The following is a 72,089-nucleotide window of genomic DNA, read 5'->3' as shown; positions in this document are numbered from 1 at the left end:
ATTATTCTTTTGATTTCTGCTGTGTCCGTTGTGATTTCTCCTCTTTCATTGATGATCCTGTTTATTTGTGCTTTCTCCCTTTTTTCCTTTGTGAGCCTGGCTAGGGGTTTGTCTATTTTATTGATTTTTTCAAAGAACCAGCTCTTGGTTTCATTGATCTTTTGGATTGTTTTTTTAGTTTCAATTTCATTTATTTCTGCTTTGGTTTTTATTATTTCTTTTCTTCTACTGGTTTTGGGGTTTTCTTTTTGTTCTTTTTCTAGATCTTTGAGCTTCGAGATTAGGTTGTTTCTTTGCGTTCTTTCTTGTTTCTTGATGTGAGCTTCTATTGCTATATATTTTCCTCTTATTACTGCTTTTGCTGCATCCCATACATTTAGGATATTGGTGTCCTCCTTGTCGTTCAATTCAAAAAATTTTTTAATTTCTTCTTTGATCTCCTCATTAGTCCAATGGTCTTCCAGTAGTGTGGTTTTTAATCTCCATGAGGTAGGAAAGTTCCTTGCCTTCTTTTTATGGTTTATTTCTAGTTTGATGCCTTCATGGTCAGAAAAGATGGTTGATATGATTTCAATCTTGGTGTATCTGTTGATGTTTGTCTTGTGCCCCAGTATGTGATCGATCCTGGAGAATGATCCGTGTGCGCTTGAGAAAAATGTGTACTCCGTTTTTTTGGGGTTTAGTGTTCTATAGATGTCTGTTAAGCCCAATTGCTCTAGGTCTTTATTTAGAGCTTTGGTTTCTTTACTTATTTTTTGTCTTGTTGATCTATCCATTGTTGATAGTGGTGTGTTGAAGTCTCCCACTACGTATGTGTTTTCTCTGATGTCTGTTTTCAGAGAGGACAACAGTTGTCTGATATATTTTGGTGCTCCTTCGTTTGGTGAGTATATGTTAATGAGTGTTATTTCTTCTTGAAGTATTGTCCCCTTGATCACAATGTAGTGACCATTGGGGTCTCTTTTTATCTTTTTGAGTTTGAAATCTGTTTTATCTGATATAAGTATAGCTGTTCCTGCTTTCTTTTTTGGCCCATTTGCTTGTAGGATTGTTTTCCATCCTTTGACTTTGAGCCTGTTTTTATCTTTTGTAGCTAAATGTGTTTCCTGGAGACAGCAAAAGGTTGGGTTTTGTTTCTTAATCCAGGCTGCAACTCTGTGTCTTTTTATTGAAGAGTTTAGTCCATTTACATTTAGAGTTAATATTGATATGTTAACATCTGTATTTGCCATTGTGTTTGTCTTTCCTTTGATTTTATTTATTTATTCTTTTAATAACTTTTATTTTTTGGCCTTCTTTCATTGTTATTCGTCGCTCTGAGGTTCTGGCTTTAGGACTCCTTGTAGTATTTTTTGGAGTGGGGGTTTAGTTGCAATGAAATTCCGGAGTTTCTGTTTGTCTGGGAAGGTCCATATTCTTTCTTCAAAGAGGAAGGAGAGCTTTGCGGGATAGAGTATTCTTGGTTGGCATCTGTTTTCTTGGAGTCTGTTGACTATGTCCCTCCACTCTCTCCTTGCCCGTAGTGTTTCTTCGGAGAAGTCTGATGTCAGCCTGATTGGTTTTCCTTTGAATGTTATCTGTTTCTTCCCTCTTGCCAGCTTCATTATTTTTTCCTTGTCCTGGATTCTTGGGAGCTTTACTATTATGTGTCTTGCTGTATTTTTCCTTTCGTCGTGGAAGTTTGGTGTTCTTCTTGCTTCTTGTATATCAATTTTCAGCTCCTTCTTCACATTTGGGAAGTTCTCTTCAATTATCTCTTTGAATATTTTCTCTGTTCCTACATCTCTCTCCTCTCCTTCTGGTATTCCTATAACTCTTATATTTCCTTTCCTCATGGAGTCAGATAGTTCCCGAAGTCTTTCTTCGTTCTTTATCCTTCGTACTTCTCTTTCCTTTTCTGTTTTGGTTCTTTTTATTTCTGTGTCTTCAAGATTACTTATTCGTTCTTCCATTTCATCTATTCTGCTTTCATTGCTTTTCCCAGAATTCTTTAGTTCTTCCATTAATTCTTTGATCTCCTGCATTTCTTTTACTTCCCTCTTTAGGGACTCAAGTTCTTTCTTCTGACCATTGTTTTCCCTCTCTAGGGACTCAATTGCATTCTTCTGATCGTTGATTATTTTTCCCTTATCATTGTTTTCCTTTATGACTTCTGTCAGTTTTTTAATCACGGCAATTTTAAATTCTCTTTCTGGAAGGCTCAGAAATTCTTCCAAGTTATTGTCGTTGCAATCTGGGGGCTGGCTTTCTTTTTGTGGTGTGCTTTTTCTCTGGAGAGTTGCTAGGTTGCGTGTGGTTCTTCTCCTCCCTACTGTCTGTTTTCTAATTTGCCGTATGCGTTGGGACACTGTGTTGTTGGGACTTGCCGGCATCTTGGGTGGGCTTCTCTGTTCCCCTCTGGTTCTTCCAGGAGTCATCTGTCAGTTTCAAGCAGCCTTTACTGGAGAAAGGTCCCTGTTCTAAAATGCCGATGTGGGGACACACTCCCCTGTGCGCCTGGTCTGCCCCGGCGGTGGGTTCCTGCTCCCCTCTGGGCTTGGACTGCAGGCCAGAGGGGGTCTGGCGTGGGCGAACTTCCCCCGCTCACCTCTGGCTCCTGGGGAAGCCTTCTGCAGGTAGTCTTTACTGAAGGAATGTCCCTGTTTTAAAATGGTGATGTGGGACACACTCCCTGCGCTTCTGGTCTCAGGCACACTATTCTGCGCGCCTGGTCTGCCCCGGCTGTGGGTGCTCGCTCTCCCTGTGGGCTCAGACTACTTGTTCAGAAGGGGCCTGGTGTGGGCTAACTCCCCAGCTGGCCACTAGCTCCTTCAGTAGCCTGTGCTGGGGTCAAGTCGCTAGGTGGCACCAGAGATCTCTCCTAGAGCCCTTGGGGAGCTGATTTTCCACCCCGTGGGACAGGGAGCAGAGCGGGGATGGTAGGGTACACCTCAACGGCTTTGGGGTGCTGTGTCTGCCTTGTGCCCCACCGTCGTGGGGAACCCACGCCCCTAATTTCGTGCCCCGGGTCTCAGTTCCAAAGCCCTCAGTTCCAGGACGCGGGCTGTAGCCCAGATCAGTGGCGCGGGAATGGCGCCTTTTGAATCCCGCTCCCCTGCCTGGGCGCCTTGTTCCTGCTCACTCAGGGAGGGCCTCCGCCCGGGTCTCAGTTCCAAAGCCCTCAGTTCCAGGACGCGGGCTGTAGCCCAGATCAGTGGCGCGGGAATGGCGCCTTTTGAATCCCGCTCCCCTGCCTGGGCACCTTGTTCCTGCTCACTCAAGGAGGGCCTCCGCCGTCTCCCCGCAAGCCTAGGTCGCAGGCGCAGGGCCCTGGGCAGCTGCAATCTGAGCGCCGCTTTCGCGCAAGCTTACCGGGCGGCCGGGGCTGTGTGCTGGTGCTGGTCTCCTCCTGGGGGGCGGGGCTCTCTTTAATGGCGCCTGGAGCTCACCTCCGCGGTGGATCCTGCAGGGTTCGCCTCAGCTCCCGTTCACGGGGTGTGGTGGCTGAAATAGTTCCTTTCCACTCACAGTCCCGCTTGCTGCGTCCGTTTTTCTTGTTGGGCGTTTTGGTTTGTTGTTTCCCTTGTCTCTGCCGGTCGGAGAGTGCCGCCTCTGTGGGCGGGGGAGGGGAGCAGGGTTCTGCGCTTCCCTCCCTTCTCGTCCTCTTTTATGGCAACTTTCTTCTTCGGGCAGTTTGCTGGAGTCCTCCGTTTATCTTCCGTGTCCCAGTTCTCACTGGGACCTGCCGCTTTTCCTCCCTATTAACTTTTTTTAATGGGAGATCTTACTCGCAGCGTCTCCTCCTGTACTACAGATTTTAAGGCCTTAGAAAGACTCTAAAAATTCTATGCAGATACAGGTGAGATAGAGATAAAAATTAAGTTCTAATTTCCAAATGACTTGAAAGCACACATTATTTTTAATTTATATACACAAACATATTCTTGTTTTTAATTATTTTTTATTTACTAAAATACTTGCTTTAAGAAAGATAGGTTGGTGCCTCCCTAGTAGCCAAGGGATTAAGTCTCAGTGCTATCACCTCTACATCAGTCAATCCCCGGCCAGGGAAATGACCCACATATGGTGCAGCAGACCTCTCCTGTCTCACCTGCTGTTCCCCTTAGCAGTGTATTTCAGTAAATCCACCTATTTTTTTTATTTATTTTTTCATAGAACTTAGGTGTAGGCCAGAGTTATGGGGGTTGAGAGGATTCACCAGAGACAGAGTGGGGAGCAGAACAGGCAGGTCTGCTGAAATACACTGCTGAGGGGAACATGGGTGAGACAAGAGAGGTCTGCTGCGCCGTGTGGGTTAGATCCCTGGTGCTGAGACTTCACTCCTAGGCCACCATGGAGGCCCCCTTATAAATTACTCTTAATGGAGAAAAAAGCTGTGTTATTTGCTCACACAAACATCAACTGTCAATGAAGATAGTGTAACAATTATACAAAGTAGTAATGGCAGGAAGAAGAGAGGAGGAGTAAGTTCATTGCCTGGGACAATATGTAACATTGGATTCTAGATACCTTTCTTAGTACATTAGAGATGTCAACTCATTTGTTTTTCTAAAACACTGCACTACTATTTTATCCCTCATTTACCTATAAAGAAGCAGCTATTTTATCCCTTATTTACCTACAAGGAAGCTGAACCATAGAAAGATTAATCAATTTACCCAAGCTCCTTCAGCTAGTAGCCAGCATTCAACCACAGAGCCCCAGCTCTTCACACCATCAAACACCCAGTCTACAGCAGGGTGCTAATGACCCGAGCTCAGCACAAGATGCATTTTTGCAGATGTTTTGTTCCCATGTCTCAAATTACCAGTAAATTTTCTCTCCCAAAATATATCTCCCATGCCAGAAATTCTTTCATTAATAAAACTTGACAGACATGTGTGTGATTCCTCTTCTTCCCCACCTTTGCCGAGCATGGTCTGGGAGCAGGATTTTGTCTCACTCTGTATCTCCCTGAAGGTATTATAGCATACCACCATGCATGCAGTTAAGAACAAAAGCCATTTTCTATGCTCAAGCAGTCTAAATTATTTTTGAGAATTCAAGGAAAATTATTTTCAAACATCTTAGAGAAGAAAAGGGATGACAACTTAAAAGCAGCATCAGCCAGGACCAGGGCAGGGATGGGTCCAACAGCAGGGGTGCAGGACACACAGACCGAGTCTGCTGAATATAGGGTCAAGGGGAAGAGGGGGTTCAGTGAGAAGTTTCACAGCCTCTGCCTTCCCTAGGGCTGACCCTGGGAACAAAAAGTGGCCTCTCCCACACCCACTCATAATGCTGCTCCACCCTTTAATCCAAAGAAGCAATTTACTTGAAAATGAGAGCACTTTTACCTGACACTGTCAGTTCCGTGGACATTGGACCTGATGCCTTGTGCTGTACCAGGAAATCACTAGGGCCCCTTGGAATCTCTGGCTTGCAGTTGTCCTACTCTTCCTCCCCACCTCACCCGATCCCAGTGCACTCAACTCCAGCAAATGGCCCCCTCCATCCCTTGAGAACTCCTGCCTTAGTCCTTTTTGCCTTTATTGTCACCTCTGCTGGGCTGGCTCCCTTGTCACCTCCTCTGTGAGGTGCCCCTAAGCAGACTATTTGAAATGACAGACACCCACCACTTGTGCTGCATATGCCCCTCACTTGCTTATTTTCCTCCATCCTACTTACCTCCATCTACACACTACATGCTTTATTATTTTATTTTATTGTCTACCTTTCTGTACTAGAATGTAAATTCCATGGGGCCATGAATTTTGCTGTTTACTCACAGCTGAAACTTCTGTGCCTGTAAAATGTCAGGAAATGGTAGGCATATCATGATTATTTTTTGACTGAATGAAGTTTCCTCACCTTTATTAATAATCCATCACCAACAAAGATACTTAAGCAACTAGTAAGCACATATGTATAGTTCTAGATATAGAACTATAGATAGACAAGATATAGAGACATAGTATAGATAAAAATGTATAAATGTGCATACATGTACATGTACATGTATACACACACACACACCTGGACAGTATATTACATATAATAGGAACATGATTAGTATTAAGCACTGAGTGTTCTTGGAATAAAGATGTCATATCCTGGGAAATATCGTAATTCACCCTCTAGCCCATCAGTTTATTTCCTTAGATATTTACTCTGGGGTGCACACATCCTGAATATTATCACTTCTTATTCCAAGGATAAATACTTAAAAGCAGGAAACAGGGACCTTTTGCGTCTCTAGCGAGAATTAGGTGGTGGTGGTGTTCTACCCACCCTGAATCTGGCCTCTCTCTGGGATCCCATCTGCTGCCAGTACATTTGCAATCACCACCTGACTGGTCCCAGGCTCACTGCCAGCTCCCCGCCTCAGCTACAGCCCTTCCTTTGTCTCCCCCTCACCAATCAATACGAGTAAATTCAGTGCTGGCTCCACCAGGACTTTAAACAAAGTCACTCCTGCATTACCTTGGTAATAATCTCCTTAGATGGCACCCTTTATGCTGTCCCACAGGATCCTCTTTTCCAGGGAGCAAATACTGAGCAAAAAGCTATCATGAGAGCATGCAAATCAATCCAGACCTTGAGTTTAGAGGAGGCTGGGTTGCTGTTACACTCATTTACTACTAATGATCCCAGAGAACTTTCAGAAGTACCAAATAAGTTCAGGAAAACATGAGAACTAAAACTGAGAACTCTGCTAAATTAGGGCTCTGGGAAAAAGATGCTGGAACATTCTACCCTGTTATCAAGAAATGCAGGAGAGCAGCTTGCCTTTTGCAGAGACTTGGTAAAGAAAATCAAGATAAAATACAGCATGACCTTGTGAAAAAGCAAAACTCTATGCCTATCCTATGTGTGGGTGTGAAAATGAAGCGGAAACTATCCTCATTGTGCTGGAATTTTCTAGAGGAGATAATATAAAAATGGCCCTGGACCAGAAAATCACTCAGACACCTGTTAGATACAAACGCAGTACAATGGACTCCTACAGAAAAATAATCCCAATGGAAGATGAGTTCACAAATGAAAAGTATAGATCTTTGCATTAAAATGTCCTCTCAAGGGAGAAACAACAAGCAAAACAAACAGATTTGTTTAGCACAGCCAATTCAAATAAGTATATTTTAAATAATTAAAGAAGCATTTGAAAAGGAGGAATAAAGATAGAATATTATAACAATAAACAGATGAGTTGAGAAAAAAACTAATGTAACTTATAGAAATAAAAATAAAACCATTAAAAAATGATCAGGGTTTACATCATCCTGGTGCTTTCTGGGAGAATTTGGAAGTGATTCCACTTGCATTCAATAAAAGGAAATTTTCCCAGGATGTCCAAGGACAACACCCTGCCACAATTCTAGCAATGGGAAGACAACGATAATTCTCTTAAAAGCCTGGTGGCACTAAACAAAAGAAGAACCACATAGAAGCATGCTGCCCCACTTCTGGCTTATACAACTTTGTGTCATAACAGAGCCCTCTGCCTGGTGAATACACAGGAACCCTTGGAAAAGACACTTAGAGTAGAAAGTGTAGCTGCTGGGGCAGATGCTGAGGTCATAAACAGGTCACAGGGTTTTCTGGGTCAGGTTGTTGGGAGCAGGAAGCACTCTCATATCTCCTTGGCATTAAGCACTGTGAACAGGTTTGAAAATGGAACAACTTCTTTCTTGGATTTTACATGACAAGACAGATTAAACAATGCATTTTTGTGGACATATCTTTCACACTGACCTATGCTTGGAAATAAAATACAAAACTCTTTGTTCTTTTCCAACACCCCAGCATTCTGGCAATTAGCTAGCATAAACTGGCCCCCTGGGTACCACATTTTTGCAGTGGTAACTTCCTTCTTCTGAACTTAATAAATCTTTGTTGTATTATTATTGCCTAACCTGAAATGTTCCTTCAGAGTGCCTGGCAAAGAGAAAACAGCCATGAAGCCAGGACTTCAGAATGGTGTGCATAACTCTCTTCTGAAAGCTGTCCCTTTTAAAAATGGTACATTAGTTCTATTTTTAGTTCCACTGAAAACTATAGTGTTTCCCAGTGACAACACATCAAAAGAAATACTAATATTTCTGGTATGATATGCTTTGGGATTCATTTTTTTCAGGTTAATCTTTCTTGATCACATATGCCAGAATAAATAATATATTATTTTGTACATGGTCTCTGGTTTACTTTAGCTCAGAACATGTAGTTAGTCAACAAATGGAGGCAGTTTTGCCAAAATTCAGTAGCATAAACTGTTCAAATGTTTACAAAAGTAACAACCCTAGCCACTAGAAATAAGAATTTTTTAATTACTTATAAGAGTAATTTTGTAGAAAAAAATTCTTCATTAAAATTATTGTATTAGGCATGACAGACCTCTCCTGCTGCACCTGCAGCTCCCCTCAGCAGTGTGTTTTGTCAGTCTGCCTGTTCTGTTCCCTGCTCTGGTTCTGGTGAATTCTCTCACCCTCCCGCGCTTCTGACCGTACTCAGTGCTTGTATAAATAAATAAATAAATCTTTTTTAAAAAAATTATTGTATTAGTTTAATCCCAAAGCAATCATTTTAGGTCTTTTCATCCACATTTCTTTTTTTAAGATGCATTTATTTATGCATACAAGAACTGGGGTATAGGCCAGAAGTGCAGGGGTGAGAGGACTCACCAGAGACAGAGTGGGGAGCAGAACAGGCAGGTTGACTGAAATACACTGCTGAGGGGAGCAGCAGGTGAGACAGGAGAGGTCTGCTGTGCTATGTGGGTCACTTCCCTGGTTGGGGATCGAAGTAATGGCTGCAGATAGCCTCATTGTCTGAGACACATCCCTTTGCACTACCAGGGAGTCCCCTCATCCACATTTCATAGTCTAGTGGTATGAAATTATCTAAATGAATCTAATTTGCAAAAGCATACAGTTAAAGTTGGTAAAGTCGACAAATGGCGCTACAAGGAAAGTGCTTTAACTGTGGCAATCAATTCACTACAAGGAATAGAAAGAATATAGAACATAAGATGAGAGCTCAACTGTACTTTGTGACTATCATCCTTAATAAATGAACACCATCATAAAACTGCAGAAACCATAGGTACGATTCTTCATAACAATTTAAGACATACACTAAATGTCTGACTTTAGAAATTTTACTAATATATATACAGAAGGGTTTTTTTTTGTTTTTTTTTTTGCTTCATTTCCTTTCCCCATCTTCAGGAAGTCTTTGTTTCCAGTTTACTAATCTAATCTGAGCTGTAAATGATACCCATTTTAGACATATCACATAAAACTCAGTGAAAGCACTATAAGGACATGAAAATTATCATTCAAGAGCAGAATGAAGTGAGTCTGAGTAGAGCTAAGGAAGTAAAGCAGATAGGACAAATCTTTAAGTCATAAATATGATATCCCTGTTTTTATCCATTGTTTTATGCTTAAAAAGTTAAAATCGGGCCTCCCCGGTGGCACAGAGGTTGAGCGCTGGGCTGCGAAGCTGTGCGCGGCCTCTGCAGTGCCGGTTCGATCCCCGGCTGCCCCCCGGCCACAGGAGGAGGGTCCCACATGGCGCGCAGACCTCTCCTGCTGCCCGCTGCTCCCCTCAGCAGTGTACTTCGGTCCTTCTGCCTGCTCTGCTTCCAGCTCTGGCTCTGGTGAATTCTCTCACCCTCCAGCGTTTCTGACTGTACCCAATGCTTGTATAAATAAATAAATAAATCTTTAAAAAAAAAAAAAAGTTAAAATCACCAGAGAGCTAACTTTAGTTTTTTAAACAAAATAATCTGAATGATTCCATGTGGAAACCCCCAAATAAAATAGCTGTGTTTTTTGCCCTGGATACGTTGAAATATTCCTTAAATCATGTTTATAGCCTCAGATAATTCAGCAAATTAATCAAATGGTTTAATATTTATAGTAATTAGTGGTAGAATTTTTCTTATGTTAAGAGTCTTATTTGGCAACCCAACAAAAAAAGAAAACTGGTTTTACTGTAATTAAAATACACTTCTAAAATTACAGCCTAAATATTCTCTGAATCACAACTCATTTTCCCCCATTGTGTAGAGTCTAAAAAGGCTATACAGAATGAACCACTGTGATCTCTTCCTATTAGAAAAATGCAATGTGCAGAACACAGCAATGCTTAGTTTTGAAATGATGACGAGGTCTTAAAGAAATCAGGAAGAAGGTAAATGTGGCAAGTTTCTTCTGTTTACTTTCAGGGCTGACTTATTGCTGAGGACTCTGAGAATACAGTTATTACAGTGAGTCATATGGCCAACTGAGGCGAACAGAAAAACTCGGAGAACATAAGTACGTGTTACTCTTTCATTGGTACTTAGCTTTGAGGACAAAAACTTTCAAATTGGGTAGTGCAAAATGTGCCAAAAGAGCAATTTGTGAATGCAATGAGTGATTCTATTTCTTTAAACAATTACAGAAATTTTTATGAAAAACCCAAATTTACCAAATTCTGATTTTTAAAATTTATTTATGCATATAAGAGGTGGGGTATAGGTCAGAGGTGTGGGGTGGGTGAGAGGATTCACCAGAGACAGAGTGGAGAGCAGAACAAGTAGAGCTACTGAAATACACTGCTGAGGGGAGCAGAGGGCAAGAGAGGAGAGGTCTGCTGTGCCATGTGGGTTAGCTCCCTGGCCAGGGATCAAACTCATGCTGCAGTGGCTGCCAGTAGTGTGATAGTGCTGAGACTTAACCTCTTGTGCCACCAGGGAGACCCCCCAAATTCTGAATTTTTAAACCAATTATTTCATTTGGAGAGACAATGTAACAGAGTAATTTAGTTTAAAATACACACACACATAGGCAAATCTGGAATCACAGGTCACAGAAAGATTATCTTCTATGCAACATAGTCAATCATATGGACACAAAAAAAATTGAGGTATTAGAAAGTTATGATTTAACAAATGAGAAAATTATAAATTTAAGAGTACTTTCCTTTTGAGTCCATTTATTGCTCAGAAGTATTGTTTTCTGCTACAGATTCAAGTTATTAAAATTATGGTTTGTTGCTTTTTAAAGAAAACATCAAAAACCTGAAGCAAAACATTACCTTAGATAATATACCATGGGTTTCTATTTTCCCATATAATATTAATATATGATGTTTTGTTACTTTCATATTATGTGTGTATTCATTTACCACTGTCCCTTACAAAACACTTGCTATTTCAGTGTACTGAACTAGAGAATGAGACACTCTAGATGTGACAAGATAATCTGGTTACACTGGAGAGGGAAATAATGATAAAATGGTTTTTAAAGGAATAGAGGTTTTAAAAATATCAGAAGAAATTTCATAGAAATTAAGTCAAAGTTATCTCAGAAGGTAGTATTTGGCTTTCTAAAATGTTGGCTGCATGCTGAGGAAGGAATGACAACTTGAGACAACATCTCTGCTTGTTCAGGCCTCCACCCTAAGGAGTTTATTTGTCATATAACAATATTGACTCTAGGGTCAGAATCCAACTGCTAAGGACACGTATCCTTAATGTATATGAATCTCTTCTTTCATATGTGGCTAAACTAGTTCCTAGATCCCAATTTACCTTTTTTTTAAAAAAAAAAAAAAAAAAAGAACAAAAACAAAAAAAGGCCCCGGTTTCCAACCATTCAAACTCATTAGCAGCATTTGACTTCAATGGGAAGTTCTAAATATTTAGATTATTCACATCAAATTCGAAAGAATGATATTACTGTTACCTTTAGATACACTCTCCATCAAAAAGATCACAGTTTATAAAGAAATTGCTTAATTGCTGGATGTTCACGCATTTTAAATTACTTTTCATTCCTCCTTCCTTGTAAGTCCCACCTCCACAAGAATCTAAAAGAATTTCAAAATATGGGCCTTTAGTCTAGATTCAAATGACTCTGATGCTAGGATTCCTTCTAGCTTAGTATAGGGTATATTTAAAATTTCTGACAGCCAGGAATAATAAATTGTGTTATAAAACAAATGCAAAGAGCTAAACATCAAATTTTAAAGCTTTGGGCTTCTTCAGAATGGAGAAGCATAGAGATTTGAACACTTGAACAAGAGCTTTTAACCTGTTGTCTATAATCCTGCAAAGGGCTCCTATTATCTGAAATAATTGTAAATTTGTGAGTGCACATGTGTGTGCAAGTGCATTTTTTCCTTCAGAGGATTTGATTATTTGGCTAATCTCATTACTTTTAAGAGTGAAAGGGGATATTCTTAGTTATTATGCTCAATAAAATACTTATATTGACACTTTTTCAGAAAAATTGGGAAGTACTCACTTTATTCATCACCAAAATAGCTGATTACACTACTACACCAGGGAATTTGCCTTTTAATTACTTCAACCCAAGTACCACTCATGAGTATTGATTTAAGGCAATTGATTTTTATATAATCAGATGTATTCTCCAAGTGTCTGGCGATAAATCAGACAGTTTTGAAAATCATTCAAATACTTTTAAGCCTATGGGTAGGAAGACCCTAGTCCTAACTCTCTCACTTGCATCTAACACTGGACATGGCCTTACAGTTTGCAGTTCCCACTAAACTTGGATCCAAAGGAAAGTCTTGGCACTCTTCTTCATGTCCTCATACTTTCCTGATTGTTTCTGTGCTTTAAGAGCACCTCACCTTCCTAAATGAGCATTATCAGGGTTTGTTGCTGAGACTTCTGCTCTACACTTTCCCACAAGAAACACATCTAATTGTAGAACTTTGAATAAAAAATATCATTGGTTGAATCATAGCCTCTGATCCATGTCACAATCTGAAATTTTAGGACCAGGAGACTTCGTCCAACTGAGACATAAATCTGCTCCCTCTTCACTAACTTGGAGAAGCAATATAACCAAAAATAAAGTTGATGAAATCATTCAAGTTTATAGTATTAAGACATTTATGTGAAATTAAAGAACAGTTTGAAACTATTGGCATACATACTTTATGTGCTTGTTACTTAAGTATTTACAAGCTATAAGAGAAGCTAACATTTTTAAAAATCTGAATATTTGTGATTGATTTAAAAAAATTAGAACTATTTTAATTTGAAAAATATATTTGACTACTTGTAATATTTAAATGAACAACAACTCAAATTACCATTCAGTAATTTTATTTATGATAGTTACAAGAATTGCTAAAGTTCTCAGATCTGTTTTGCTAGTTGCCCTATTAGGCATTTTATTTATTTTTATTTTTTTTAATTTTTGTTTATTTTTATACAAGAGCTAGGGTATAGGCCAGAGGTGCGGAAGGGTGAGAGGATTCACCAGAGACAGAGTGGGGAACAAAACAGGCAGACTGACCAAAATACACTGCTGAGGGGAGCAGCCGGCGCAACAGGAGAGGTCTACCACAACGTGGGAATCTCCCTGACCAGCCGGGAATCGAACCGGCGCTGCAAAGGCTGCAGACAGCTTCACAGCACTGCGCTCAACCAGCTGCGCCACCGGGGAGGCCCTATTAGGCATTTTAAACATTAAAGAGAATTATATATACCGGTATTAAATTTGTAAACATAGTTAAAAATACTTAAAGAAAATTCATTAACTGAGTTTGTAAAGAGGCTATTTAATCTATTTGAATATTATCTATTTAATTTAGGTGAATTTAATTTGTTGAAATTTATTTTAATTAAACATCAAGAAACAACTAAAGCTCTGTAGTACAACATAGTGCTTACAGCTAACAATACTTTATTGAATACTTAAAAAAGTGCTCATGTTAGCTGTTCTGCACAATAATAAAAAAATAAGTTAGATTTTCATTTTTATACCAATTGACTATATTCAAAAATATTCAAAATATTTTCTATATTTTGCATAAATATACAAAATTATCTATTTTTTAACTTGTAGACTTAGGAAGAACTAGGTTTTAAAGTTTGAAGTTCCCCAAGAAGCACATAACAATAATTTTAGTACCCAAAACCCCATCAGATATTAAGATAAACTCAATTTGTAATCATTCTTCCTATATGCCAAAATACTAATGCTATGTGTCTATTTCTCTAATATAGAATTTGGGAAGAGTGTATTCATTCAGCAACTTGGTCTACATTAGGTAATTTTTTGAAAAAGCTCCTTTATTATTTTTTTTAATTTATGGAAGGAATTTATTCATGGTATAAATACATTTGCAAAGCCTATAAGGACCACCACTATCACCATGTAATTTTTTTTTTTTTTTTTTTTTTTGGTGGGACCCTTGCCGGCGGCGGGGGAACAAACTGGCGCTGTAGAGGCTGCAGGCAGCCTCGCAGCACAGCGCTCAACGCTGCACCACCTGGGGAGGCCCTATCATCATGTAATTTATCTGAAAAAACTCCTTTAGAAGCAAAGTTCTTGGGTACATGAAATGAAGCTGTTCTCAGTTTCCTCTATATAAGGCTCATCACTACTTAGCTTTGTGAAGTTGACATTTGTTTCCAGCGTTCTTTCTTCACTTCCTCACATCAGCAGGCAAGCAGCTTTGTAGACTGAAAGGACTATTAGGTTAACTATCAGCAATCACAGGGTGGGTTTAGGTCTTCTCTCTACTCTATCAATTTTGTGTCTTTCGCCCAATCATGTCCAGCCATCTGAGCATATTTCCTTATTTTTAAAAGAAAATAATGAGTACAAAATGGTGATTACCAGAGGAAAAGTGAAAGGGGTTGTGTAAATCAGGTAAAGGAGGTCATTTGATGGTGGGAGATGGAAACTTGACTTTTGATGGTAATCATACTGCAATTTGTACAGATGTCAAAATATGTTGTATACCTGAAACCTATATAATGTTATAACTCAATGTAATGTCAATGAAATTTAAAGACAAAGAATTATCTTCAAAAATAAGAAAATAATGATATCTGATGAGGTTCTTATGATGGCCAATCAATTTTTCCAATAGTATATGCTGGAAGTTTAAGCCTTATATAGGCTATAATCAACAAATCAAAGAGTCTTTGATGGGGTTAATATACTTAATATTAGTTAATAGAATTAATAGACTGAGACCTGAGTGATCATAATATAGAGAATAAGTTAAACAGTTGGTAATAATATTTTTGAGTGTTTATTATATGCTATGTACCATTCTAAGCACTTTATATCTATTTAATCTTATATAATCTTCCACAGATCCTATAAGCAGTCCTTATAATCCTCAGTTTACAAGTAAGTAAACATGGAGAGGGTGAGTAATTTGCAGGCATTGGTAGAGGAAGAATTTTAAAACTAGATTTAAATTTAAACCAATCTGGGACCTCCCTGGTGGTGCAAGGGGTTAAGACTCAAGCTATGAAGCTGTCTGCAGCCTCTGCAGCATAAATTGGATCTCCTGGCCTGCCAGAGAAGTACCCACATGGTGCAGCAGACCTCTCCCGACCTGCCCGCTGCTCCCCTCAGCAGTGTATTTCAATCAGTCTGCCTGTTCTGCCCCCCACTCTGTCTCGGGTGAATCCTCTCACCCCCAAACCTCTGGCCTGTACCCCAGCTCTTGTATGCATAAATAAATCTTGAAAAAAATAAATTTAAACCAATCTGAATCTACAACTTGCCCTCGTGACCACTACTATTCAATACTTCCTCTTGAGGATGAGAAAGTACTAAATAATACTTCCCTAATTAGGACCCAAAATCCTAATAAACTTCAAATGGCATTCAAGTTCACAAAGATATAGCCCTCAAATCCCTTCCCAGCCCTATTGTCTACTAGTTTCAGATGGAACTCACTCTAGTTAGGCCAGTCCAATTAAATATTCAATAAACCCATATTGCAAATCCTGTCTCACTGTCTCCATCTGATAATTTTCTACTATTAATTTGCATACATTAGTAGATTGTAATCTCTACTTTCTCTGAAAAGCATCAGCTGATGTCTATATCACTCATCTAGTATTTATTGTATGCTATTCCAGTGTAGATTATTCTTTTTTAGCATAATTCTATCTTCAGTTCAGTGGTTCTCTAGATTGTAAGTAACCTTCAGGTAGGAACAGTGACTTCAAATTATTTGTGTTTTCCCCATGATATGGTTTATCATCCTAAATTGAAATTATATAATGTATATGCCTGGCTCTCTCAATAACTGACCCTATCTTTTTCATCCTCATCTCTCTAATGCCCAGCATCAGACTTGCAACATAATAAGTTCAATGGATAGTTGGTGAAGGGGTGCATGAATGAGCAAAAAAATTAAATATGCAGCACATACTGGGTACTCAATAATTGCTAGTTAATATTACTGTAAGTCTCTAAATTTTACCTCCCAAATAGGAAATTGTCTATTATAGAATCTGATTGAGTAAAAGTTTCTAAAATTATGATGACACACATGAATAGCCTCTATGTAATTGGGCCTGTTGTTAGGGTCAATGGTACCAAGCTTGATGTGACTTACCAAACATGATTTTAATAAAACATATTATAAAATCTTACTCAAGAAAAAAGTAAATCAAAAATGTCTATCTAGTAAAAGCATATTTCTACAGCAGCAGGCAGATCCCTGCTAATGAAACTAATCACATGACATACTGTTAAAGTAATGCAGTTTAATAACATACAAGAAAACCCCCATACCCACCTGTGTCAAAGCATACTTGTTCTATCTATATGCAAAGTCCAAGACAGACATGCCAGAGGGGCTATACCACTAATGTGTGTAGGCTATATTCTCATAATTACTTCCTCTCTGCCATACCTTACCCACTGTGACAAATACTGTGTTTTTACTGACACTAAATTAGACATAGGAGTACAGTAGCATAATTATAGTGTTATTACAATTAATTATAACAAACTAGAAATCTTCTTAAGTATTATCACTTTAAGGGATGAATTGTAACCCCCCAAAATTCACATGTTAAAATCCTAATTCCCAGTACCACAGATCATGACTGTATTAGAGATAAGGTCTTTAAAGTGACTATTGTGTTAGAATAATTCATTGGGATGAACCCTAATTCAAGATGAGTGTCCTTCTAGGAAATGGACATGAGGACACAGAACACAAATGGATATGGAGGAGTTAGTAGTGTATGTAAATTTTATGAAGCCATAAGAAACAGCCCAAAAGAGGTCTCAAAAGAAATCAAACTTGTAGATACCTTGATCTCAGACTCCCAGCCTCCAGACTGTGAGAAAATCAGTTGCTGTTGCATAAGTGACCCAGTCTGTGGTACGTTGTTACATCTGACTTAGCAAAGTGATCTAAAGCACCGAGTACTTTCTCATCTCTTAGTTCATTAAAGTCTCACTTAATACCCCAAACAGTCAGTATGGTAATCATATCCCCACTTTACAATTAGGGAAACCAAAGTTTCAGACATCTTAAATGATATCTCAGACTTCTACCAGCCATCCAGCAGCAGCGTGAGGGACTCAGACTGGAATCTTATCACCCTCAATGCCGCCCAATAGGTGACGGACTCAAGGGTACCCAGACTGTGGTACCAACATTACCCTAAACTAGTTGTGGGGCCTTAAGAAAATTATTTTTTTAACATATTTTTATTATCTGTACCATAAGGGAACTGAACTGAATATTCTAAAAGCTGAATAGACTAAGCATCTATATAAAAACTCTTTCCAGTTTTAAAAGCTTAGTTCAAATCACTGTTTTTAGTCAGACTCCCAGCTGAATTATCTCTATACACTCATTTAGAATTAAGAAAATTCAATATTTGAGAATCCTTTCATATTCTGCTCACGGAAATAAAACTTTATTTTATCTTAAAAATATGAGAGAATATGGGCCTCCCTGGCGGCACAAGGGCTTAAGACGCAGCCTATGAAGCTATCCGCAGTCTCTATGGCACTAGTTCTATCCCTGGCCAGGGAGCTACACACATGGTGCAGCAGACCTCTCCTGACTTGCCCGCTGCTCCCCTCAGCAGCGTACTTCAGTCAATCTGCCTGTTCTGTTCCCCACTCTGTCTCTGGTGAATCCTCTCACCCCCTACACCTCTGGCCTGTACCCCAGTTCTTGTACACATAAATAAATCTTAAAAAAAAAACTGCCCATTAAAAGAAAAAATGAGAAAATATAAATATGACTATATCTTCAAAGTTATTTTATCAAAAATATACAAACTTGAGAAACTTAAAGTATCATTTCAAAAATGTGTTTTTATAAAGCTTGCATCCCATTAGTTTGTATTCTGTTAGATTTCTTCTATTGTGAATTTTTAAGGATTACATCCTGATTCAGGAGCAAAATTTAAGATTAAAATTTTGATATAGAAACTATGAGATCAGTCTTAAAATCTTTAGTGAATTATTGATTAATCTTGAGTGAAAAGGGGTGGTTGCAAACTTTAGTTTCTAAGATTTGAAAAATGAAATAAATTGCTTCCTGCTTGCCTAGCAAGAAAGTTTACTATGAAATGAGAGAATATCTGTGAAACACCTTTGAACTCTTTGGAGGGAAATTGCTGCCTATATTCAACTCCAAGGTAATTAATAAAACTTCCTAGAGTCAGGATATCTATTTTCAACAACTTCCTCAGTTTTGAAATATCATGTGAGTTCTTGATTTATATTTTGTCATACCCATAATTACATTTCGTTTAACAGGAATAGGGAAGTATATCATGGAAAATAATTTGTCTCACAATGGAGGATCGCTGCTTATACGACTCTTGAGTTTAAAATTGTGAATCATCTCCTGTGTATTTTCAGATTGCCTACAGGGGAAAAAAAAAAAAACATCTACAAACCACAAACTCCATCCAATCACCTACAGACAAATCAGCCTTCGGGCAAATCAAATGTCTTCATCTAAAGCTTACCTGGATTTGGCACTGTGCCAATCTTCTCCAAATCTCCTAATAATGTATTTTTATCAGTAAGATATAAATTGTTAAAATATGCAAACTTAAAGTTATACCTTTTCACATTGTTCTTATGAACCGGTATCCCTGTAGCTCAGAAAAAGCTTGGGAAAAGGAAAGTTCCTTCCGAGTTAACAACATGTGAATACAGGATTAGTGGGTGGGATTGGAGTGTTATCTGGTGCATAAATAGAGGCTGGAGCTCAGCTAGCACACTCAGAAGCTTGGACTGCATCGAGGCTGCCTGGCTCGCCCGATAGGTGGGTGGGGAAATCCAGGTAAGCTCCTAACAATAGCACTGGAATAGTTCACTTGTTAGAGTGAGATTTGCCTCTGATTACTGTGTCAAGTTACAGGCAATCAATAGACAGAGAAGTACAAGGTAATTCCAGGGGCAAAGAGTGAGACTTGGAGAGAGAATAATGGAATTTCCCCCCAGAACTTACAGGGACCTGTCTTTGGCCAGAGCAAGCAGAGTTCTGCGTTCCCGAATTGGTATAGGTAATGCATTTTGGAAAGAAGAGGATTAAGAGTTAAGGATATGGAGTTCTCAAGGTTTGGACAGGTCCAGTGTCTTCTATCTCAGTCACTGCACCTTGGTTACCATCTAAGCCTCTGCTTCTCTCCCCCTGGCTGAAGTCAAGGCCCATAGGACTGTGAAACCTTGATTCAGATTGCCTGCTTAGAATTGCAATTCAGAAAATTATAGCAAAAATTGTTTTCTTTCTCTGTAACGATATCTGTGTTGCTTCTTCAGCCTTATAAATTCATGAGATAGGTTGTAAAAGGAGAAATATGACTGCTTTCATGAAACATTTACAAACAAAGAGCTGGAATTTTCTGCAAGTTCATTCCTTGGTTGTGATAACAGAAAGAGAAAGTGCAGGGGAGAGAAAGAGAGAATCACCAAATTATCAACATTTTCCATGGTTAGGATTCTTATTTGTGTGTGGTTTATACAGGAAGTTTGCAGAACAGTCTATTCATATTATGAAAACTCAATATATTGAATCTCAGAAGTCAGCCCAGAGTAGGATGTTTGCCCAACAGGAGTTAACTTATGTTTCCTTGAGACATCCTGCCATAAAACATGTGTAATATATATACTTATCAATAGCTCCAACCTTTAAGCCATGAAGCAATTGTGATAGCCACTTGCACAATAAGAATTGTCTATGAGCTAAATATATAAATGAAATGCATTATAATCAGTGTACTATTATTTTGCTAACATGCATAGATGCTGCTACCATAAATAATATACGAAAATCCAATGTTTGTTGATAAATTCCAAGTAGCTATTTGGCAAGAGGATGTTTATGAATCAACTGATATTTCAAAAGTATAATTATTCTCACAAAAAATGTTCGAGACATTTTTATATTTAAAAAGCTGTCATTGTACTAAGAAGGTTGGTGATTGTTGACCTGATGTAGCATTCGAGTTGTTTCTGCAGAATGCTTGAATATTGTTACTGCTACTGGCATTTCTGTATCTTTTCATGAATACAGAAAAATAAAAGTGTATCAGGTGCTTTTGGCTTATATCCTTTTTGAGTGAGGAATTTTGTGGCTACTTATTATGATTTGGATAATAGTGTAATACAGTTATCATCTGAATTGGAATATTAGTAATGCTTTTTTAAAATCAGCTAACCTACAGCAAAACTTCGCACCAAACTATCAGAACATGAGAAACTTTCCCCCTTAAAAACACTAAATATTGACGGTCTACCCTGTTTCCTTTGCCCAGTTTGATTTAATTTAAAACTTACAATATTAGTTAGATGTGTCATTTTAAGCAATTTCAGTCTTTGTCTTTACAAATCCCAAGTCACCAGAGCTTTGTATTTTGTGGTTCCTGGATAACCATGATTTGCTAGAGCAACTCACTTTGCTAGTAAGTTTACTCTCTTGCTGTCTCTACATCTTATCTAGCCGTTCACTTCCCTGTTTCTAGGCATGTCCTTCACACTAGTATGACTTTTCCGAAAAATTAACTCAGTAATATTGGAAAGGAAAAATGCTTTTAACAAAAAGACTCAGACAGAGTTGTTTACTCTGTGTTATGAGTCCCATAGAATATTTCTGGGCACTGAGAACATGCCTACAACTACCGACCTCTAAAAGATCCACATAAAATCAAAGAGTTGTTTGAAAGGAACTTGCATTTGACGTATTTTAGCCAATTCAGAGAGAATATGTAGAGATTGAGTAGACGTTACACTAGGGAGAAAGCTGAGTGAGTACAATTCCTCAGTTAAGTGAAAAGTTGGCAGGTCTATATGAACTAAGAAATCTTTTCACTCAGATTCTTCAATGGCAGTGCCATCATTTTGACAAAAGTTTAAAGGTTTCAGGATGGGAAGATGGGAGTCAGAATTGCAAAATGGCAAGAGCTAAAATAAAAACCTTGATTCGGTACCCATCTCATAAATCTTCATCTCTCAGATTCTTCCTCAATAATGTGAGGCTTGGGGGGTGGAAGTTGGGAAAAGAGGAGGTCTCCCCTAATGTGACTTCCAGTACAAAAAATTTTTGAATATAAAATTTAAATGTAGGTTTTCTTAGCTGTCAGAGTGTATATTTCTGTCTACTTGTTTTCTTAAAATATATATCTATATTTCAATATTGTAGATTTCTATGGAGACCTAAATTAGTGTATTTATTTCTATATGGTTCTATATATAGCACTAAATCAATATTCATAATATGTATTCTTAGGAAAATTCTATGTAAGGTAATATTTACTCTAATCATGTATTCAGTATCAACTAAGTCTCAATTCCTTTTGTGTGCCTCAGTTGTGATACAATCTAAAGTCTGCTAATTCCCTCATTTTATGTATCTTCATTTTGCTTGTTTTCCATATCAGATTTGCCATGGAGAAGATTTCAGTGTCAACATTCTTGCTTCTTGTGGCCCTCTCCTACACTCTGGCTAAGGATGCCACAGTCAAACCAGGAGCTAAAAAGGACTCAAAGGACTCTCGCCCTAAACTGCCCCAGACCCTCTCTAGAGGTAGGAGTTGGCCTTAGTTTCCAACACTACTTAATCGGGAAACCGAACATGTTTTTGTATGTGTTCCTTCTGGATTTATCAGCTTATAATTATTTCTACTTCCTCCATAGTAAAGAGTATATATCTATCTTAGTCTATACCATTACTTTTCAACAGACGAGTCTAAAATTCCATTGTTTTAAATATACTATTCATTTTGTTCTAGGTTGGGGGGATCAACTCATCTGGACTCAGACATATGAAGAAGCTTTATACAAATCCAAGACAAGGTAAAACTGCCTTATACAGGATCTCTCAAAGCTCTCAAGAGCACCATCTAGTGTTAATTAACTATACATAAAATCCTACTGATTAAAAATCATCCAATTTCTCTTTATCTCTTAAAGCAACAAACCCTTGATGATTATTCATCACTTGGATGAATGCCCACACAGTCAAGGTAACTTGTTCTAAATATAATGTCCTTTATAGGTTTTTAGCTTTAGTCCACAGTCCAAATCACTCATCTTTATATTTTTAGCTTTGAGCACAATTGAGTAAGAGTATTTTACGTAGTAAAAATACTTTAAAGCAGCTTCAAATATTTCTATATTTTGCGTTAATTATTGGTACATATTTTGAAGACATGCTCTAGAATTCATCCTTGACTTCTTGCTTTCTCTTATGTCCTACATCCAATACATTAGCAAATGCCACTGTCTTTCACTTCAAAATACACCCTAAAACCAGTATCAGTATTAGTTTCATGGTCCTGCAACTGTACAGTCACACAGCGCTTAGTGCTTTGAAGGTCCCCAGGCTTGATTTAACACTCTGCTGCTAGTGTATTAAAATTCTTAATAATTTTTGAACAAAGGACTCCGTATTTTTACTTTCTTCTGGGCTCCATATATTATGGAGGTTCTGTTCATATCCAGTAATTTCCTATTGACTCTTTGCTACTGCCAGTCCAAACCAAGATCACATCTTATCTAGACTACTGCAACACCCACCTGCCTCATCATCCTATAGTCAGTTCCCCAAATAGAAGCCAAAATGACACTGTTAAATATAAACCAGATCCTATCACTAAGGTTCTCAAATGACTTCTCAACACAGATAAAACTAAATCCAAATCCTGACCAAGGTCTGAAAGACTGAATATAATCTGGTCTCTGACTCTTTGCACTCTTCCCACTCTCCCTGTGTTTACTCTCTACACCATTTAGCTTGCCTTTGTGCTTTTCCTCAAACATCTGAGCTCAATACTTCTTCAGTGTTATGCCTTTTACAGTCCCCTCTGTTTAGAATGACTCACCCCCAAAATCTTAGAATGGATTACTCACATTAACATCACCTTTCCAGAGAGGTCTATTCTAATCAACCCACAGCTCTTAAGCTGCTTCTCTTGCTTTATTTTTCTTCAAAGTACTTATCGCTATCTATATTAGGCATTTGTTTACTTATTTATGGTCTATCTCCTAAACAAGCATATAAGTTCTATGAAGAAAGCATGTTACTTTTTTCCCATTAATTTATCCACAGTGTACAAGACAGTGCATACATAGTAGTACCCACTCAATAAATGACTGGAAAAACAAATGGTTGAATGAATGAATGAATGAGTGAGTGAATTATGAGAAGCAAAGGTAGTCAGTTACCTATTTACTTCACTAATCATCTGCTAAATTGGAAAAGCAAAATATTGTATTAAAAATAAAATTCAACTTAAAATGTAGCAGAGAGCAATGGTTTTAACTGGTAATGAGATGGAAGCTTAATGATTTTTCTTTGCATTGTAGCTTTAAAGAAAGTGTTTGCTGAAAACAAAGAAATCCAGAAATTGGCAGATCAGTTTGTTCTCCTCAATCTAGTTGTAAGTTTACTTTTCACTATCACTAACATTTCTCTTTAGATCATTATTTGAAATTGAATATTCATTTTTCCCATAAATATTAGTCATACTGCATGAACTACATCTGTCCCCACTACTTCATTTCAGAGATTGGAGATAACAGAGATATTACATTTTATTTTATTAATAATCTATCTTGCATATCTTTTAATTTATTTAGTAATTTATAATGGTTGATTACCTGAAACAGACTCTCATCTGCTTAGATTTTTGTCTATTGCTGTAATCATTAGGTTTGTGTATTTTGCAAATTACTTTCTGCTCCTATAGTTCCAGATGCTGCACACCCATTCTTAATCCTTGCTCCGCTCTACCTAGAAAAGACAACATTGTGGCTGTCCAGATCTAATCATGCAACTTGTGCTTTAGCTTCATAAATCCCCACCTATGTCACCATTTCCACCACTTTCTGTTCAATGTACGCGCATGCGTGCGCGCTCTCTCTCTCTCTCAAGTATACACACAGTTCTTCCTCATTTCCCTTCCATGGACTCTTCCGTCCCCTACTCTCTCTTTTTTTTTTTTTTTTTTAGATTTATTTATTTATTTATACAAGCACTGGGTACAGTCAGCAGCGGGGAAGGGTAAAAGAACTCACCAGAGCCAGAGCATGGAACAGAGCAGGCAGAATGACGAAGTACACTGCTGAGGGGCAGGGGGCGGCTCTGTGTGCCATGTGGAGGAGAGGTCTGTGTGCCATGTGGGACCCTCGCCCTGTGGCCAGGAACCGAACTGGTGCTGCAGAGGCTGTGGGCAGCCTCGCAGCCCAGCGCTCAACCACTGGGCCACCAGGGGAGGCCCCTCTTCTCTTAATGTTAGTGTTTTGGTGACTCTATACTTGACGTGATCCTCTTTTTACATTTTATTTTCTCCATGGACAACTTCGTCTACACTGCCTTTCATCAACACCTACACACTGGTGATTCCCACATCTTACCCAAACACAACTTCCAACTTTTGTATACAATAGAGTTCTAGATATCCCATAATTAGCTTAAACTCAGTATATTTAACATGAATTAATCATTTTGGCCCAGGCTTTTCAAATTCTCTTCTTTCTGTTTCATCAAAAGTATTCTTTGATATTGGAATCTCCTACTCACCTTTAACAGTGAAGAAGTCCTATAGTTCTAACTTCTAAATATTCTTGCTATTATTTCCCTATAAACTGAGAACCACCTATTATAGTGCACAAATTTTTCATTTTACCTACTTTACCACACTATTGCTAAATGACTTCATGCTTACTAGACTTACCTAACCCCATATGACCATAATGGTAACTCAAAGACCACAATGGGATCATGGTTCCTCTTTTAACATGCTCCACTGACTTTTCTCTGTGCACAAATACAACACCATTGTATGCTCAGCAAGGACACTCATGCCCAGCCCCAAAGCAGCTCAAGCATCTTCTATCTCCACTGCCCCACACATCCCCTATATTTCAGTCTGCCCCAAGCACTGGGTTATATGTTACATTCTTTGTACAGCCTAGAGCCATCTTCTTGTCCATGTAACTCATCCCTATGCATTCTTTTAAGATTCCCCCCTTACTTCAGAAAGTGCTAGAACACCCACTGGATCCTCAATACTCACTTTCCTGCCAATAGACTGTGAATTCATTAAAGATAAGTGCTTTGAGTAGCTAAATTAAGAAAAATATAAATTAAAAAATTGGATAAATGTATGTTCAAGAAAATCTTGTCTATTTCTGGACTCCAGCAAAAATGAATTCTGCTTTTTTCATTAATCTATTTCTCCCTACCTCATCCAAGATTTTTTTCCCAAACACTTTAAATCCTCCCATAGTTTCTCTTATTGAACACATTTGTTTATCACATATTCAGTTTTATACTTCATGTGTTCAAACATATTCTGTTCTATCTTATTATTTCATGCTCATCTGCATTATAAGGTTGTTGAAGAGTCGTGCCATACCACATCTTAATGTGTCTAGCCCAGGAATGGACACAGTTTTTTATTAATAAGTTTGAAAATAACTGAAGTATAAACAAACTAAAACTGCTTTTTCTTTTTTAAAAAAAATCTTAGTATGAAACAACTGACAAACACCTTTCTCCTGATGGCCAGTATGTCCCAAGGATTATGTTTATTGGTAAGTAAAAGTGACAGGGAGATGAAGCAGACCCTAAACATCACACAAGGGCCACCCCATCTCTTCCTCTTTCCACCACCCCACCCTCATAGGCCATTCCACGAAGGCCAGTGTCACTTTAAAGCTCTAGCAAGAGGTATAGCATTACTTTAAATTCCACAACATATTTTCATTAGAAAATGTGAGTTTTTATTTCATCCCCTGCCACACATACCTTTGCAGAGAAAATAGTCTATCAGCTACTGAAATGCAGTGTGGGCGCAGTCATGCCACCCGCGGTCACTTCACAGCACGTGGGGCATCTTAGCCCTCGTTCCATATCCTCCACCTAGGAACGAACTGGGAGGCATCCTGCTCTTCCAGCTCAAAGCTTCTCCGTGCCGGCTGCATATTTCAACCACCTGGAAGATTTTGTAAATGAAGCTGCCCCCATCATGGCTCAAAACAATGAAATCAGAAACTCTGGGTGTGTCTGTATTTTTGCAAAGCTTCCCAGGTGGTTCCAGTAGGCAGCCAGGGCCGGTCAGTGAAGAAAAGGCTGTTCTTATGTTAATTTATTACAAAGGAGAGACCTCGTGTTTGCATCCTGTGCACAGACCCTGTTTTTGCCTTGCTCTTAAGCCTTTGTTGAAGAAATGTGTGTCTGCTTCTTGTAATTTATGTTCCTTGGTCCTAATCCAACGTTCTCAAATGACAGATTATCCGCTCAAGTATCACTGTCAGGCTCTGCACACTTGCAGATGGTTCTCACAGAAGCTTTATTAGTTTTCAGGACATGTACCTAAGGCTCCTTCAATCAGCCCTCTCAAGGCAAGGATTTAAACATCTGTGTATCTTTGCATACACCTTACATTTAAAAAGGTGGATAGGCCTTACCATTCTCCCCGCCCCCATATCTCAGCAATTGATACATCAAATTAAATATAAAACATGAAAAAATGGATTTAAACCAAGGAATATACATATACATAAGGGATGACTCCTTAATTTCTAAAATGTAAACATCTATTTCTAAAATGCAGCTGGTTAACAATAAAATAATAGTGGAGGGGGCTACACTAATGCTCACAGACCCATTGCTGTTTGGAATGCTTGTGTTTTCTCATTCATTTTTAAACATCTCTGATTTTAAAAAACTGGCATTGGATGTCAGGTTCTAATTATCTAGGAAACACCTTTCAGCAATATCAAAAATGTTTCAAAAGTTTTAAGATAATTCTTAAGTAGCGATGGCCAATGTTCTCACCAAAAAACAAAAACACAAGAAAAAAAATACCAACAATATATTTTATCCCATTTTCAGGTTGCTATACAAGGACAGCAAGGTTCATAACCTTGTCAAATAGCACGTGCAGGTGCTGATGCTATAGCTCCCCTTGGGTACCGACAGCAAGGACAGGTTGCAAAGTGGATGTAGAGAATAGAACTTGGTCTAGTGGGCCACACGCTTAGTTCCGTCCATAGGATGTGGATAAATATATAGACTTTGTCAGGTAAGAGAGAGGTTACTTGGAAACTTAGTGCTCCATTGTCTTTTGCCTTGTAGACCCATCCCTAACAGTTAGAGCCGACATCACTGGAAGATACTCAAATCGTCTTTATGCTTATGAACCTTCAGATGCAGCTCTATGTAAGTGTTACCTCCTTTGTACATCTCTATTGCTATCCTGCTGGAAGTAAAAGCTACCTGGTGAGGAGAAAGCTCTGCTCAGGGACAGAGAACCCTTTTGATCCTAACTATACTCCTGTCTGCAAGCAAATCACTTTAACTTTAAGACTGATTTAAAAAATCTCAAGTGAAGATGACTTATTTAGATTAGGTATCTTTTCTCCTTGGGGTGTCTATGACATAGTACCTATCTGCTTTTCAGGTATTTTTCCTTAGGCACACTAACTTACAACTCCTACCACAGAATTGGGTGCAATAGTAATTATATGACTGCAGTAACAGTAGTAATCATGCTCTGTTAAATATTTCTTTTCGAAAGAACAAAAGTGAAATGACATAGCCCAGCTTGTTGAAATTGAATTCAAGTTCAATTTTAAAGATCAGCAGGAAAGATAGTTCCAACTAGTTGCCAAGATACTCAGTTCCCCTGGGGGTGTGAGAAAATGGAAAAAAAAAGTTAGAGATTCAAGGCAGGTGAAACACCTCAATAGGAAACTATACTTAGTGTGACATCTAATTAGTCCTTCTGGGAAGAAAACTGGGTTTTGACCTAAGAACCCATTTTGCCCTTCTATGCACTGCCTACAACTATTTTCCCAATGTGTTAGCCATTAGCCACATGCAGTTTTTTTTATATTGACTTGAAATTATAATTTAAAATCCATTCCTACAAAGACACTAACCACATTTCAAGTAGTCTATGCAAAGGCACTGATTATTTCTCATCATCATAGAAATTTTTACTGGACAGCATTGACCAACAACATTATGTTGGGAAAGATTTTCCTGGTCCATTAGCAAGCTTCCAGTGGGTGCTGAGAAGACAAGAAGGAGCACATTCCAAAAACTGATCATTCTTGAGATAATACTATATATCTTAATAAGAGTTTGGACTCCAAAGGGAAGTGTCCTGTACAAGTAATATCTATCTTGTAGAAAGGGCATTTAATAAATATTGGAAGAGAACTTGTGAAGCCATTGTAGATCATTTTAGAAAAATTTTTTATAAGATTATCAAGTTCTCACCCTATGATAAAATAGCACCCCTTTAAACAATGAATAAAGTACCTGAGTTTGGGGGAGTTACTGTATCTATTAATTCCTGGTGACATCTTTACATTCTTTCCCCCTTTAGTGCTGGAAAACATGAAGAAAGCTCTCAAGTTTCTGAAGACTGAATTGTAGAGAAAAAACAGTATCTGCAAACTCTTCCCTCTGTTAGTCCTTGACATATGGAAGCAGAGATTTTAGAAGATTTTGGATCATGTGGAAGCACTGGTGGACATACAGAATAGATTATGGTCTAATGTTACAACGGCTACTTTTTTTTAAAAAAAAAAAATTGGTTCCAAGTATGAAAACAATATTATATACTACCATAATGAGCCATGATTTTTAAAAAAAAATAAATCCTTTTGGCGGTGTTCAGGCTGTTAATTTTCCAATTTGGTCTTTCACAGAAATGCTATTTGGTTCACTTACCAAATAAGCCTTTGGATGCACACAATATTCATAAAGTTGGGGCAAGACAAAGCTACTTCAAGCAATAAGACCAAAAACAAAGTTTATATCTCACTTCACCATAATGTCTCACTGGGAGACTAAAAGTAGACATGAACTTAATTTAAAAAAGTATCATGCATATCCGAGTATGCTTTAGTGTGAAAGAATATACACAAAGGCATCCTGAGAAAATCAGGCACCTACTTCAAAGCAACTCCTCCCCATCCTGGCCAGAAACATCTATGCAGGCACTTTAATTCCATAATTTAGTTTTAGCTAGATTTTCCCCAAGTAAACGCTCTCAGAGAAAAGAGCTCTGGCTGGTAGCTTTCCTCTTCAGAAGACTAATTTAGTGAAAAGGTCATTCAAAAAACATCTGTATCCCCCCCAAGCCCCTAAAGAAATCCTAGAAATTGATTTTAAAAGATTTATCTCTCATCATACAAGAGTTGGAATATCTGACCTGTAATAAATTCAGTTAAACTGGGTCCCATCTTCTTCACCAAACTGTAACTGGTTGGAAGAGCAAAGGGCTTTATTATGCCAATGGCATATAAGTCAGAGATCACTACATGTCTTTGGAAATGTTGAGAAAGGGTATGGATTCAGACAGTAGTTCTTTATTCTTCAAGTCTTTATTCTGACAGAACTATATGTTAATTTCTTCACTACATAATTAACCTCACACTCCTTGTTATATGAAATTCCTTTACTACCCATCTCCCTGAGTAGTCTAGTGCAATGCTGTGAATATTGATTGCCTGTCTTGATTAAAGTTTGAGAGGGGGGAGATAGATTGTTTACTGAATAGACCCTTTGGAATTATTAACCTTTCCAGGAGATAATCTATTTTAAATACTTTTCTCTCAGTACTGTCAAGTAGCTATGTACGAGTAGGTTCTGAGCATATATTGTTGACTTAATGATATGCAAATTCTCAGTAAAAACAGCACTTGAGGGTATGTGCTTCTCATAAGTAGGTACCCTACATGTGGTTAAAAGGGTAAAATAGTGCGTTTAGAAAGCTCTCTGAGGGATAATGGGAGGAGAAAAAAGTTTTCACTTGTATAAACAAACACACTGATGACAACTTCTAAGCTATTCAAGTTTTCTCTATAGTAAAGCAAAATATTGATTTTTAAATTGTGCTGATGTGAAATAAGGTTAAGTCCTTAAAATTTATTAAATGACAAAATGCTATTTTGACAATATATAATTTAAAAAATACATAAATCTCTAGGAAGTCAAATGTCATGGTGGCAAGAAGAATGTGTTAGAAATAGAGCAACACTCATAAAAAACATTGACTTTGATCCAATCTCTTCTACTTCTGAGAATATGTCCTTCGGAAATCATTCAAGAGAAAGAGTTCTGTGAAGATGCCAATAGCAACATTATTTTAACAAAGCTATAAATGAAAATTGGCAACCACCAAATACAATGTTTTATTGATACAAAGTGCCCTATGTTGCCATCTATAAAAGTAATAAAAGTTATGGAGAAATAGAAATAGAAAGGAATATAGAAAATAACTTAAGAATTGTAACTAGAGAAACTATGTACATACACAGGTTAGAAATAGAAGTAAAAATACAAACCTGAAAACTTACTTTACACTCTTGGAAATATCAGCAATGCCTTTTATTTTTTAAAGATTTATGCATGCAAGAACTGGGGTACAGGCCAGAGGTCTGGGGGTTGAGAGGATTCACCAGAGACAGAGTGGGGAACAGAACAGGCAAACTGACTGAAATACACTGCAGAGGAGAGCAGTGGGCAAGTCAGAAGAGGTCTGCTGCGCCATGTGGGTAGCTCCCTGGCTGGGGATCGAACTCATGCTGCAGTGGCTGCGGACAGCTTCATAGGCTGTGTCTCAACCCCTTGCATCACCAGGGAGACCTCTCAGCAATGCCTATTTTTTTTAAGAAACCCCGTTAATATAATCACATTATCTTTCATTCGTGTTTAAAGAAATTTAAATGAAAGCACATTTTTACTTTCTCTGACGACAGAGAGTGATATAGTAAAAACTAGAGAGTATTATTTCCAAGGGCTGAATTAAATAGGTTGGTAATTTGATAGAAATGTAAACTATTGCAGTCACTATGAGAAACAATGACTGTTCCTCAAAAAACTAAACACAGAACTACTCTCTGACTCAATATGCCAGTTCTGCATGTGTGCCCAAAATACCCGATAGCCAGAAAAAGATATTTAAACACTCAAATTCATAACAGAACTACTGACAATATCCAGGAGGCAGAAGCAACCCAAACATCTATTGAGAGACGAATGGATAAACAAAATGTGGCAGATACATACAATGAAATATTATTCAACTTGAAAAAGGAAGGAAATTCTGACACATATGACAACATGGAAGAACAACGAAGACATGATGTTAAGTGAAATAAACCAGTTATAAGAGACAGACAGTGTATGATTCCATTTATACAAAGTGCTTAGGCCAGACACATCACAGAAAAGTAGAACGGTGGGTGCCAGAAGTTGAATGGAGGTGGGGATGGGGATATATCATTTAACAGGAATGGAGTTCCAGTTTGGTAAGATGAAAAACTTCTAGAAATGGTGCATGCAATGGTGGTTAATGATTGTGCAACAATGTGAATGTACTGAATCCACTGAATTATACATTTAGAAATGGTTAAAATGATAAACTTTTTACCATGTATATTTTAACACAATTTAAAAAAAAATGTGTTTAACCATTTTTATCTGAGGTCCCACAAAACAGGGAGACAAGAGAGGAATTAACTTTAAAAAATCGTGGTAACATAAATCATTTGTAAAGTAACTGACACGGATTATGAACATGCCTCTCAAACCATTTTTACCTGTTTTAGAATTGCAGCTTTCCTCAATGATCATCTATGGCTGTCTGTTTCAGTTGTTTTTCATTCAGTAATCCTAAGTAGCTACTGAGGTTCTTATCTTTAGCAATCACTGGTAAAAACAGAACAATCTCCAAGGCAAGAACTAGATTTTCTTCAGGGCCTCACCAAGAAGGCTGACTTCAAAGTCCAAGTAGTCAACCTGATCTAAAAGACCACTTGTCAAGCTGTGACCTGACCAACCTGTGAAAAGCAAGATGATGCAGTCAGCAAACAAGGTTTTATCCTTCAAGTGATTCTATGGCTCCTCTCACAAATATTTTAACTTACAGGCAACGCCCTCCAGCCCTCATTTGAAACTGAATTCCAAAAGCTGGTTTTCTGAGGAAAGTAAATGAGAAAGGGCCTGGTACATAGTAGGAGTGTCTAGTTTTTGCCATTTCTCAAAACCAGGAGGTATTTTTTTTTTTTAAAGATTTATTTATTTATTTATACAAGCACTGGGTACAGTCAGAAGCATGGGAGAGTGAGAGAATTCACTAGAGCCAGAGCTGGGAGCAGAACAGGCAGACAGACTGACAAAGTACACTGCAGGGTGGAGCACCAGGCACGGCAGGAGAGGTCTGTACCATGTGGGACCCTAACTGGCCACCAGCAGGATTGAACCAGCGCTGCAGAGGCTGCGGGTAGCTTCACAGCCCAGTGCTCAACCGCTGTGCCACCAGGGAGGCCCACCAGGAGGTATTTCAAAGCCTTTTATTACCTTGCTGTGATCTGACATTCAAGAAAAATTTTAATATGGAAAGCTAGATTTTCTTTTCTCTCCCTCTCCCTTTCCCTCTGGTGGGGTGAAGGGCATTGCTGGTTGTTAAAAGATAGGCTTCCCCAAGCCTTCCTAAGCTGTGTCATTTGGCACATTGATTATTTCAAGCTTAGCTCAACGGAAACCCTGCAGGCTCACAGAAATTTTCACCACTCACTTAACAGGATGAAATTTGGACATTTAACCCAGAACTGGGGGTATTATCAGAAATAACCCCTCTATTAGATAAATGACAAGGCAAATATCTAATTACAAGTCATGTGCCCTTCATCATGTGAGTTCTCCTCTTGACTTAAAGTTCTAGGCCTGTCACACATTTTGTTTTTCACTCGGGATATATACTGTCATTTTGTCCCACTAGTTTTAAAATTCACATCCATGTGGATTCTCCATGTGTAATTAATTTTTTTCTTTCCTGCTACTAACCTCTCTGATATTAATCTGATTGCTTGACCAGCCTTAGAACATTCCAGAGAGGTGGCGGGAAATTCCTTTCCAGCCCTACAATGTTCCCCTAAGAATACTCAGAAGACATTCACCAACGATGTATACTGTACTTCATCTAGAATAGAGAGCCTGATGTAAATAGTTACCACTATGCCAAACACACTAAGTACAGAACAACTCGATACAATTCCCTCACTTTATCCAGAGCCCTGAAAAGTTAAGTCCTGAACTTTATTATCACTTCTTTTTTTTTAAATATTTTTTGAAGATTTATTTTATTTATACAAGAGGTGGGGCACAGGCAAGAGTCGCGGGAGGATGAGAGGATTCATCAGAGATGGAGCTGGGCGCAGAACAGGCAGACAGATCGAAAGCACTGCTGAGGGGAGCAGCGGGCAAGACAGGAGAGGTCTGCCTCGCCATGTGGGATTCTCCCTGGCAGGCCGGGATCGAACCCGCACTATCGAGGCTGCGGACAGCTCCACAGCACTGCGCTCAACCCGCTATGCCACGGGGGAGGCCCTATTATCACTTCTAATAAGACCATTAGGATGCAAATTATCATATTTGTACAGCCACGATGCTTGAAAGTGTTTTTATCCTATGAAATACCCTCGAAAAAAAAGGGATTTTTTTCCTACCTGCTAAAAAGTTAAATAGTTTCATATATTTACTCAGAGCATTTTCAAAAGAATGAATAAACTTAAGCAGAGCTAACCAAATATTTGGAAAAATCGTAAGAGGATTTTGGCTTAAGGAAACTAAGAACTAAAAGCGACACTTCTGGTTTCTTTTCTCTCTCTGAAAGGTTCCATTCAGCAGCATGGTACTTAAGATGAATATGTACAACTGGTTTTCATACCAAACTCATTCCTGCTTAGATAACAGAGGATCTGAGTTGAATTCATGCTAAGTGAGCTCAGATTCTAGAAATAATAATTACCAGTTTTTCCTTTGTTCTAGCATTATAGTCTCTAAAATTTTACTTTGAACATCAAAGGCGACTAGGTAAATATTCTAAGAAACATTCCTTCAAATGGAATGTGTACACATGGAGTAAAAGAAATGTTTTAAAAGTAGCACAGTTTTTTTTTTTTAAAAATGCTAAATTTAGAAGGCAAAAGTTCTAGGGTACAAGTTTGTTTTACAGCCACTTGTTGTAACTTGAGGACCCTGATCTGAAACTAATCCTCCTCTGAGCCCATGTGTTTGTGGCAGCATTTTTGTGCAGCCAGGCAGTGGCCCTTCCTGTAATCCTGGGGTCAGTCTGAATTCTGCAGGCTCGTCATTCGGGATTCCGGGCAGACTATTCAGAGGCCTTTTCAGTGGGCACTATAATACACTGCATAATGTATCTCTGCACCCAGACAAAGCAAAGATCACAGGATACCTCCTAAAAGAGACTGGAAAATCTAGCACCTTCAGGTCTTTGTGAGAACAGAAAGCCCAGAGTAGCTGATCAGGTATGCCCTTGGTGTTTGAAAATGTATTATTTCTTGAGTGACTTGTCAGTTACTACCTGCTCCTATAACCCTACAGTTTGGTAGCCTTGAAGATTCATATTTTCCCTGATTTCTAACTGGTCTGACACAAACAAGGCTGATTAGTGCACAAACCCATGTTATGAGTTGATTCTCTCTGGAATAGTCTTTGTCACATAAAAAACATTGTATCAAGGGGGGGAAAATACTCTATTAGGAGATTCCAGAACCTCATGCAAAATTCAAAATATAACAAAGCAAATAACAAATCAAAAAAAATCCTAAAGGAAGACTGAGTTTAGCAATGCTTGAACATGTCACTAACAATCTCAGCTTAGGGTCCAAGTGGGAACGTTACAGTTGCCCAGAGCTCAATGTGAGATTGAAGGTGTAGGAAATGTCCCCCTATACCTTTGGGTTCTTCTCATGATGAACAAGCAATCAAATCAGCATCAGATTATCAGGAGAAAAGAAAATTAATTTATGTATATGGAGAATCTACATGAACGGAAACGCTAACATAAATCGAGCAAAAAGAGGGTATTTATCTGGGCCTCCCCAGGGGCACAGGGGTTAAAGTCAGTGCTATCATGCTATTGGCAGCCACTTCAGCATAAGTTCGATCCCTGGCCAGGGAGTTAACCCACATGGTGCAACAGACCTCTCCTGTTTGGCCTGTTGTTCCCCTCAGCAGTTTATTCCAATAAATCTGCCTGTTACGCTCCCTACTCTGTCTCTGGTGAATCCTCTTACCCCTCATACTTCTGGCCTACACCCCAGTTCCTGTATGTATAAATAAAAACAATTTTTTTTTTTTTTTAAAAAAAGAGGGTATTTATCCTGGCCTGAAGGCTGGGGTAGAGGCCTGAGTTTCAAAGAGAGGAGGGAGGTCCATGTGATGACAGGACCACTTGCTCTGCCATATAAATAGGCTCTACAATAGTAAAGTTATTTCTGTAGATAAGTTGAGTAATGTTAGCAATTTTCATTCTTTCTGGTAGTTAATGGAGCAGCAAAAGTTTTCCCAAACCTACAGAACCTTGACTAAACTCAGCCCAAAATAATCCTTATGCCAAAGTGACACATCTTGGAAAGATCTCAAGAGGCCCAGCCTTCAGTATACATGCTAATACACTTCAGTATTTTTCTCTTGTTAATCCTATTTTTATTACAGGTGATTTCAATTAATAACTCAGAAAAGCAGAGGGAAAACATTACTATTTTTTCTTCCCCTACATCATCATGGGAATGCTGTTATGGGAATTCAGTATTCCAGCCAGGCTTCCAGTCATGGAAGGAATATATTCATAAAATGCTCAAATTTTTTTTTTTTTTTATAGAGGCATGTTTTTTTTATTTATTTATTTGTTTGTTTGTTTTGTTTATACATGCACTGGGTACAGTCAGAAGTGCGGGAGGGTGAGAGAATTCACCAGAGCCAAGGCAGGGAGCAGAGCAGGCAGAAGGACCGAAGTACACTGCTGAGGGGAGCAGCGGGCGGCAGGAGAGGTCTGCACGCCATGTGGGACCCTCCTCCGGTGGCCGGGGAGCAGCCGGGGATCGAACCAGTGCCGCAGAGGCCGCGGGCAGCTTCGCAACCCAGCGCTCAACCGCTGCGCCACCGGGGAGGCCCCAAAATGCTCAAATTTTATAGACCAACCATTCACCAATCTTTCTTAGTTAAAGTCCACCAGACAATTACCAATAAAATGCAATATACCATATAAAATGCAAGACAAGAAATCAGTAATTTTTAGTAATTGAAAAGAATGAGTGACTTCACTTTTATAAACTTTTCTCACCATGAGGAATAAACACTGAAACATTTTAAGAAAGGATTTTGGATAACTACCAATAGATATCAGTGGTAGAAGTTCATTTCCAGGACTTGATTTTACAAGGAAATAGCACTACCTCGCTTTGAGTCAACTAATGAGTATCTAAGGCAAAAAGAATTTCATTTCACTTATTTTATCAATTTTTCAATTACTTTCTTTAATTCAAACAATAATACACAAACAAATGTCCCATTCTTTAATTTTTGAACATAATATACAGAGCCACAATACTATTTCAATTTCAAACTATGGGAAATCATGTCCAAATATGCTTGGATTTGACAAGTTGATATCACAATACTCAGAAATATCATGAAAAAGGCATTTAACAATTTGTAAGATAATCAAATATTTTTGCTACGTGGGCCAATGCATTAATAGTAGCTTGTTTAAAAATGCAGTCTTTTGGACTTCAAATTACTATAAAAGAATAACAAGATATAGAGATATACTTTCTGAATTTGTCAAATTCATTCCATTTTGAAAGCTGAAGGCAAATGGTATACACCATCTCACCTTTGCACTTACCTGTAAAAGTCAAAAACTGAAGCCACACTTTCATGACAGAGCTACTTCTAGAATACATTAATATAACTGTAATCATAAAAGACTACTATAACTAAATTATCACTTTTATAGTAACAATTTTCACCACAATACATCTTTCCTATAAAGATAAAAAAAATGGGAATCTGTATTTCCCTTACTGAACTTAACATAATAGAATCTCATATTTTCTGGCTTTAACAAACTTCAGCTTTTTTTTTCCAGTAGGAACTATCTACACAGCAGAATGCTACAATTAATTATTCCAGTGAGATGTAATTTAGATTCACAATATGATCAACACAAGAGTGCAATACAAAGTTTTTCTGCAGATAAAAACGCTAAGAAAGGCCACAGTGGACAGTGCCAGACACTGTGAATACAGTAGATTACAGGTACCACTGAGGTTAGAGGAGACCACAATTTTCAAATTTGTTTCAGCAATGGAAAAAGAAAAACAATTAGAGAAACATAAGAGTAAAAATATATACTTCCACAGTCAGTAAAGTAATTTTTCAGATACTGTTTTCTTAAACAGACAAATTAGCTTAACTTAAAGTCAGAGAAAGTGAACAAGATGAGAATATGAAAGATATTCCTTGTTTCCTCATCAAAGGAATGCACTAGGATTAGCGCGAGGATCTTTCTGGTTCCTGTATCGGTAGGTCAGCCAAACACCCAGGATCTGGAATAGGAAAGAGAGAAAAGAGAAAGTTAACAGCTCTGTATATTCAGTTTATCAATAAAACAACTCAGAAGCCTTGAAAGTGCTCTGTATTGTTTATTCAAAGAGGAAGAGATTGCTTTTTCTTTTTAAAGGTAGTAAAGTAACCCAAATGAGAGACCCTAAGAAAAATTAACATGAACACTGAGGTAGACTAAAGAATGGCCCTCCAATGATGTTCACATCATAACCCTGAAGACCTGCAAATACGTCACCTTTTTTTTTTTTTAAGATTTATTTATTTATTTATACAAGCACTGGGTACAGTCAGAAGCATGGGAGGGTGAGAGAATTCACCAGAGCCAGAGAGCAGGGAACAGAATAGGCAGACCAATGAAATACACTGCTGAGGGGAGGAGCGGGCGAGACAGGAGAGGTCTGTAGCACCATGTGGGACCCTTGCCAGTGGTCAGGGATGGAACCGGCGCTGAAGAGGCTGCAGGCAGCTTCACAGCCCAGCGCTCAACCGCTGTGCCACCAGGGGAGGCCCTATGTCACTTTTCATGGTAACAGATTTTGCAGATGTGAGTGAACTGAAGATCTTCATATAGGGAGATTATCTGGATAGACCCCATGATGTATTCACAAGAGTTCTTGTAAGAGAAAGGGCAAAGCCATATATATATATATATATATATATATATAGAGAGAGAGAGAGAGAGAGAGAGAGAGACAGAGACAGAGAGAGAGAGAGAGAGAAAGCAATGTGATAACAGCAGCAGTGAGAAGCAGAGTCAAGATGATGCTGCAATGGGCCGCCCTGGTCTCAGCACTACCACAGCAATGGCCTAAGTTCAATCCCCAGCCAGCAGAGGAGCAGCAGACCTCTCCTGTCTCACTTGCTGCTCCCCTCAGCAGTGTATTTCAGTCAGTCTGCCTGTTCTGTTCCCCGCTCTGTCACTGGTGAATCCTCTCACCCCCCCACACCTCTAGCCTACACCCCAGTTCTTCTATGCAAAAATAAATAAAATAAAAATCTTACAATAAAGGAATAATTCTTTAAAACAAAAAGATGCTGCAGCACTGACTTGGAAGATGGAGGAAGAGGTCGCAAGTCGGCAGTCAGGCTACCTGCAGAAGCTAAGAAAGGCAATGGAAAGACTTTCCCCTATAATGTCCAAAAAGTACTTCCATTTTAAGCTTCTGATCTCCTGAAGTACAATACAGTAAATGTGTGTTGCTTTAATCTATTACATCTGTGGTTATGTATCAGAGTATCAGTAGGAAACCAACACAAACACAGAATATCAAATAGTTAAAATATCTAATATTTGGAAAATTCAGAAACAAATGGTTCAGCAAAAACTAAGCAGTAACAAATACCCTATGATAACTATTTTCCAACACAGATCATAAAAAATATAATTCCTACCTTGCAGGAGGGCGGGGGAGCAGCATAAATTTAGAAAAGTAATAGGTTGTTATTGTGCCATTTCCCACACCAGGATCACTAAAGAGTTAACCAATGTAATTTATTTTTTTTAATTCAGAAATATGTGCATTCTGTTTCTGCTACTTCAAAGTAGTATTTTTTAATGATCAAAAATTCATAGAATGCAAAGGATACAACTTTTAATGGAACACAATGAATTTCAAATCTTCAAGTCAATCTAAATTTTATTTATCTTCATAACTACTCATTAGTTCCTTAAATTATTTCTAGAAAAGTGTGTTATGTTCCAAATTTTTTTCTATTGAACACAATGATCCCCGAGTTCTATAAAATTCATGACTAGCAATGTTTATAGCTACATGCAAGGGATGATGGAACAATGGTTTGTGCACTGAATCAAGGAACATTAAGTCTAATTTAAGGAAGTGGCAAAACTGGTGTTATGATGGGGAGAAAAAGAAACTTACTTAATAAGCACACGCAAAGTACTCTATGACAGTCACCACTCCATACAACACAAATTCATGCATTCCTCCCAACAACTCTGCAAGTGATATACTACCACTATCCTCATTTTACCAGTGAGAGAATGAGACACAGAGAGGTTAAATAACTAATAATCACACAAGTCATGTGTAGACCAGAGTTCAAACCTGGAGACCATGCTCTTAATCATAGATTTGGCTTTACATGACAATCTGATGTGTTACTGGCCATTCTCAGACTAAAGTTTCCCTGCCATTTAAACTACTCTGATTGTTAATATACTGAAATACTTAAACACTTGTCAAAAGGTTATTTCTCTGCCAGCCTCCAACCTGCCCAAAACATCATTTTCCTGACCTTCCCTTGGAGGCTGTGGCACCAGCTTTTAGGTTAGAATTTTTGAGATGGCTAAATATTTTGATTTTCATTCCTGCATATATATGCCAGTTGTGTAAATTACAGTCCTTAGATAAAACAAAGCAACTAGCTAAATTAAATACTCATAATCTGGAACCATGTTTTACCAAAATTTAACTTCCCCAATTCATCTGTAAGTGACAAAATGGGAAAATCTCTTCTTTTGCTCCATTGCTGAATCACTATCTTCTCCTTACTCTGAGGGAGAGCTTGAAAGATAGCCATGCCCAAAATATAAAAAAGGCAAGTCAGATAATAATTGTGTTTTAAGCTTTCCATGCTGTTCATGATTTAAAGATGTTCAAAGGTACCTTTAAGCAGACCTAATCAGGAATTTGCTGATTCTACTACATACATCCATTATACAGTGGTCACCCAAGTATAGTTCCTAACATAGAAATGTGTATGTAGATGTGATAATTTGAAGTTTATTTTCAGGTATTATAAATAGTTCAAATCTTTCCATTTCATCTATGATAGGAAAACATCTTTTCAAATGCACCCCCTCAAATTCCAAGCTTCTATGAAAAAATTTCATGGAAATTTTCTTAAATGAGAGCTTACTACACTACAAAAACTTACTGACCAGAAAATACTAGGTTACGTAAAATGTCCACTGGTTTTCAACAGGAAATGATACATAAAATACAGAGAATTCAAATAAAAGACATAGAAATCTAAGACTTACAAGCTTACATTTTTAATGAATTGATATTTTAAAAATTAGCAGGGCAGGGGTGAATGGACAGATCACAGAATATTTTTAGGGCAGTGAAAATATTCTGTGTGATACTATCATGATGAACACATGTTACTATTTATTTGCCCAAATCCACAGAATATACAACACCAAGAGTGAACACTAATGCACACTATGGACTTTGGGATATTATGATGTGTCAACATGTGTTCATTATCAGTAACAAATATATCACTGCTGAGTAATGATGATAATACCAGGGAAGGCTAGGTGTTTGTGACGGCAAGAAAAATACAGGAAATCGGGCCTCCCCGGTGGCACAGCGGTTGAGCACTGGGTTGTGAAGCTGCCCGCGGCCTCTGTAGCACCGTTTCAATCCCCGGCTGCTCCCCGGCCACCAGAGGAGGGTCCCACATGGCGCGCAGACCTCTCCTGCAGCCCGCTGCTCCCCTTAGCAGTGTACTTCGGTCCTTCTGCCTGCTCTGCTCCCCGCTCTGGCTCTGGTGAATTCTCTCACCCTCCCGCGCTTCTGACTGTACCCAGTGCTTGTATAAACAAAACAAACAAACAAATAAAAAATAAATAAATAAATAAAACATGCCTCTATAAAAAATTAAAAAAAAAGAAAAATACAGGAAATCGCCATACTTTTCAGTGTTGCTGTGAACCTAAAACAGTTTTCTAAAAAAGTCTCTTTTTTAAAAAGAACTTAAAACTTTAAAAAAGGCAAAACTAAAGGCAGTACTATCTGATGAGAAGAAAATGGAACAGCTCAAAAGAACTAAATTCTCAAAATAAACTCCAGATATAAAAAGAAACCATTTGTCAAAATGTTGATAACTCTTGAGTCTAGCTAACAGGGTATATATAGAGATTGCTCATTCCAGTTTTGCTCCAGATAGATTTTTAACTTTTCATAACAACAAAAAAAAATCATGTTTTAAAAAGAAAGGATGCACAGAAATATTTTCAAACTGTATGTGAATATTTTTGAATCAAAGTCACAACCAACACACAAGGGCGCTCTTTCATGAGAAAAATGAAGTGAAAAACGCACAAAGTAGGATAGAGTGTCAGGAGAAACTTTAAAAACTGAACACTGCGTCTTCCTGGTAGCACAAGGGGTTAAGTCACAGCACTATGAAGCTATCCTCAGCCACTGCAGCACTCAAGAGATCCATCCCTGGTTGGCCAGGGAGCAAACCAACATGGTGCGGCAGACATCTCCTGTCTCGCCTGCTGCTCCCCTCAGCAGTGTATTTCAATCTGCCTGTTCTGCTTCCTGCTGTCTCTGGTGAATCCTCTCACCCACCCCCCTCAAAACCTCTGGCCTATACCCCAGCTCTTGTATGCATAAATAAATAAATCTTTAAAAAAATTAAAAAATAAAAATAAAGATAAGGACACAGAAGCACAGAAAGGTTAAGTAACCTGCCCAAGTTCACACAGTTGATAAGCAGTAAACATAGGCTTTAAACCAGACAGTACATTTCTTGACTATTTGCTGTATTTCCTAATTTAACCAGTTATTATTGAAGAAAACAGTTGGTCCAAAACTTTGCTGTTATAAATAATAAACATTCTTGGGCCTCCCTGGTGGCCACAAGGGGTTAAGATGCAGCCTATGAAGCTATCCACAGCCACTGCAACATGAGTTCAGTCCCTGGCCAGGGAGCTACCCACATGGTTCAGCAGACCTCTCCTGACTTGCCCACTGCTCCCCTCAGCAGTATATTTCAGTCAGTCTGCCTGTTCTGCTCCCTGCTTTGTCTCTGGTGAATCCTCTCACCCCCCAGAACTCTGGCCTATACCCCAGGTCTTGCATGGATAAATAAATAAATCTAAAAATAAATAAATAAATAAAAATAACATTCTTGTGTGTCCATTTTACATAGTTATATTACCTACAAAAAAATAAAGTACTGTAGTGGAACTTATGAGTTAGAGAAAAAAAATTAATTTTGATACATACTGCCAACTTAGATGCATCAAAAAAAGTCCACAATTATTGAGAATTTTAATAGACAATGAGGAAGGGCTCAGCATCCCTCAAAAATTATCAGATATGTACATGGTTTTGCTTACAGATACATGCATTATAAGCAAATGCTTTAATTAATAATAAATATACTAATATAGTATAAAATATATAGATAATAAATTAAAAATTATAGTTATATATGTGAGGCCAGGAACAAAGGGGCTTAGGTGATAGTATTACAAGGCAATTTTTCAAAGTATACCTTTATATATATGCATGAGTGTGAATTAGACATTAGCATATAAATATAAAGCCATGTATATATCCTATCTATTCCAAATTTAACTTTAAAGTTATGATTTATCATACAACTCTAGAAATACTAGAGACCCAAGAATAACCCAGTAAACTCTCTTCTTTTTATTTGTTCACTGAACTCTGCATAATAGATTAGCAAGCATCTCACCCTCTATATAGTTAATGCTAAATCTATTAGGCTTTCTGTTTCCAAACCAGGGCTTTTCCTATAGGAATACCAGATCCCAATGAAAATAGCCAGCAATATATTCCAAAAGTTAAATGTCATACTATGATAAAATGCCTTACCCTCTTGGCACATACAACAAGAATCCCAGGCTTCCTTGGTGGAAGAGGGGTTAAGTCTCAGCATTATCAAGCTACTGACAGTCAATGAGGCATGAGTTCGACTCCCAACCAGGGAGCTAACCCACATGGTGCCCACTGCTCCCCTCAGCAGTGTACATCAGTAGATCTGCCTGTCGTGCTCCCTACTCTGTCTAGGGAATCTTCTCCCCATGCCCCGCACCTCTGACCTGCACCGCAGTTCTTTAAAAAAAAAGAATCCCTATGACAAAGGAGAAAATGCATTGATTGAGCTTTGTGCACATACCTCTGTAAAACTGAAGAAGAGGCCAATGCCACCAACAAATCTCAAAACCTCTCCAGCATATCTTCCTATTATCGGAGCACATGGTGAGCACGGGTGGCTGCTTTTAACACAACTCTGCATCAATTGAAAAAAAAGAACTTTAATTTCAAAATACATTTATAAAGAACAGATAAAAACCAGGTTCACATAAAAATGACTGTCTGGGAGTTTTTTATATAACTGCAGGGCATTGGTCATTTATCAGTGTCCAAAATTCTAAGATGGTTCCCAACATTCCTATCCCCAGGGCATAGTTAGGAAACAAAGTAGCCTCAAGAAGCTGAGAGTCAACCAGCAAAAAACAGTTCTTTAGGAGTCAAATTCTGCCAACAACCATTGTTGTTAGTAGAGGTTTCCAAGACTCAAATGAGACTGCAGTCCCAGCCAACAAACTTATATCATCCCATGGGATTTGAGCAGAGGGCCCAGCTAAGCCATAACAAGACTCCCGACTTACAGAAACTGAGATAATAAATGCGTGTTGTTTTAAATCATTGAATTTATGACAATGTTACATAGTAATGGAAAATTAACACAGACCCTTATGAAGAAATCACCTCACAATAAACCTCATGGAGGGGCCTCCCTGGTGGCGCAGGAGGTTGAGCGCTGCACTGTGAGGCTGTCCGCAGCCTCTGCAGCGTGGGTTCGATCCCGGCTGGCCAGCGAGAATCCCACATGGCGAAGCAGACCTCTCCTGTCTCACCCGCTGCTGCCCTCAGCAGTGTATTTCATCGGTCTGCCTGTTCTGTTCCCAGCTCTGTCTCTGGTGAATCCTCTCACCCTCCCACACATCTGGCCTGTACCCTGGTTCTTATATAAAAATAAATAAATCTTTAAAAAAAAAAAAAAAAAAAAACCTCATGGAGGAGACATCCAGTTTAGGGCTCAGAGAGATGGTAATAGGAGTTTCTCCAAAATATGAACATAAGTGAACCTCCTAGGACAACTTCCTGACTCCATCCTTATTTAGGGTCAAGCTGGAACGTGGAGGTCAGTGGTCTAGCCTGGACAGGAGGATGACTCCAGTCATTAGCTCGGCTCCCAAACAGAAAGGGCACCAACTTGTGGTGGGGAAGAAGGGAGAGAAAAAAGAAAAGATCTATGTCCTTCACCTTGGAAACGGTTTAGGGGTTAAGAAGCCAAATTTAGTAGAGACACTTCTCCTACTGCCCTGATACATTTCAAAGCCAAGATATTTACATTCTCTGAATCTCTAAGACTGATCTACTACTATTTTTCTTTCACAACTTGTATTAGAAGGAACTGAATGGAAAGAACTAAGGGCAAAAAAACAACAGCATTTGTGTATCAGTGTCCAGAAATATCAGTACTATCAGGTATAAATATTTGAGATCAGGCAGATGATATAATAATGTACATAAAATATGTGTTATATGTAAAACACTTAAAAATACAGTTCAGTATGAGAACGTTGCTATCTTCCATGTCATCCATTATTCATCTATATGCCATACATCTTCAAATAAAATTTTATACTTTGTACTTACAGCTGGACAGGTGTCATTTGTGTTAACACTTCGAAACCCGCAGCAATTTAAGTTTCTCTGAATGTCATCTCGAGCACTTGCTGTATTGTTCCAACCAACTTCCAGAAGCTGACCCTAGAAAATGCATTTAATGTATACATTAAAATGTGTTATAACTGCGTAAAATATATAAAGAGCCTACAACTTTCAGTATTGGTGTATTCCATAACTCCATTTAAACTTTTCAATGGCTTATACCTTAATCTGCAGCAAAATTTGAGGCACTATTTCTATCCTAAAAATGAAAAGTCTTAATTTTACATGCAATTTAAAAGAATCACTTGGTTCAAAGGCATATTTCTCACAATGTAATAAGACAAATGTTCCACTGTCCCAAAACAGAGACCCATATTCCTCTACAAACCAGAACCTGAAAACAATAATTGCTAGACTGGGACTACAAGTAATATGAAGCAAATGTTTCACTGCATGATGGTGGGGAAAGACTGGGTAGTCATCCTTTACTGGCAGTGCATTTTTACCCAATGAGGGCAAAATCCTATATAAAGGATATAAAAAAGGGCAACAACCGATGGTCTTTTAAGGTTCCAATAGGCAACATAATGCAGTCAGGAGCAAAAGATTTTAGCTATATAGAATGAAATGGCATTCTGAGCAAGAAGAAATTATTTCATATTGCAATGATTTGTTCCCCTTTACTCCCACACATACTTTGAGTATTATAAAATAGAAAAAAATTCTCTGCTTACCTGTTGCTCCTCGTTCAGGGCTAAACAAGCACAAGATACAGAAAACTGAACAAGAAACACAAGTAGGAGAATGATCATGTACTGAGAATTAAAGTTAAGGATATATCTAAATGCTCTTAAAATAACATGAAACTGAGATACTGACAACTTTAGAATATACTAGAAGAAATTCATCCAGCATATAGAACAAATAATACTTAAAGAAAATCTCAAAAGTATACACACAATTATTTCGATAATACACTGCAATTATAAGTTCATATGAAAAAATACGAGAATGACAATTATTTAACTATTTTGTGAAATTTAGAATAAAATACACACACACACACACACACACAACAAGGAACTAGTAAAAACAAACCTACAATAAGCTTTCTTTACATAAGTCAAAAGTGGCCAAGTGATAAGGCATCAGTCTCATATATTGTCTAAAATATATCACTAAAACGCTCAAACAAATATTCTTATGCTGGAAAGAACCTGGAGGTCACTAAATCAGTTCAGTATAATTCCAAATTGATAACTACATCAACAGGACACTTGTAAACTTGCAAATTACATTCATGATGTAGACCAGGAGAAAGTAGGAATACATAGACACACAATAACTTCATCCTAAGAAATGTTCCTAGGGTTAGCTGAATAACAGGACTTGCTAGAAGTTGCTGCTTGCCAATTCATTTCCTAAGAATAATTTTAATTGTCATTATCAAAACAGTTATCAATAACTGGTAAGAACAAATGCAGTTGGAGTAAAACTCCTGCTTTTTAAAAAGGATACAAAAAATAACAACACCTGATGGTGTTTTACGGCTCCAATCAGTCCCACTAAGGCGATCAGGAACAAGAAGATGCCCACTGCGATGACCACACCCACCACACGGAGACTGGAAATCAGCCCGAAGCCAATGCCCCAGGCAGCAATGCCAATCAACAGCAGACTAACCAACTGCAAAACAACCAGAAAGGGCAGAGATGGGCAGGGGAGGAGGGAGGCAGGGAGAAAAGAGAGAGGAAAACATCAGTTTATATATTGTCAAAACAATTGTCAGGCATTGATAACTCTCTTACAAATTATTCAGATACTACTATTGATAGAATGCACACAAGATCTCAACAGTAGCACCAATTTAACAAATTACATTAATCCTCAATCATGTTTTAAAAAAGCTATTATAGTATATACACATGTTGATTTTTAATGATGTACACCTGAAATATATAAAACAGTGTTATGCCAATTAAAAAATTGTAAATAAAAATATACACTAATCTATAAAATTATGACACCTCAGAGGTCATCTAGTTTATTAAGCCAGAATGATTGTTAATTAAGCTTTGGAAATAATAACATCATGTAGATCTGCTAGACTCAACATATGCTGACTTCTCACATGGAAATCATTTATATTTCCTTCAAAGTCCAGTTGGGCTCTAAACTCTTCCTCGTTCTCCACCTAAATTAAATTAACCTCTCCCATCTCTGGACAACTCTGTTCGAGGAGGAACACTCACTTTCTGTTTCCAAGCCTGTCTCTCCTAGGAGACTAAGAGCAACTGGAGAAATTAAGACCCCCATCTTTTTATCTGCCTGCATCCTAGAACCTATCACAGAACTTGCCCATGGGAACACCGAAATTTCTCACGGAATTGCTGCCCAAAGAACTGCATGAGATGCCATTTTCTATTCTATTTATTTATTTATATATATATATAAATTCTACTTTCTAATATATGAATCTAAATAGTATATATTAGACATCTGGTATATTTTTTATAATATATATTTAACATACTTTAAGTGTTATGTTATAATCCATACATATGACTCTATGTGCATGTACAAACATGAACTTATACAGAGAGAGAAACACTATTGAAACTTTAAAGATGAAAAGAGTCTAAGATATTTTAGCTATTTACAGAAAATGGTATTCTGAGCAAGAAGAAATTCTTTCCTATTCCTTCATTTTATTTAGTACTTACAAAACAAAACCAAGTGCAGTCACATGCCTCAAAATTGATCATCACCTATTAAACCCAAAATTACAACAATTTCTTTAAAATAACAAATATGCATCATGAGATATACAGTATAATTAACAGACAGATGCTACAGCTTACACATATATGAGGGAGGAGTGGGGTCTTAGAGCAAAAAGGAAATAGTATTTTCAATTCAATCCAGAATCACTCCTGATGCAAGCTGACAGTGTAACACCCAGTTGGGGGGATTCAAAATATATAAAATATACTTTCCAGCATCATTTTAAAGTATAATAAACATTGTTCAGAAATATACATAAACCACCACTATGCAATTTTTTTACTCACATGTGTAATATTTCATGTATGTAATCATGAAAGTTTATTAGACACAAATTATAAATGTGTTGGTATATAAAATTTTTGCACATGTAGAAATACAAGTAAAACTGCTGAATCTGCCAAATACAACATCTATTTGTATTTTTACAAACTTATTATAAAGAAGCAAAACTTGAGGATGATAGAAACTATCTAGCATGATAGAACAATATGGACAGGGTGTTCTCCACTGCAGTTAGGAAATACAGAAAGCCTTTGTTTTCAGGGAAAGAAGCAGAGAGAAAAAAATTCTCACAATTTTTGCCACCCAGAAATACGCCTAGTTGTTCTGGTTTTTTCAACTGCCCCTTATCAGCAGGTCCCTTTGCTTCTGTTTTATTTTTGTCATCTCACAATCTTCTCACAACTTCAATGTGGGAGTGAGAAAAAGTCCTCTGTCCCTTCACAAGTGAGCTTATTTCTGACTTGGTGGAATCCAAATATAAAACATTTCTTTTCACAAGGTATAAAAGGCAGAAGCCTGAAGGAGGTGCAAAGGAAAAAGGGCCAGTCACAGGGCCAGGCTTTGCCTGGGTGGGAGGAGAAGGCTAAGCTTTGCATTCCTACCATGCTGGGGAGTCAAATACTGAAGATGATCCACATTTACAACATTTACAGATTACAGGAACCAGTCAGCGAGCTCCAGAGAAATAGAGCCAATAGGATATATATTCAGAAAGAGGCTTATTTTAAGGAATAGGTTCATAATATTGTGGGGACTAGCGAGTTCAAACTTTGCAAGGTAGATTGGAAACTCAAGCAGGATTTCCATCTTGTTTTTATTGAAGTAACACTGCTGTAGAATAGTATGTATATACTGCATTAAATTCACCACTGAAAGTTCAATTCTATCCTTTACCATACAATTGGACCCCTCTTGCCCTATAGATCTACCTCCCTCCCCCCGCTTCCCTTCTGCTAACTTCTTCTATTGGTCTTACATTCTAAAAGTTTGTTTCATTTAGTTCATTTATTTGCTTTGTGTCTTTATGTATCACATATGAGTGAAATCACACATTGTGGATCTTCCTCAGTGTGACTTATTTTACTAAGTATAATACCTTATTCATCCATGCATGTTGTAAATGGCAGGAGTTCATCTAAGAAGTATTTCACTGCATCATATATACCACATCTTTTTTTCTATAATGCAGTTTTTAGGCAGGATTCCTTTTTTTCTCAGGAAACCTCATTATTGTTATAAAGGTTTTTAACTGACTGGATAACACCCACCCACACTATGAAGGGCATTCTGCTTAAATTTGCCTACTAAGTTTAAAAGTTAATGAGTTAATGACATCTACAAAATATCTTCATAGCACATTTATAAAACAACCGGGTATCACTCCCCAGGCAAGGTGACACATAAAATTAACCACCACATTTGCCAACTTCAAGTACTTGGTGTCTATTTCATAATTCAATTAAATTCAGGAGCAGAATCATCACTCTATTGCATTTGTTTATTTGAGTCTTAGAACCAAGAAAATCAGAAGCATGAATAACATGATGTATAAAAGTCTTCTAACAACAGTTTCAAAGGACCTTTTTTTTAATCATAGCAAATTCTTACTGTATTAATGAAATTCTTACCACAAGTGAAATATTCATCAAGAAATGGTTCACTAGACACTGAAAGCCAGAGATAGGATATCCCTACTAGAACAAAGGTGATCAAACTTTCTCTGTAAAGGCCCAGATATTTAACCATGTGGCTTTTGTGGGTCACATGGTCTGCCACAATTACCCAACACCACAGTTATATCACAAAAGCAACAAAATACATGGGGGGCCTCCCCGGTGGCGCAGTGGTTGAGCTTTGGGTTGTGAAGCTGCCCGCGGCCTCTGCGGCGCCAGTTCGATCCCCGGCTGCTCCCCGGCCACCGGAGGAGGGTCCCACATGGCGCGCAGGCCTCTCCTGCCGCCAGCTGCTCCCCTCAGCAGTGTACTTCGGTCTTTCTGCCTGCTCTGCTCCCCGCTCTGGCTCTGGCGAATTCTCTCACCCTCCCGCACTTCTGACTGTACCCAGTGCATGTATAAACAAAACAAATAAATAAATAAATAAAACATGCCTCTATTTAAAAAAAAAAAAGAAAATACATGGGCCTCCCCTGGTGGCGCAGCGGTTGAGCGTTGGGCTGCCAGCAGCCTCTGCAGCACCAGTTCAATCCCTGGCTGCCAGCAAGGGTCCCACATGGCATGACAGACCTCTCCTGCCGTGCCCACTGCTCCCCTCAGCAGTGTACTTCGGTCCTTCTGCCTGTTCTGCTCCCTGCTCTGGCTCTGGTGAATTCTCTCACCCTCCTGCGCTTCTGACTGTACCCAGTGGTTGTATAAATAAATAAATAAATACATCTTTTAAAAAAAAAAAAAGACAATACATAAACAAAGGAGCACAGCTGTGTTCCAATACAGTTCCACTTACAGATTCTAAAATTTAAGTTCATATACTCTTCCTGTGTAACAAAATACTACTCTTCCTTTTTTTTTTTTTTTTTGAATCCATTTAAAAACATAAAACCAGGCCCTCCCTGGTGGCACAACAGGTTAACACACAACCTATGAAGCTGTTCGCAGCCACTGCAGCCTGAGTTCAATTCCCGGCCAGGGAGCTACCCATATGGCACAACAGATATCTCCTGGCTCAGCCCGCTGCTCTCTTCAGCAGTGTATTTATTTCAGTTAGTCTGCCTGTTCTGTTCCCAACTCTGTCTCTGGTGAATCCTCTCACTCTCCACACCTCTGGCCTGTACCCCAGCTCTTGTATGCATAAATAAATAAATCTTTAAAATAAAACCAGTCTGAGCAAGCAGGTGATACAAAAATGGGCAGTGGAACAGCTGCAGCACATGGGCTGGGCTGTAGTTTGCTGACCTTTGCTCTAAAAGTCAGCGGAGGAGAGAATGGAAATTTTCAGAGGACAAATAATTGCTATATCAGAGATTTTTATAAGGTGTGTCAGAGAATAGTTCTATAATTTTTTTTAAAAATTCAGATAAATAGGGCCTCCCCGGTGGCACAGAGGTTGAGCGCTGGGTTGCGAAGTTGCCCGCAGCCACTGCAGCGCCGGTTCGATCCCCGGCTGCTCCCCGGCCACCAGAGGAGGGTCCCACATCCCATGTGGTGCGCAGACCTCTCCTGCCGCCCGCTGCTCCCCTCAGCAGTGTACTTCATCAGTCTGTGTGTTCTGCTCCCTGCTCTGGCTCTGGTGAATTCTCTCACCCTCCCGCGCTTCTGACTGTACCCAGTGCATGTATAAATAAATAAATAAATACATACATACATACATACATACATAAAAAAAAAATTCAGATAAATAGACCAGGTCAATGACTGCAATGAAGGAGTAAAGGAGGAGGTATACGCCAAAAAAATAATGAGCAACTGGGACTATTACCTCATAGGGCAAAAGAATGAATGTATGGTAAGAGATTTAACTAAATTAAGGCTCAGAAAAGAAGTTTATCCTGGATTACTGGATGGTTCCTAAATGTCAATAAAAACATCTTATAAAACAGGGTCAGAATCAGTTGGCACTAGGAGATCATTTGCATAATCATAATGGAGTTTTTGCTAAGCATTTTATCTTAAAATAAATCAGAAACTACTTTGCTCTGGATGACAGCATGGTACATATAACCAGAATTCTGGGGGGGGAAAAATGCCAAATGGAAACCACCACCAAAAAAAAAAACACACCAAAAAACAGGGTCAAAGGAAGGCTAGAGAGATACAAGGAGAGGAAGAGGCAATGCACAGAGAGAGACAGAGATAAAGGCCACCAAAAGCCAAGGAATGCCAAGGAATCCCAGCAGCTACCAGAAAACATACAAGGAAAAGATTCTCCCCCAGGACCACCAGGGTGAATGGAACTCTATGGACACCACATTTTAAATCTTTAGGTTTCCAGAACTGTATAAATAAATTTCTCTTGCTTTTTAAGTCACCATGTTTTTGGTACTTTTTCACTGAGACCCTAGAAAAATAAAACAGGACAATTTACACATTTGGATTTGGATAAGTCAAGTATTTGACTTTTAGAAAGCTGCTTGACATTTTACCACCAACAGAATTCCTACCTTGTACCCAGACTAAAGGATTCAGATATCCTTCTCAAAACCATACCAGAAAACCAAATTTGTTATTTACAACAGCAGCTTTTCAAAAAATGAGACAGTTGTTATTTGTTCACTTAGCTGCCAATTTATAGGCGTATTAATAACGGGAACTGAATTTTTTTTCCCTTTGAAAAATACTTCCTACAACTAAAAGGAGGGGGAAGTACTTTATCACTTCTTAGAATTCCCAGCTCTCAGACAGGGCACTTTGCTGTTACTGAAAGCATTTTCTAGAATAGTCATGATTATCTCTGTTTGTTTTCCAAGGAAAGGAAGAGACTAAATACTTTTATGTAACTCTATCAAGAACAATTCTCACCAAACTCACTCTGCAGTGTCTACTACTACTACTACTACTACTACTACTACTACTACTACTACTCCTCGACACCTCACTCTGAAAAACACTTAAGAGGGTATATCTGTTTTCTATTGTGGCTTTAACAAATTGTCACAAGCTTAGTGGCTTAAAACAGCTCAAATTTATTCTCTCATAATTCTGAAGATCAGAAGTCCAATGCGGGCCTTAAAAAAAGCTAAAATCTGTGTCAGTGAGGCTGCACTCTTTCTGGTAACTCTAAGGGACAATCCATCTCTTTGCCCTTTCCAGCTTCTAAAAGTCCCTACATTCCTTGACCTTTAGCCCCTTCCTCTATCTTCAAAGTCAGCAACAAAGCATCTTCAATCTCAGACTAGGACCTCCTTGCCTACACACGCCTCCTCCCCACACATACCTCCTCCCCCCACACACCTCCTCCCCTTCGTATGACCTTCTTGCCTCATATGGGCCTTTCTGACTACATAGGGCTCCCCTGGGGAATCAAGAAATAGATTCCCATCTCAAGATACTTAGTCACATCTTCAAAGTCCCATTTATTATATAAGATAACACATTCACAAATTCTAAGGATTAGAATATATACCTTTGGGAGGAGAAGAATATTACTTAGTCTAACAGAGCAGCTTCTGAGAACATAGGGTAACTGAGTTACCATAGAATCTATACTGCCACAAATACTTCCAAACATTAAAAGAGATTGTAACATTTTAAATATAAACTGAGCACAGAGAAATTATGAGAATTTCACAGGCCTAAAAGGAAGGGACAACTGAAAGTCAGAACTGTAAGCACACAGCTGGTGCTATGGGGGTGCAAGAGAGAGTGCAGCAGAAGGTCCTGGGTCAGAATAGTCTCTAAAAGGGTGGGACTAAACCAAGCAGAATTGGGAAGTGGAACTAAGACCTTGGCATAGCTGGGACTTCCAGAAAGCTGTATTTTAAGGGGGTTATAGAAAAACTACCTACCACATTCAGAATGACAGCAAAACTTTTGAGTATCTTCCCAAAAGCCTTCTGCAAGGAAGAGAAACTCTAATGCTTGGGTCTGGAGTCTAAATGTACACTACCCGGCACGTGGAAATCTTCAAGCCAAGCAATTCATATAAAAACTGGTCACAAGCAATGATGGCATTTAGGAGAGGAAAACCCACTGAAGAAATCCAAAATGACTCAGGAGGGACACTTCTAAATCCCAGCCCTCACGTCATTTCCAAAGATTAAAGCTTAAAATGTGGTCGCTCAAAAATCACAAACCACATAGAAAAAAAAAAAAAAAAGACATACTGTGAGATACAACACACAGCAAAAGAACTATCAGAGGTCCCAGGAACTTAAGGAAATAGAACTGAATGAGATGAAAATTAGTATTTTTAACCTTATTTTAAAAATAAAATACAAACAACATGGAATAAACAAAATCATATTTATGAATACAAATTTGAGAAAGAGATAAACAGAGCTAATCCAAAAACAGCAGAAGAAAAACAAATAGGAAGGGTAAATAAAGACTGATGAAAAGAGAAAATCTTGACAGGATTTCAGCAAAAATTTTTAAGAAAAAGAACAGGAGTAATGTCCTGTCAGAGGTCCTTAATTAATAAAGAATACCTACCAAAAATCCAAATCCAAAAATCTTACTCAATAATAATACATAAGAAACATTTCCTTAGATATTCCAGATTAAGACAAGGGTGCTGGCTACCCCACATCCCCTCAACAGTGGAGAAGGTCTGAGACAATAAAGTTAGAGTGAACAAGAGCAAAAGTGAGGGGAAAACACTTGCTATTACTTAACTATTCACAAATTAAGAGAAGTATCTACACAGGAAATTCAAGTGAATACAAATATTATTAAAACTGGTAAGAACCGGGCCTCCCTGGTGGTGCAGGGGTTAAGTCTTGTGCTGTCAAGCTATCACCAGCAACTGTGGCAATAGTTCGATCCCCGATCCCCAGCCATGGAGCTAACACCCATGGGACAGCAGACCTGTCCTGTCTTGCCCGCTGCTCCCGTCAGCAGTGTATTTCAGTAGATACACATGTTCTGCTCCCCACTCTGTCTCTGGTGAATCCACTCACCACCCATACTTCTGGCCTACACCCCGGTTCTTGTATGCCTAAATAAATAAAAATAAATCTTAAAAATAAGTTGGTAAAAACCAGCAAAGTAGCTAGTAATAGAGTAAGAGCAATATGCAAAAATCAATATATATTGATGCACCAAAAAATTTTTAATGTACTTTTTAGGATATAATTTATAGTAAGTACCAAAATTATAAGGAATGCATAAATAAATCTAACTTTTTTTTTTTTTTTTTTGTGGGACCCTCGCCATTGGCCGGGGATCGAACTGGCACTGCAGAGGCTGCGGGCAGCCGCTGCGCCACCAGGGGAGGCCCTAAATCTAACAAAATTTTATAAGACTTTCAGGTGAAAAATGTGAGGAGAACTGAAGAGCATTAGAAAGATTCAAAGTTTCTGTACAACGAAAGAGAAAGTAACCAAAATGAAAAGGCACCCTACTTAATGGAAGAAAATATTTGCACACCATACATCTGACAAGTGACTGATATTAAAGATCTACAAAGAGCTCATAAAAGTAAACAAACAAACCCATCAAAAAAATGGACAGAAGTTCTCATACCAAAGTCTTTAATCCATTTAGATTTATTTTTGTGCATGGAGGTAAGAGTGATGCAATCTCATGATTTCATGTAGTCAGTTTTCCCCAGCACCATTTGTTAAAGAGATCTTCCTTTCCCCATTGTAGTCATTAAATCCTTTATCATGAATTAAGTATTGATATATATGTGGATTTATAGAATTTTGGCTTCCCTTTCTGTTCCATTGATCCATGTGCATATTCTTACTCCAATACCATATGTTGTTTTGATTATTGCTGCTCTATCATTCAAGTCAGGTAACAAGATGCCTCTGTTTGCTCTTTTTCTCAGGATTACTTTTGCTAGTGAACACCTATGATTCCATGTAAGTTTTAATAATTTGTCTTCAATTTCTTAAAAATATTGATATTTTAATGAGATTGTGTTAAACATATATCAATTTTGGTAGAATAGTCATTCTGACTATATTGATTCTCCCCAACTATGAGGATGGAACATCTTTAAGATGCAACCTATGAAGCTTTTTTCAGCCACTACAGCACAAGTTCGATCCCCAGCCAGGGAGCTACCCATAAGGCACAACAGACCTCTCCTGTCTCACCCACTGCTCAGCAGTGTATTTCAGTCAGTCTGCCTGTTCTGTTCCCCACTCTCTCTGGTGAATCCTCTCACCCCCTACACCTCTAGCCTGCACCCCAGTTCTTATATGTATAAATAAATCTTTAAAAAAAGGAAATTGATGAAGAAATATCAGTGTCCACTGTACTTTTCCTTGCCCAGCAGCACTGTCCTTGCCCAGTAAGCTCCTACTGGCAAATCAACCCTTGTCAATGGCAGCTCAAATTGCCCCATATTGCCTGTTATCATTCTGTAAAACCTACACCATTCTACTTTTTGAGACTTTGCTTGTTTTAGTAAAATTATGTATATAAAAGTAAATGAGCTAACATAATTTAAAAATAATCCTAACAAAAGTGTACCTAACAACACTTATTATAATGGCTATGTAATTAAAACCAAATGACTTACACAAATCTAAATCGGCAATAGTGTGGGCTTGGAGAGATAAGGAATTCTAAATCAGCAGGGAAAGAGCCGATTTTAGTAAGTAACCATAAACATCAATTATATTCATTTTGAAAAAGAATAGTATTAATTCCTACCTTACACTATAGATCTTAAAATATAAAAACCAAAACTGAAACTCTTAGGAAAAAGTACCAAAATTATTTTAATGACTTTGTGGTTAAAGGAAAATTTCTTAACAAGACCCACCCCAAAAAGCACATATAACAACAATATGGCATTTATTATGTGCAAGTAAATATTCTCAGAGTTTTACATTTATTAATTAACCTTACTTTCACCTCAACCCTAAGCAAGAGATAGTACTACTAGTGCATCCACTTTCCAGAAATGGAAGTCGCGCAAAGCGACATTAAGTAACTGCAGAGGCAGGAAGACCACAGAGCAGGTTTTCTGATCCAGCAGACCGGGTAAAGGAGGAGTCAGAGACCTCAGTGGCTTTTGCAAGTCTTTTATTTAGATTTACCAGGTACATGGCAGGCAGAGGTGCTGGGGGGCCGGGAGGCTAGCAGTCCCCTCTATCTGGGCTCTCTGGCGTTCTCTCTGCTTCTCTTCTTCTTCTCTCGGCTTCCGTTCATTCTTGGCTTCTGCCGGCATCCCTGTGATGCTGCCTCTAAAAGCCCAGTCTCAGCCCAGGTGAATCCCATCCACACATGCCTATACCCTATTCCAGGTGCCCGCCATCAGGCATGCATTCAGGACCCCAGGGTTCTGTCATCTATCCTAATAGCAGGAGGGCAAAAAAACCTGATACTTTTTACCTTACCCTATAGTAACTTGCAAGGAAAAATAGGTCAGGAATAAGAATCCCAGGCTGGGGAGGGCCTCCCTGGTAGCACAAGAGGTTAAGCACAGCACTATGAAGTTACCTGCACCCACTGCAGCATGAGTTTGATCTCCGCCCAGGGAGGTGACCCACATGGCGCAGCAGACTTCTCCTGACTCTCCTGCTGCTCCCCTCAGCAGTGTGCTTCAGTAGATCTGCCTGTTCTGTACCCCACTCAGTCTGGTGAATCCTCTCACCACCCCTCGCATCTCTGGCCTACATCCCATCTCTTGCATGCATAAGTAAATAAATCTTTAAAAAAAAAAAAAATCCTAGGCTGTCTGCCTAGTTTCTGTGGTCTTACCAACCACACCTTATCTCAAAGTTAAAAATGTTTTAATTTTATACAGTGAGAAATACCAGATAAATGAAGGATAAGCCTAGGACTAGAAGAAAATCTGAGCACTCATTAAATAATGCCTACGAATCAATAAAAAGGTCAAAACAGCACATTGAAAAGTGGTCAAAGGTAAGGAGGCAGTTCACTGAATTAGACTCAAAAGGCAAATCAGGGCCTCCCCTGGTGGCGTAGGGGTAGAGCACTGGGTTGCAAGGCTACCCGCAGCCTCTGCAGCACCAGTTCCATCCCCTGGCCACCAGCGAGGGTCCCACCAAAAAAAAAAAAAAGACAAATCAACACATGAAAGGTGTTAATTCTCACTACAATTCAGGAAAACAAAAACAAGGAGATACTGTCTCCATGTGCACTGGATTGGGAAGAATTAAACCTAATGAGGGCCTACCGGGCTGCACAGCAGGTTGAGCACAGTGCTGTGAAGCTGTCTTTGCAACATGGGGTGGGTTCCACTCCTGGCCAGCCCGGGGGAAACCCACATGGTGCAGCAGACCTCTCCTGCCTTGCCTGCGCTCCCCTCAGCAGTGTCTTTGGTCGTCTGTCTGCCTGTTCTGCTCCCTGCTCTGTCTCTGGTGAATTATCTCACCCTCCCATGCCTCTGACCTGTACCCCAGTTCTTGTATAAATAAATAAAATCTTTAAAAAAACAAAACGAAACCTAATGATACCAAGTATGTGGAGAATCTAGAACTTACATTAAAGATAGAGCATAAGTCATTGTAGTCACTTTACAGAACAATTTGGCAGAAACTTAAAAGAGGTCTATACCTTATAAAAACATTAATTCTGCTTCTAGATCAATAACCAAGAGAAACACCCATGTCCCAATATGACATATTTTAGGATTTTTTTTTTTTTGCAGCTTTCTTATAGTAGTAAAAACTTAAAAACCTCATACACAATGATGAGGGAATTCATAAACTCTGATGAAATTACTCAGTATTAATACAGTGACTTAGATCTACTTCTATTAAATCAATAAATTTCAAAGATGAAAGAAACTGTATAAACATTGGTAAAACATCATTTATATAAATCTTCAAACCTGAAAAACAATGCTACTCATTCTTTGTGGTTAATTAATAGGTCAAACTGGCCTATTACTTATATATCTAGCCCATAGATATATAAACATGCAAGGAAATGACTTTTTTTTTATATAAAGATTTATTTATGCATACAAGAACTGGGGTACAGGCCAGAGGAGGAGAGGGTGAGAGGATTCACCAGAGACAGAGTGGGGAGCAGAACAGGCAGACTGACTGAAATACACTGCTGAGGGGAGCCACGGGCGAGACAGGAGAGGTCTGCTGCGGCATGTGGGTAGCTCCCTGGCCGGGGATTGAACTCGTGCTGCAGTGGCTGTGAATAGCTTCATAGTGCTGTGCTTTACCCCTTGCACCACCAGGGAGGCCCGGAAATGACATGTTGAATTGAGAGTGATTGCTGTTGAATTGAGGGTGATTGCTGCTGAAGGGGAAACTGGGACGGGCGATGGACAGTGGCCTTTAGACATGACCCAACACTGGTGGCTGTGATATCACGCTGCTGGGTTCGAAAGAGCCTACTGTATTATTTTCTGTGCATATGAAATGCTTCTATTATATTTTATAATATATATTAATGTTTTCTATATATTCAAACAGATATTTCCTAAAATATTTCCTTGAATATCTGTCTTATTAGGGGACCAATTCTAACTTCTGCCTTGGTTTCCTCTGTTAAATTGATCCAAGACTCCTCTTTCAGTCTTTGTTCCTACCACACAGCTACTTAAATCAAAATGTTCTCATCTGTCTCTCAAATATTTCACATTAATTGCACTCTTGAAGTCCTGTGCATATTCCTTCCTCTACTTTGCTCCATTTAGGAAACAGACGGGCTATTGAATGAAGGTGGCCCACAACTGAAGGCAGCAGGCAACACTTTGTGGAATGCCCACATGCTTACAACAGAAAGTCAGGTCAAGGTCTACCACATTTGAGTAATCTCATGTGTGAAACGAGATCCCCCACACAAATACAAACACACACTCATCACAGAAAGACACATTCTAATTTGTAACAAAGGTCATTCCTAAAAGTGGAAGAGAACATTAACTGTCCAATCTCAAACAAATGTTGCATTTATTACTACAATAGTGAAACAGTACAAAGTTATTTGGGTTAATCAACTTTCTGGTTAAATCCCCAACTTGTAAGTCAGGATTTTTCAATAAAAAACTGAAAACAATGCAAATGTAATTGATGTTTTTAACACTGTGGAACAAAATTACCCCACATATTATGTGATATGCCGCTAACTGGATCCGATTATCAGTGTTCCTCTAACTTTTACTAAGAAGGAGTCTTTTAAAGATAAACAATTCATTTCTTAGTAGTGGTAACTATATGAAATATTGGTTAATAATTTCAAAGACAATAGGATTATGTGAAGTTTTCCAAACTAGAGATCTAAAAATTACTGATTCCAATAAAATTAATTCTAACTACAAAATTTAAAGGCCTGGTTTTGTCACTAGAACTTGGGAGGCAAAAGGACTGTAAGAATCCTTTGTTCAATAATAATAACAGTTTCCTAATGAGGCCAATTGTAATAGAAAGTAAATTTAGAACAACGACAAATAGTTTCCTTCCTCTGGGAGACAAAAACCTGATAAAAACTGAGTATGAATCTGTTAACTGGTTGATAGCAATGTCTTTATGAGCAGGAAGCACAACCTTTCCTGTTTTCTCTTTAAAACAAAAAAGTGGGAAACATAAAAAGAATTTTTTAAAGAGAGATTACAAGACTACAGTGGAAAAGGCATACCAAAGCAAGATGATAAGAGAGCCTCTCTAATGGGCATTGCTTCCCCAAGCAAATCCTAATTGGAGATGGTGACAAAACTACTAGTGGGCACAGGGGGAGAATCCGTCAAAGGGGAAGATATGGGGAGGGCACTGTGGAAAGGACGTGGTGATACAAGACTCACGAGACACCACAAACTCACAGAACACCCAGGACCAAGCTACCTGCACAGTGATCTTAATCTCATCCCTTCACTTTAAAAGTGATTAGAGAAGCAAAATGACATGCCCAACAACACAGACGCAGAGTTGAGACAAATTTGCTGCTTGGTATATGTCCCCCATGTAGGTCTAGGCATAGGGCCTAGCAATGTATTTAACTCTGACATATAATACTAGAGACAGGGTTATAAAGCACAGGAAATTGTAGTTCTTGCCTTGTAGCCACTCTGTTAACCATTTGAATAGTATCCTTAACTTACTCTGAGACCTGGCTGCATGAGTTTTACAAAAGAACAGTAAAGTCCATTATTCATACAAGTTTTCTATCAGTTAACTACCAAATGCTAGCTGATTAATTTTGTGCATTTTATTTTTCTTTAACCCAACCCATAAATTCTGTCACATATGTCTAGATTCACATACAAGCACAAGCATACACCAAAATGCTTGGAGTGGGGGAGCAAGAAATCATGATGCTCCAGATAAAGTCTTTATCTTTGTGATCACTCTAACTAAAAAAAAAAAAAAAAAAAGTTTAAAACAAACCAAATGTATTAATGCACTTTGGGGATTAATACATGTAATACCATTAATAACAAAGAAAAAATACATATATCTGCACAATATTTTTTATAATACAGCACAATTGGGTACTGCAGTATTTAGCCACTAAGCCTTTCAAATGATGAAGGAATTGGGAGAAAATTCTAAAATTAGAAGAATCAGATGAATTGCTACCCAGAGGAAGAATAACATCTATAGTAGCCATATGCTGCTTTTACAACCCAGCACATACATTTCTCATAAAACTTAACAACAGCTTCATGGGTTCCTTCCAACACTACCTGCAGCAGAAATACAAGGTTCAGTTCTATTCATTGTTGTCCACAGTGATTGGCCCGAAGGATGGGTCTATAAACCTACAGGGTCAATCGATATGTCCCATAAGGTAATACAGGGATATTCAAATTAAAAGAAAAAAAGAATCCCTTTTGCATAGCAAGCTATAAAGACAATCAAAACTGATTCCTCCAGTGGTCATCATACACATGGAAAGATCTGTCCTAGAAAGAATCTAAGCTCAGGCAAGCTGAGCTGAGAAGTGGACAGTAGGGAAATGAGAGTTCTAACCTTTCCAGAGCACCTCGATCCAGTCATACCTGATGATCCAACGACTGGATGTTACAATTATACAGAGCAATACATTCTTTTATGCCTTTCTAAAACCACAAAGAATTCCAGTTAATCCAAATTCCATATTGCAAGTGTACCACAAAATTTTTAATACCCGCAAACTTTCTGTGACTCTGTGCACCTTCACCACTGTGACCACCTTCCCTAAATAAATGAACTCTAAGTCCTTCACCTTTACAGTGGGCCTTAGAAAAATACAAGCACTCCCATTTAGCAGAAAAGTCCTCCATAAAACTTTTTACTCTAAGGACAAAACAAGGAGGGAATCGGTCAGTCTGAGAAATGTCCTACACCATCTTATTTCTGCAAACACCCTCTCTAGGCTTACCAAATTTATTTCCTGCCTAAACTTTATTGCTGAGCAAGTCAGTCATTGCCTATAGATTAGGAGTAAGGGTTGTGGAGTGGGAAAGAATTACAAAAGATAATAATGAAATCTGGGGAGTGTTCGATGTATTTCTGAATGCAGTAATGGGTTCACATGTCAAACTTAACAAATTTATATTTTAAACATGTGCAACTGATTGTATGTCAGTCATACCTCAATAAAATTTGTAGGGCCTCCCTGGTGGCACAAGGGGTTAAGTTGCAGCACTATGAAGCTCTAAGGAGCCACTGTAGCACAGCACCCGAGCTTGACCCCGGATCAGCCAGGGAGCCAACCTACATAGCACAGCAGACCTCTCCTGTCTTGCCCACTGCTCCCCTCACCAGTGTATTTCAGTCAATCCACCTGTTATGTTCCCCACTCTGTCTCTGGTGAATCCTCTCACCACCCACACCTCTGGCCTGTACCCCAGCTCTTTCAGGCATAAATAAATAAATCTTTAAAAAAAAATTTGCAAAACAAAAACTAGACACAGCTTTACTAGGAAAAACATTTTAAAGCATCACCCTCCCTCTGACATGAAACAAATCTCAGAGTTGCAGATGTCATGTAGAAGAAAATCACAGATCAAAGGTGGTAAGGCAGGAAGACAGATGGAGATGGGCACCTTGATAACATGCTTGAATTGTACACCTGTGGACATCTTGCTCCATGAAAATAATAAACCTTACTGTTGCAAGCAGCAGTAGCTAGGTGTCTATTACCTGCAACTGGACCCTATTCATAATAGGTGGTCTTTGATGACTGTTTTTATTTTTTAAAGATTTATTTATTTATACAAGCACTGGGTACAGTCAGAAGCGCGGGAGGGTGAGAGAATTCACCAGAGCCAGAGCGGGGAGCAGAACAGGCACAAGGACCGAAGTACACTGATGAGGAGAGCAGTGGGCACAGCAGAAGAGATCTGCGTGCTATGTGGGACCCTTGCTGGAGGCCGGGGATCGAACCGGTGCTACAGAGGCTGCGGGCAGCTTCACAGTCCAGCGCTCAACTGCTGCGCCACTGGGGAGGCCCTGATGATTGTTTTTAAAATACCATAAGATGAGGTCATTCCCATCTGGCTATTTTTGTTTCTAATCTCAGGATAAAGTCCAAACTCTTAGGTTGAAAAATCCCAGGATGTAAAGGACCTGGATTACCTCTAGAGGTAATTCATTAGCTACTACTCCCCACCTCCAGTCTTATTTTAAATTCTCTTGATGGGCCTGCTAGACTTTAAGTGCCATACAGTCAAGACACAGGCTGATCTGATATTACAAGCATCTGCCTAACTGCCTGGTACAAAAGAGTACTCAAAATATACCTATGAATGAAAGAGCATGTGATATTGTGCATTATACTTCAGACAGGCAAATACTTATTCCCTGACCTATACAATACTTGTGAGAAAGAAATCTACTACTGAGGTTCTAGATCACTTCTTCTGCACATAACCTACACAGAAGATTTTTATTCTTCCATGAAATATTCACCACATACCAAAAATAAGATGTAAAGAAAGAGTTGAATTATTTCTAAAACTGTTACTTTTTTAATTAAAGATTTATTTTAGGCCTCTCCGGTGGCGCTGCGGTTGAGCGCCGGGTTGCGAAGCTGCCCACAGCCTCTGCAGCGCCGGTTCGATCCCCGGCCACTGGGTGAGGGTCCCACAAGGCGCGCAGACCTCTCCTGCGGCCCTGCTGCTCCCCTCAGCAGTGTACTTTGTTGGTCTGCCTATTCTGTTCCCCACTCTGGCTCTGGTGAATTCTCTGGCCCTCCTGCACTTCTGACTGTACCCAGTGCTGTATAAATAAATAAATGAATCTTTAAAAAAAAAAGATTTATTTTATTTATTTAAGCATACAAGAGCTGGGGTTCAGGCCAGAGGTGTGGGGTGGTGGTGAGAGGATTCACCAGAGACAGAGTGGGGAGCAGAACAGGCAGACTGACTGAAATACACTGCCGAGGGGAGCATCAGGCAAGACAGGAGATGTCTGCTGCGCCATATGGGTCGTCTCCCTGGCCTGGGGTTGAACTTGTGCTGCAGTGGCTGGAGATAGCTTTGTGGTGCTAAGACTTAACCACTTGTGCCACCAGGGAGGCCTTGCATTTTTTTTTTTTTTTTTTTTTTTAAGCATCCAAGGTTCTACCTGGGTGGGTGAATGAACATGAGGATGAAAGAGGAAGGTGGCACATTCGGGGAAAAAATAAATGGATTCAATTATGGACTTAAATTACTCAAAAATGTTTTGCCAACACTAAAGAGAAATTGTGATGGGAATGGAGAGTTGGAAATTTAAAATGGTAGAAAGATTTAAAAGAACTACACCACCTAAGTGTAATACAGCATCCACAAACTCATAAAGAAAACAAAAGCCTGGACAATCTTCCCTCTATATGCTTCATATGAAACATTACCCTTGAACACTGGCCTCTCTCCAGAACTTCCACTTCATGTGGAAAACTGAAAAATAACTCAGAGATGATCAAGCATGTGTTTCCACAATACCAAACATCTGGGTGGGAGTTTGAAAATTCTATAAATATTCCAGATATTGCTAAATATCCAGACATTTAGTGTTGAAGCCAAGATCTTAGTTCATCGTGTCATTTCCATCCTTCAAATGACACAAAGAAGCCTGAAATGCCTCTATTAGCTATTTTTTTCTTCTTGATGTTCTCCATGGTGTCAAGCAGATTATTTTATACTTAGCTAGGCACAAAATACATAATATATAGTATCTACTGGGAAGAAATTACATGAAAGGAATCAAAACTAAGGGACCCTGACTTTTCATTTTCCAAGAGTAACTAGATTGAGGTGGTATGCAAAGCTGTCACTAAAGTTTCAACAAAACAATTGAGGGTTGGAAGGAACGGAGCACAAAGCTCTCTACAATATGGAGCCTTGGCATGGTCGACAGCAAAGACAAAGTAAAAGAATATCTTATAACACTGGCTCTCAGCCCTCACTGTAATTTAGAATTAGTTTTGGAAGCTTTAAAAAAGCTTTTGAAAAAATCACATGCCCTCCTCCTCTCTCTAAATCTTGATTGAATCACCCTGGGATGGCACTGAAGTACTAAAATAGCCAAGTGAAAATATAAGAAAATAGTTTTCTACTAAAGAGGAGGCTTTATTTAAGTAATTTTACAAAGACAGAGAAAGACATTAGAGATTGAGAACAAAGGGTCAGCAAGGACAGAAAGGCCAGCAAAGGCAAAATGTCTGGGGAATCCTTTATGGCTGAAATAGGTAAAGGGATATAGACAGGAGAAGTAGATAGTGCCAAAGAACTTGTGTTTTTTCTCCTAGAGTTGTTACCCATTGTAATAACTGGATTGAGAATATTCATTTTGCAGTGCCAAGATAGTCCAGAGGAAGAATTCAGTTAAAATGGGAAGAGTAGGAAGAGGAGCTATTTATTTATTTTATTGCTGTACCATTAGTGTACAGTACTATGTAAATTTGAAGACAGCTTCACACTTGGATAAATGTACATATCACACCTATCACTGTAGGGCTAGTACCAATCACAAGGACCTCATTTAAACCCACTAAAACCATAAATATTATGCCACTGAGAAGTTCAAATCACTTTTAAAATATGGGCTGAAATACAATATTTCCCAAAATTAATTGTATAGTTTTTTTTTTTTTTTTTTTTTGTAAATGCGTCTTAATGATACAGTTTGCAATAACCTCATTTCGGCAAGAAATGGTATAAATGGCACTGTGTTTTTAAATGAAAAGCAGGGAAATCTTACAAACACATTTGACACAAAAGCAGGAGATATATATCAGCCTGTAAATAGTGTATAATTTTAAAGTTGAAAATACAAATAAATATTTGGCAACCACTTAGAAATTTCAAATTCATTCAGCAGTTTGAACAAGGACAGAGGGAGAAATATAAACTTAACCACACATTAAAATATTTCGGACAAGAATAATTTGAAAAATGATGATCAATTTTCAAATATGGTAAATGCAGTAATAATTTGAAAGTAATTGTAATAAGCGTATTTTTTTTTGGTTGAGATACTAATGTTTTTCATTTATTTGGGAATTGAAACTGAACAAAATTATAGTTTTCCAATACTGTAATGACTATAAGAGGACCCAAAAAATGTACCAGTAAATTATTCCAAATGAATCCTTAGTGTACCTCAGTCATTTCTTTTCTTATAGCTGAAGGGATTAATATTACTATTTTGAGGGAATACACAAGGCTTCCGTAGGGCCGACTTGACTTGTATTAGCCTGTGTTAGCTTCTCAATGTTTTCATTATAGCATGCAGGTTTGTAACTCAGAAAAAAATTTTTTAAAGATTTATTTATTTATGCATAGAAAAACTGGGGTGTAGGCCAGAGGTACCAGTGCAGGGGTGGTGTGTGAAGGATTGATCACCAGAGACAGAGTGAGACAGAGTGTAGAACACAACAGGTCGATCTACTGAAATACACACGTTAAGAGGAACAGGCGGGAGAGAGTGGAGAGCTATGCTATGGCATATGTGGGTTAGCTTCTTGTCCATGGTGGGATTGGTCAGGGTGATAGTGCTGAAACTTAACCCTTAGGCCACCAACAAAGACCTGTAATTTAGAAATTTTAAAAAATTCAACTTTTTACCCTTGAAACTGTAACAACTTAATATATTTTCCTGTGACATATGGACATACATCCATATGTCCTCTCATTTTTCCCTCACTACAACTCCATGAGATAAGAATGAAAGATATCATCACCAGCTTACAAATGGGAAAAAAAAAAAATTGGAGCTCATATAAACTAAACTGTTTACCCAAGGTTAAATCCCAAACAAGCTGTAGAGCTGGCACTCAAATTTAAGTTTCCTTCCTGAATTCAGTGCATTTTCTCCTCATACATTATATATGGAAATTTTTTTTAAAAAGATATATTTTACTTTTATTTATGCATACAAGAACTGGGGTCTAGGCCAGAGGTTTAGAGGATGAGAGGATTCACCAGAAACAGAGTGGGGAGCAGAACAGGCTGAAATACACTGCTGAAGGGAGCAGGGGGCAGGATAGGAGAGGTCTGCTGCACCATGCACAGTAGCTCCCTGACTGGGATCAAACTCATACCGCAGTGGCTGGTAATAAATAGCTTGACAGCGCTGAGACTTCAACCACTAAGCCATCGGGGAGGTCTTATATAGAAATTTTTTAAACCCGATAATTATGGTATGTCTTACTTCATTTTCCTAACTTTAAGGCTACCCAAATTTCTGAGACATTAAAATGTAAAAAAATGTGTGTCTTAGAATAGCTGAAAATCAGTGACGCTACATTGGGGATTTTCCTAAAGCAACCAAAGGCATAGAGAAAGACAACAAAAGAAAAAAGTCAATAGAAATGAGCTTGAAAAATTTTTAGAATAATATGGAAAAAGAAAGTCCAGCCTTCTGAAATTACCCTTCTCATTTTAAGACCACAAGTTATTTTCTGTTACAATCTTAGTTAAAACTATTTATATGGGTATATATGCAAATACATATAAATCAACAGTGCAACTCTTAAAAATTTTCTTCTCTGCTTAAGAAGCGCAAGGAGATATATTATAAACCTTCAAAGTGTTACATATTTTAGTATAACATTTATTTCATAATTCCCAAATTCGGCACAAATCACCTTTTTAAAAGGTGTTTTTTGGGCCTCCCTGGTGACGCAAGGGGTTAAGTCACAGCACTATGAAGCTGTTGGCAGTATGTTTGATCCCAGACCAGGGTGGTAGTGAGACAGCAGACCTCTCATGTCTCGCCAGCTGTTTCCCTCAGCAGTGTATTTCAGTAGATCTGCCTGTTCTGTGCCCCACTCTGTCTGGAATCCTCTCACCATGTCCCCACTCTCCGCACCTCTGGCCTGTACCCCAGTTCTTTCATAAATAAATCAATCTTAAAAAAAGGTGTTTTTCACTATATGTCAAAACATTTTCATCAAAATTATTCTTAAATAAGGTACTAAAACCATTTTCCCAAAGCAAATACCATTTATATATCAAACAGTATCAAAAAGACTCACACTATTATTACATTTCTCCAATTTGATCATACCTTCTTCATTCCTCCCAACTTCTCAAAACCACTAAGATTTCCCCTGTTACTATATTTTATGGCATCTAAGCTTAGTCCTTCCCTCATACTATATTTTACTTTCCTATTCCATGAATCCCAACTAGATCCTCTCTTCAGAGCAGGCATTTGTTTTATATGCCTTTATTATTTCTCACAGTTCTATGTAGAATGCACATGATAGGCATGTTTATTGACTGAAGAAAGCTCTTGAGATCATACATAGAAAATACAGTAAATAAAAACAGACTTCAAAGACATATTGTTGGGCCTCCCTGGTGGCCCAAGGGGATAAGTCCCAGCACTATGAAGCTATCCGCAGCCACTTCAGCATGAGTTCCATCCCCAACCAGGGAAGTGACCCACATGGCACAGCATACCTCTCCTGTCTTGCCTGCTACTACCCTCAGCAGCATATTTCAGTAAATCCTCCTATTATGCTCCCTACTGTCTCTGGTGAATCCTCTCACCCCCCACCCCTGCACCTATGGCTTGTACCCCAGTTCTTATATGCATAAATAAATAAATCTTTTTTTTTAAAAAAAAGACATATTGTATATAAAACTCAGTTTGGTTCACTACTATATTCCCAGATTGAGGACAGTGCCTTGCACATAGTAGGTACTCAGTAAAAATTTATTGAGTGAAGAAACTTTCAATTTCTTTAAATACAGGAAGCTCTATAACAAGTCACACTTTTTTACAGCACCATGAAGGTGCATGAAGAGACTATATCTTCTTCCTTTTCCTTGTGTACCGATAAACCGTTTATATTCATTCTGCTAACTTAAAGTTCAATATAAGGGATGCTATTAAATAAAATGTACAATAAACAAAACAAAACTCAACTGCACCTTTGTCAGTGATCAAAGGTCCATGACAATTTTCAGGGATATTCCTTCCAACCTACTTCAGCAACCTGCATCCTGGACTCATCATGAATTTCGCTTTAATCGCAGGCTTATTAGCAGATCACTTCACAGGTGGACAATTCAGCTGGCAGAGTCCTAAGTTCCTCAAGAAAATACTTCAACACAACAGTGAAAGACATGACCTTTACCCTTGCCACTCCCATTTGCAATCCACGTTTTACTAACACTTTTAGAAATGACCTCCAACCCAATCCAGCAACTTTGAATATACCTTAGAGGCAGCAGACAGTGATTAGGTGGGACTGGAACCTACAAAGAAATGTTTCCCAAGTCCTCATCCTCAATCTCACTACTAATCACCTCCCATTACTCATCTTAAAATGTTGAGAGGAACAAGGTACAGACTCTAAGTAACAGCAGTGACAAATTTTCAGTATCTACTGAAGGCCTGGCTTGATGCTTACCTTTCATTCACCTCTAATTAAAACTGCTGGATTTATTTAAGCTTGCTCACAATATATAATAGACACTAGTTTAAGAAATATCCTTTAGTATTTAAAAGGGCTAATCTTTTTAACAGTCTTATGACTTTCCAATTCAGTTTTACTGTATAGATATTAAGGTTAATAGAATATGCTTTGAAGGCTAATAATTTAGAATAGAATTAACAGTATGTTTCTATAAAATCACCTTTCTCCTTGTTTTGCTGATGAACAGTAAATACAACTAGAAATTCTAAATTTTGAAGCAATGAAACTAGATTTAAAAATAACTTACCTTTCAAAAGTATATAGTACACTAATGTAAATAAGCCCCTCAGTCAAGTATAGTATACAAAACAGACATTCTATTCTGTGTAAGCAGACACTATAAGGTTATCACTTAACCTGTGAACAGGTGACTAAATCATTAGGGTAAAGGGGAGGGCAGAAATCAGGATACAAAAAGAGGAAAGTGACATAAGCAGGGCATTCACGTAATAAAAGAAAAATACTTGGAGAAATGGTCAGCGTTTACTTAATAAATAATCAGTATTGATAAGCATGCTCTGGGTAAGACAATGGTGGATTTTAATCTGAAACTTGACAATGGATCTCCAATTACAAAAAGCTTTAGTACTAGCTATTCTAGAATTTTTTCCCCACGTCGATTAAAATTCCTACTAACTAGTCAGGGCAGCACACCTTATTAGCCTTGCTTTAAATCTTTGCAATCATGCTCACATACAAAGGAACAGCAGTGGTAAAATGACCCAGTCTTTCTCTCCTATTGGTGAACACTGGCAGCTTCTCCATTCCAAGGTAACCTAATGTAACCAATGTAACCTAAGCTTTTACAGATGGCCAAGCTCTCTACTAATGCAGGGTTTGTTTTCAGGGTGGGTGCTAGAAAACACCAGGTGTATTTATAGAAGAGAGCAAGACTAGGATGGAGGGATGATGAAAGAAGAGGAAGTTTCTTCCATCTGGTAGAGAAGCCTGTGGAAAGATCTGGCTTCCACAGCCTGGTTTCCACTCCTAACTCGCCAACTGCGAGCTATGTAAACTTATTAAAAACCCTTTTCGACCTGTTTTCCTATGTATAAAAATGTTGACAATGCTCCTGGCTTGGGATGGCTGTCAGACGAATGAAAATCATGTATGTAAAACGGGGGACGCGGTAAGCAATCAATACACAGCAACCTGCAGTCCCACCCTCTGGTTCACCCAGAACTACACTTCAAAAATCACAAAGATAGACTGCAGTGTTAAAATTAAAAGGCCCAAGCTAGATGGGAGAGAAAGACAAGACTTGGGTGGAGGCTTGCTTATTTACCGGAGTTGGGATATTGATAAGGGCGGGGTTGGGGGAAGAATGTAGGGGGTGGAGTAAGGGGGGGGGTGAGAGGGGGTGCACATGGAAAAAGCATCAAGTATAAGCAACACTGACCAAAAAACAAAAGACATCCTTTATGTAAGCGGGAAACAAACTTCGGAAGCTGCGTATATCCTGTGAACCTACTCGGTGGCCTCAATTAAAGGGACAAGAGTACGCAGCGCCAAATGGGACAAACCTAGTCCACAGGCCACCTTGTCAATTTCAGGTCACGTTATTTTACGAAACTGTCCTCAAACCTGGGGCCGTTGGGCTTCTCAACCCGCCCCATATGTGCTCAGAAGCCAGGAGCGAAGAGCAGAAAGAACAGGCATGTTAAAGTGAGTAGGACTGGTACAATGACTGAAAAACAAGGCGGTGGGTGAGGGGGCGGGGTAGTGCAATGTGGCAGAGAGACGACCGGCGAGCCAGAAAGACGGCGCTTCACAATGCGGGCCAGGGGAGACTGCGACAAGCGCCGGCTCGGGGTGCCCAGCCGGGACTGCTGGCTAGGCCGGGGGCGCGAAAAGCGTGGGAAGAGAGGAAGGCGATCGGGGTGAAGTGAGCGTGCGGGCTACGCTGGCGAGCCCAGGGGCACCCGAGCAGGTGCAAACCCTCCCGGCGGGGAGAAAGGGGCTTGGGATACTCACGGTGTACAGAAGGTTGAGCGCGCACAGGCAGTTCTTGGAACACGCGAAGCCTCCGCAAACCATTTTGGAGCCTGTGGTTCCCGGCAACGGCAGGTAAATTCGGCTCCAGCCGAGCCTCCGGGACAGCCTCTTTGTCCTGGCCTTGGGGCCTGGCCGAGGCGAGGCAGCCGCGCGCAAAGGGGTGGACGCCCGGGGGCTGGGGCTGCAGTGCGCGGCGCGCCCGCGGCTACTCGGACCCGCTTTCCAGAACCTGCGGCCGCCGCAGCGGGAGCCCGAGCGAGAGCCCCGCCCAGTCTCCCCCGCCTCGCCTCGAGCGCTGATTGGTCGCAGGCGGGGAACAAAGGTAGAAATATGCAAATAAATGCGCTCCGCCTGCCGGGATCCGGGAGAGGCGGGGCGGAGCGGACCTGGGGCGAGG

At 38.8% G+C, this 72,089-nt stretch overlaps 2 protein-coding genes across 2 annotated transcripts; one reads left to right on the top strand and one right to left on the bottom strand.

Annotated features, from left to right (window-relative positions):
• Positions 1-21,689: 21,689 nt before the first annotated feature.
• On the top strand, positions 21,690-28,695 carry AGR2 (anterior gradient 2, protein disulphide isomerase family member; the record flags this gene model as incomplete). The annotated part of the gene is made up of 7 exons (XM_084230355.1): positions 21,690-21,828; positions 22,034-22,097; positions 22,215-22,267; positions 23,610-23,683; positions 25,778-25,841; positions 27,388-27,471; positions 28,646-28,695. The coding sequence occupies 7 exons, from the start codon at positions 21,690-21,692 to the stop codon at positions 28,693-28,695; spliced, it is 528 nt and encodes a 175-aa protein (XP_084086481.1).
• Positions 28,696-37,610: 8,915 nt separating this feature from the next.
• On the bottom strand, positions 37,611-71,848 carry TSPAN13 (tetraspanin 13; the record flags this gene model as incomplete). The annotated part of the gene is made up of 6 exons (XM_084229481.1): positions 71,672-71,848; positions 46,695-46,862; positions 45,911-45,991; positions 45,162-45,275; positions 43,612-43,725; positions 37,611-37,685 (listed from the first exon to the last, which is right to left on the bottom strand). Exons 1-6 carry the CDS (start codon positions 71,732-71,734, stop codon positions 37,611-37,613), a joined length of 615 nt encoding a protein of 204 aa, XP_084085607.1. The 5' UTR covers positions 71,735-71,848.
• Positions 71,849-72,089: the final 241 nt, after the last annotated feature.

Source organism: Talpa europaea (genome assembly GCF_964194135.1).
Source record: "Talpa europaea genome assembly, chromosome: 3".
Lineage (NCBI taxonomy): Eukaryota > Metazoa > Chordata > Mammalia > Eulipotyphla > Talpidae > Talpa > Talpa europaea.
Note: the sequence above shows the minus strand (reverse complement) of the source record. Positions and strands in the feature narration are given on the sequence as shown.